Source organism: Cannabis sativa, chromosome X (assembly GCF_029168945.1).
Source record: "Cannabis sativa cultivar Pink pepper isolate KNU-18-1 chromosome X, ASM2916894v1, whole genome shotgun sequence".
Lineage (NCBI taxonomy): Eukaryota > Viridiplantae > Streptophyta > Magnoliopsida > Rosales > Cannabaceae > Cannabis > Cannabis sativa.
The window spans coordinates 59,629,879-59,701,967 of record NC_083610.1 but is presented as its reverse complement, the minus strand read 5'-3'; the positions used below and the strand labels follow the sequence as shown (position 1 = coordinate 59,701,967).

At 35.4% G+C, this 72,089-nt stretch overlaps 1 protein-coding gene and 1 non-coding gene across 2 annotated transcripts; both read right to left on the bottom strand.

The window, feature by feature from the left end:
* Window positions 1-29,988: 29,988 nt before the first annotated feature.
* Window positions 29,989-30,095, bottom strand: LOC115703446 (small nucleolar RNA R71). The gene has a single exon (XR_004009209.1). It is a non-coding gene; the product is annotated as a small nucleolar RNA R71 (small nucleolar RNA).
* A 21,235-nt stretch (window positions 30,096-51,330) lies between these two features.
* On the bottom strand, window positions 51,331-56,859 carry LOC115711980 (casein kinase 1-like protein HD16). Its single transcript, XM_030640186.2, has 16 exons — window positions 56,078-56,859; window positions 55,440-55,571; window positions 55,278-55,351; window positions 55,105-55,174; window positions 54,964-55,019; window positions 54,820-54,891; window positions 54,271-54,365; window positions 54,094-54,160; window positions 53,874-54,003; window positions 53,571-53,789; window positions 53,336-53,478; window positions 53,062-53,236; window positions 52,727-52,817; window positions 52,486-52,643; window positions 52,170-52,358; window positions 51,331-52,083 (listed from the first exon to the last, which is right to left on the bottom strand). Exons 1-16 carry the CDS (start codon window positions 56,165-56,167, stop codon window positions 52,024-52,026), a joined length of 1,821 nt encoding a protein of 606 aa, XP_030496046.1. The 5' UTR covers window positions 56,168-56,859; the 3' UTR covers window positions 51,331-52,023.
* Between the last annotated feature and the right edge of the window lie 15,230 nt (window positions 56,860-72,089).

Here is a 72,089-nt window from a genome sequence, read left to right as displayed (position 1 = left end):
AAATTAGATGAACCTTATGATAGATTTAATTAAACAATTAGTTTAGGAAAATGAAGATTTATTATCTATCTTTATTAAATTTGTGATAACACTATTAAATTAAATCCCCATAACTCCCTGTGGGGTAAATTAAGAGAATTTAATTTAACATATTATCCTAATTAATTATACAAATATAATAAAATCCTTGTGGGGTAAAATTATTATACATGTATAATTAATTACAAGTTATGTCCATTAAGGTGAATTTTAATTAATATATATAATTTTATACAAATAAGGATGTTGTGGCTACTCCCTAATTATATTAAATTATATTTTCACTTTGATATTAGGTATTGGGCTTGTTGACCGAGATTTTCGGCAACTATTAAAATATGATTGTAATGAAGAGCTGTAAGAAAGTGAGATAAAGGTTTTTTACGTGGTTGGGGCGTTAATGAGCCTTAGTTCACGAGTCTCTGTTATTAATGGATGTATTTAATACAGATTCTACACTTGAGAGAATGTCTTTCTCTTAAATACAGAGAATGTTCTTGGTGAGTATTTTCTCTTCTTTCTCTTTTGCAAACCAAGATTCTCGACCCCATTAAATGAGCTTTGAGGGGGTATTTATAGTGTTTTGGTGGGGTAATCCCTAGAATTGTTCTTACACATGTATCTGTAAGTATCCATAAAGTTGGGCATTTCCAATGAATATACCATGGGTGATGCATGGTCAAATCCCTAGGTGCTGTAGGGCTTTTATGAAGAATGTCCTTTCTGCCTTGTGATTGACGTGACTCTTCGCAGAGTAGCCGTCGCTAGACTTAAATGATCATTACTGTAGCGCTGCTGTTCGGGGTTGTGCCGTCAGACTTTATTGCGTGTTACAGTCTCAACACGCTTCCTCCCATGCAGCATTAAATGCGACTTGATTGCTCGGGAGAGACCTGACATATCCCGGAGAGCCTTCACGCTATACTAGCTTCCTGGAGTACCTTGTACTCCGGGTGCCTCCTCCGGGACCCATGCTAACAGCGCTTCCTTGTGGCGCACAAAGACTTAATAAATGTTTACAAGTTATCTGATCCACGTGTCCCCTCTCGACTGGTCCACGTATTTTGGGCAAATTCTGGAGCAACATTTACCCCCCAAGCCTTGTTTACTTAGTAAGAATAAACCAAGGCTTGTTCAAGTGTCTCCGGTCGACTCCTCGTTTTCCTAGCTCAAGCCTCGAGCGCGTGGGGGCAAATTAAATGATGTCATTTAATGCAGCGATTTGCTTTTTGTAGGAATGTCTCCAGCCGCCTCCTCGGTCTTCTGATACGAACTCGGGGCGCGTGGAGGTGCGTCTGATAATGGCATTAAATGCAGCGATTCGCTTTTGCAGAGGTCGATTCGTTTCACGCCCCATGACTGATGCGACGCATTAATGGTGTCAGACGGATACTCAAACGTTTCCACCGCCTTAATGGTAGATTGATCTGATCCGTTGATTTTCGGGAATTCGAATCGTGCGTCTCCCCCACCGTGCGATTGGTAGGTGATGACGCCTGTTCCTCATGCGTTTTTGCCTATAAAAGCCACCACCTTTCCTTCATTTCGGTTACTTTCCATTCCTTGCCATTTCTGCTCGAATTTCCCAGAGAGAAAAATTCCTCGAAGTAGCACGAACTGTCTTAATACTTAGACACTTCATTCAGTTTTCCAGTGTTTGACTTCGCCAGTTCTCCTCAACTTTCACCCAACCACATTCGCACCCGCTCAACGATCTACTGTAAGTTTCTTGCATCCTTAGATAATAACATGCTTATATTTACTTCGTTCGTTTTCTGGGTTCGTACTTAGAGGCTTCAGGGTGTGTGAGTGTTTAAGTTCTTCGAGTTCTGCTTTATGTTTACTGCGTTAGTTGTAGAATCGCCATTATCATGCCCCTGTTGTAGTCATACAACTTTGTTTGAAGAGGGCCATGTGTTCTTCGTTTAACAGTTGCTTAGGGCATAGGAAGGCTTTTCTCTTTTCTTTTTCTTTTTGCAAAACCACTTTCTGCGATTTCACTGCACCCGACACTTGTTCAGGGATTCTCTCCAGAGTTTCTCATGTGACACGTGTCCGGAGGGGGCCTCTTTCCAGCGGTTAGGGGACCCCCACTCCCTTTTTCTTGATTTAGGGTTTGGTATGGGACCTAACTGCTGGACTTTTCTTTTTCCCTTTTTGTCTTTCTCAGAACACAAAATGTCTGCTTCTGGCTCAAAATCTTCGAAGAAGAAAGGGAAAGGTATGGCCACGCTGGAAGAGGTTTCTCTGGGACCCGTTGCCCAGGAGGGGTATAAATCCCGCGCAACCGGTTGGGAAGCGGCCGAGCTTCGATCAACCCTGACTTGTCCTCACCAGCTGCAGAACATTATTAATGTGGCTGGGATCAAACCCTCCACCTCAGGGACCTTTCACCGGCCTCCTCGTGACTCGGAGACGCCTAATCATAACTATGACGGCTTCGGGGCTTGGAGTCAGACCCATTTGATGACCGGTGCCATGCTCCCGCTCCAAGATTACTTTGTTAATTTTCTTGTATTTGTCGGCCTTGCGCCATACCAACTTATTCCTCAAGCTTACCGCCTGCTCTCAGGCTTATTTATTTTTTACACCGCCCGTGGCTGGGGGTCTCCCAGCCCGGCGGAGATTTTATATTTTTATGAACTTGTATCCGTCCCCAAGAAAGGGGACAAACTTAAGGATGGTTTTTATGGATTTCGGATCCACCCTGCTAACGAGGGGGTGGTTCCGTATAATAGGCAGACTCACGTTAAGGAGTACCGCCACCGCTTTTTCTTTTCTTCTGGGTTCAGGGCCGTGGACCACCCGGAGCTTCTCACGGAGTGGGTGCGGATCCCACCTTACCAGCGGACGCTTCCCACTCAGGCTTTCCTTCGAAGGGCCCAAGCCTTCGCCTCCTATGACCACGCCGATCTTGATGTCGGGGGCCTGGTTACCACGGAGAATTGCAGAAAGGCCAAACTTATCCTTTCTCATCAATCCGTGGATGACTCCAACCTCTCACGGGTCATTTGCCCCAATGTGAGGGCGTCGGTTGCGGAGAAGGCCTTCCGGGACGAACTCATTGCCACGGCAGAGAAGAAGTACCAAGATTATATCTACCGGAAGGCCCAGGAGAAAGCGTACTCTAAGGCCCAGCCGCCTCGGGGAGAGGACTTCGCGTGGGGAGTCCGGTGGAGCGAAGGAGCCAAGCCATTGCTGGGAAGTCCGAAGCTAAATTTTTTGACAAGATACTTCAAGAAGAGATTGGGGATCGTTCTGCCAGGTGGCCCCTTCGTATTGAAGATTCTTCCGAGAAGAAAACTTCCCGGCCACAGCCTTCGGCCCCCGAACCAAACTCGGGTGCTCCTTGCAAGCACCTCCGTGCGGCGGTAAGTCTCCCTTGATAATTCGCTATGTTCCTTCCGTTGATGAATACACCAGTCATAGGCCCGTAGGGTTCGACGAGCGTCTTCGTAGATTTAAGATGCCGTTGACCCGGTGGGGGGATCATTTGAAGGAGTTTTACTTTTCGAACTTAGGAGATTACCTAGGTCGGTCCCGGATGGGCTCCGGCCCTCCGGAACCTATTCCCTTAGGTCCATCAGCTTACATAACGTCCAGCTGGTTTCGGCCCTCGGACAGTTATCTCGGAGATGACGCCGCCAGCATTAAAGTACAAGACTTTGCTAGGGCCGAATTAGGAAGTTCGGGTAGGAGTAGCTTATTTGCTGTATCTTGTATAAGCGGTTCCTTGCGGACTTCTAACACTTGCTTATTTTTTTCTTGAAACAGATATCTCCATGGATGCCATCCTGGAACAGCTTGCCGGGGTTCATACTCCTGTGGCTCCTCCGGCCTTCACCTCTTCTCCCCCAGCCCCTTCCTTGAAGGTTTCTTCCAGCGCTCCCCCCGACACTATTGACTTAGTGGATGACGAGGAGGTGCTTCCGGGAGAAGGCCAAGGGAAAGGGTGGGACTTCTCGGAGGAAGCCGTTGAGGGTGCAGGAGAGCCTCAAGCCCTTCCGGAGGTAGCAGAGGAGGACGAGGAGGAGCCTGAAGTGGCTCTGATTCGCAAGCGTAAGGGCAAGATGGTTGCCCAGGATGAGCCGAAGAGGCCTCGGAGAGCCGACACTCCTGCCCATGGCCTAGACGGCGGGGTTTCCCCGATGGAGGAAAATCCTGCTCCCCCCCACATCGAGCTTACCCCGATTCCGGGGGACGAGGTGAGGCAGGAGCTTCGCATAGCCAAACACAACTATGCTATGGATGAGTACTCCCGGGGGCATGCCGAAGTGGAGGCCCTTAGGAGGATTCTACGAGCTGAGGTTGAGGCGAGCCTCAACCACCCGGAATACCAGGATCCGTGGGACCCTAATCTGGACCTCTTAACGGACTGGTTCCGTCGCTTCCTAGGGCCTACCTTGGCTCCCTTTGCCGCGGAGATGACCGGCGAGTTCGCTTCTCAGCTCACACGTTGCGCGCCCAAGCGGTTTGCCACTTGTGCTTCCCTGAACTCCATCTTCCAGGTCCAGGACCTCAGCCATTCTCTCACGGTGGTAAGTACTTTGCAATTTTTGCGTTTCCTTTTGTTGTTTGTATTTTGTTTTCCTCTTTTGAGAAATTTTTCCTTATACTTTGTTATGGCTCAGCTTGCTGCTGAGGCTGGCCGCCTCTCCAAGAACATCATAAACCATGGCTTCACTCTGTCCGACTTTGGAGACATGAATGACGTCAGGAAGGTCCTCCAGGACATCACAGCGGAGAGGCAGATCTACCAGGAGGCTGCCGAGCGCCAGGAGGCAGCGGCCAAGGCCAAGGAAGAGGAGGCCAAGCGGAGGGAGGCTCAGGCGGAGGCCATGATCCGGGACGAGGCTCAGCGGAGAGACAGGATGGAGGCCCAGCACCAGGAGGAACTAAGGGCTCAAACCGAGGCTGCTGAGAAGGCCAGGCGAGATCTCCGGGAGGCCAGGGAGGCTTTGGATGAAATGGTCGCCAAGGTGAGATCTCTAGAGGAGACTCACCAGTCGGACATTGAATCCAAGGCCGCTCTAGCTGCGGAGTTGAAGGAGCTTAGGGATTTCAGAGAACAGTCCACCAGGAAGGCCAAGAGGGCCGAGCTCCTTTCTCCTGTTTCCTGGGCCCGGTGCCCGAAGCGCTTTGATGATGGTGTCTACATGGCTTGGGCCACCAATGATCAGAGTATCAAGCTTACTTTTTATCCCAAACCCGAGGAGATGATTGCCAGATTTCGGGAAAAGAAGAAGAAGCTTGATGCTGCGCTTGAGGCACGGATTGGACCTCGTCTTCCTCCGCGGGCTGACTGAGCTGCCGTATTATTGACCCAGATTCTACCCATTTCTTTTATAACTCTTTTGATTTTTGTACATATTTGCTGCTACCTTAGAACAATTTACATATAGGCGGCAACTTTTATTTGAAGGGGAGACAATTATATTTTAAGGCCTGTCCCCGGGCCATTTATATGTATATGACCTGCCCTTTGGGCCAGGATATTTTTTATGCGATGTTTATTCGTCACACTTATATATTTTAACCTGTCCTTTGGCTCAGGGTTTTTATACTTATGCTTTTTATTTTTGTGCATACTTTTTGACCTGCCCTTTGGGTCAGGATATTTTACTTAGTTTGTTTTTTGTTTGTCCATGCGGTATACCCTAGTACCCCCCTGAGTGGCATAGAAACTTTGTTTTTAAGGCACTCAGTTTTATTTAATATAGAGGAGGTATACATTTGGACGGTACAAACCCTTTGAACAAAATCTAAGTTTAATTCGCTACTGGTAATATTTTCTGAGGTGATCGGCGTTCCAGGCTCTTGGGACGGTGGTTCCATCCATTCTTTTTAGTTTGTAAGTGCCGGAACCGATTTTGTCCTCGATCTCATATGGTCCTTCCCAATTTGGTCCAAGTACCCCCACTCCGGGTTCTTGGGTGGCTGGAAAAACCCTTCTTAGGACCATATCCCCAATAGCGAATTTTCTGTTTTTAACCTTGGAGTTAAAATACTTGGTCACCTTCTTTTGATAAGCAGCCATCCGTATTTGAGACTCATCCCGGAGTTCTTCGACTTGATCCAAAGCCTCTTGGAGCAAAGGCTCGATTGGTGGCCGGATCATAAGTCGTCCTCCTGTGGGATGGGAATAATGTTTCCACCGGGACCATTGCTTCACAACCGTACGCCATTGAGAACGGCGAGTGACCGGTTGTGGTTCTGGGGGTCGTCCGGTAGGCCCACAATACGCTTGGCAATTCTTCGAGCCGCTTATTTTTACAGCCGGTAGCTTCTTTTTCAAAGTGACCTTTAGGATTTTATTGATCGCTTCCGCCCGGCCGTTTGTTCGAGGCCGGCTACCGCGAGAAGCTTTTTACCACTCCGTGTCGGTTGCAAAAGTCAAGCAAATTCCTCGCAATCAAATTGCTTTCCATTGTCCGAGACTATTTTGTGAGGCAAGCCGTATCGACACACTATGTTTTTGATAACAAAGTCCAATGCCTTCTTAGCAGCTTATTGTCTTCATAGGCTCGGCCTCCGTCCACTTGGTGAAGTAGTCCATCCGCTACTATTGCATACTTTACCCCTCCTTTTCCCGTAGGTAGAGACCCGATGAGATCTATTCCCCGTACCGCGAAGGGCTGTGGGCTGGTCATCAGGGTGATCTCGTTTGGAGGGGCTCTCGGTATGTTCGCGTACCTTTGGCACGAGTCACACTTTTGGACATAGTCTATACAATCTTTTTTCATTGTTGGCCAGAAGTACCCTTGCCTCAATATTTTCTTTGAGAGGCTGGGTCCTCCCGTATGATCTCCACAGAACCCTTCATGGACCTCCAGCATGATTTGTCTAGCTTCATGGTCCGATACACACCTTAAATAAGGCATGCTGAGTCCTCTCCGGTAGAGAATGTGGTCCATCATTACATAACGATGAGCTTGATACTGAATCTTTCGAGACAGTGCCCTCTCTTGGGGCAACTCACCTGTGGTTATGTACTTTATGATGGGGACCATCCAGCTGGGTTCTTGCCCAACCGTTTGTGTGGTCTCTTTTATTTTGATGCTTGGCTCAGCCAAACGTTCCACAGGTACTACCCCCAGTTCTTCGATTTAACTGTCCGAGGCTAACTTAGCCAGACAGTCCGCATGAGCATTCTTCTCTCGGGGGATTCTTTCTACTTTGTAGTCCGTGAACTCGTGGAGCAGTTCTCGGACTATTGCTACGTACGCGGCCATCCGTTCGCCGCGAGTTTGGTATTCTCCGGAAACTTGGTTTACGACCAGCTGAGAATCACTGTAGACTTCCACTCTCTTGGCTCCTACAGCTTTAGCCAATTTTAGCCCTACTATCAGGGCCTCATATTCGGCTTCATTATTCGAAGCTGTGAAGTTGAATCCGAGTGTCGCCTGGAGCCGCAATCCAGTAGGTGATATCATAGCCACTCCGGCTCCTGAACCGTTCTCATTAGAAGCTCCGTCCACAAATACTCTCCAAGTGGGGATTGGTGGTTCCGGTGTATTGGTTGTTGCCTCGGCTTCATTGCATTCGGTGATGAAGTCTGCCAAGGCTTGGCCTTTTATGGAAATCCGGGGCACGTAATGTAAGTCGAATCGACTCGGCCTCCATCGCCCACTTGAGGAGTCTTCCGGATGCTTCAGGCTTCTGGAGAACTTGCCGGAGCGGATGATTGGTGAAGATTTTGATCGGATGGGCTTGGAAGTATGGTCTCAACTTCCTTGATGCCATCAGGAGGCAGAATACTAATTTTTCAATGACCGGGTACCTTGTCTCGGCCCCTACCATGCGCTTACTAACATAGTACACGGGGTGCTGAATTTTTCTTCCTCCCGACCGGCAGGCCGACCGCATGCTCCTGAGACGGCCAAGTAAAGGAACAAGTCTTCTCCAAGGACGGGTTTTGATAGGATAGGAGGTTTGGCCATGTGGTCTTTTAACCTTTTGAATGCCTCCTCGCATTCATCCGACCATTCGAACTTTTGGCATTTCTTCAGTATGTTGAAGAAGGGTATGCACTTGTCCGTGGATCGTGAGATAAAGCGGCTCGGTGCGGCTACCTTCCGGCCAAGCTCGCACGTCCTTATGTTTCTTGGGGGATGGCATGTCCAGGAGAGCTTGGATTTTCTCCGGTTTGCTTCGATCCCCCTTTGGCCGACTATGAAGCCCGTGAATTTTCCCGACTTGACCCCGAAGGTGCATTTTTTCGGATTGAGCTTCATGCCGTATCTCGGACGACTTCGAAACATTCTTCTAAGTCGCTCGCATGGTCCGTTGCATGCTTTGGATTTGACGAGCATGTCGTCTACATATACCTCCATGTTTCGTCCCAGGAGGCTTTTAAACATCCGGTTAACCATTCTTTGATAGGTTGCTCCGGCGTTTTTCAGTCCGAAAGGCATGACTAGGTAACGATACCCCTTATCTGGCCCCGAAGCTAGTGCACTGGGTCCGCCGTATGCATTTTTATTTGGTTGTACCCAAAGCATAGGCATCCATGAAAGACAAGAGCTTAAATCCGGACGTGGCGTCTACCATCCGGTCGATCTGGGCGGCGGAAAGCAGTCCTTTGGGCAGGCTTTGTTTAGATCTGTGAAATCTATACAAACCCGCCAAGTCCCGTTCGGCTTGGGCACCAAGACCGGATTGGCCAGCCATTCCGGATAATACACGTCGCGGATCATGCCATTCGACAAGAGTTTGTCCACCTCTTTCTCTAAGGCCTCGGCTTTCACCGAGTCGAGCGGGCGTCTCTTTGTCGTATAGGGGGCATGTCCGGGTTGACATTGAGTACATGGGTGATGACATGAGGGCCGATGCGGCCATGTCTTCTTGGCGCCATGCAAAGATGTCGATGGCGCCCTTCAGTGTTTTTATTATTTTATCTTTTTCCTCCGGATCCAGGCTTTTCCCTATCCGGAGTACTTTGGTGGAGTCGTCGTCGCACACTGGTATTTCTTCGACGTCCTCCATTGGTTCCACGACCCTTTCGGACCCTATGCGAGGATCCAACTCATCCTCTTCAGCCTTCTCTATCTCAGGGGGCCCCCGGACCATGAGTACTGGTAAGTGGGTGGCAACATTGTAACATTGCCTGGCCTCTCCCTGATTTCCCCTCACCGTTCCGACTCCGGCTTCCTGGGTAGGGAATTTTAGGCATAGATGTCGGATTGAAGTAATTGCACCAAAGTCGACGAGGGCCGGTCGGCCTAGGATTGCGTTGTAGGTCGTTGGACGCCTACCACCACGAAGGTGCAATACTTAAATGTGCTCTGCGGGGTATCCGGGCATAGGGTAACTGGGAGCCTGACTTTTCCCATCGGGATTAGCGTCGTCCCGTTAAACCCTGTGAGCTGCGATCCACTAGGCGAGAGGTCCCGGTCGGTCAACCCTATCGCAGTGAAGGCTTCTTTGAAGAGCAAGTTCACGGAACTCCCATTGTCAATCAGAACCCTAGCCACCACCTTATTTGCGATGGGGGTCTCTATAACCAGCGGGTCGTGGTGAGGAAAACGCACCGTCTTGGCGTCTTCTTCCGTGAACGTTATGGGCTGGTCCATTAGCCGAGGCCTTTGAGCCGGGAGTTAAGTAACCTCCCACACCTCACTGTGTCTTGCGGCCTCGGCATATCTTATCCGCTCCTTGCGAGTGTTTCCTCCGATATGGGGACCTCCAGAGATCATGGCTACCCGTCCATTAGGCCGGGGCGGTAGTCCGGGGATATGCTGGGTGTCACCTGCGGGAGCAGCTGGAGGCAATACTCCTGCTGTACCCCCTGGCGTTCCCGGAGGCATACCCCCGGCCACCTGCCCTGGATTAAGGTGGGGCAACCTATTTTTGATCCACTCATAGAGGTGGCCCAAACGGATCAAATTTTCAATCTCGTCTTTGAGATTTTTACACTTATTGGAGCTATCTTTGTACAACGGCTGGGGCCTCCGGTAGTGCGTATTTTGCCTAGTGGCAAAATATACACGTTCCTGAGAGTCCGTGAGCTCTGTGTACTGAGTATATTGGGGTGTGTACCCCTTCTTTTGGCGCTTCTCTCCCGTTCGGGTGCTGCGCTTGGAGGACCTTTTGCTCCTCGACCCCTGGGTAGGGCCTGTTAAGCTAGCAGTTGGGGCAGCCTGTGAAGGAGTTCGTCCATTCACCCCGGACGGGTTGTCGTAATGGGAAGATGCCGGTGCCAAAGCTTGACCCTGGCTGTATCCGGGAGTAGCGGAGAACTGTATGCCACTTACTGGTGGAGTTGCGGTCGGGACAGTACCCGAGGGCAACACTCCTGGCATGTATCCTGCTATCCCGGTGGGATAGTAGCCTCCGTAAGACACGATCTGGGCTTCTTCGAGGTTAATATATTTTTGGACTCGTTTCTGGAAGTCCTGAAGGCTAGCAGCGCCTTCTTGCTGCAACTCGTTCCAGAAGGGAGTCCCAGTGCGGATTCCTGCTTGGAGAAGCGCAAGCTGTTGTCCGTCGTCGACCTTCTTGGTCTTCGAGGATTCCTCTCGGAACCTCTTGATGTAATTCTTCAAGGTCTCGGTGGGCAGTTGCTTGATGTTGGTCAAGGCACTAACCTCCAAGTTGACCTTCCTGGCAGCGACAAATTGTCTCCAGAAGTTGGTTTGGAGTTTGTTCTAGCAACCCACCGATCCTGGTTCCAATTTTTTGAACCATTCCTCTGCTGATCCGCTCAGAGTGAGGGGGAAGCACAAGCATTTGGCGTCATTGCTGACCCGCATGACTGTCATGACACGGTTGAACCGTGACAAGTGATCACTGGGGTCGAAGTTCCCAGTATATGCCGCCATTTCGGGCATCTTGAAGTTTTTAGGGAGCTCCGCCTCCAGGATATGTTTGGCACAAGGCTCCCGATCCTCACTGTCCGAGTCGGAGTCGTCTCCCTTCTGCCTCCGGGAGACTCGAGCAATATCTTTTCGAAGTATGGCAAGTTCCGCCATAATCCCTTCGTTTACAGTACCCGATGAGACCACGGGCCTGTATCTTTTTTGGTCAAGGTGATCCCGGAGGTCACCTTGATTCCCATTGATTTGATTTCTCAGATCAATGGGAGGACATCTCTGTCCTCTTCTTCCTCTACCCCTGGTTCCTGGTGCACGGAAACGCTTTTCCGGTCCCCTCGATCCTGAGGGCCAAGACTCCCTCTTTGGGGCTTGCCCCTTCCGCGACCTTTCCCTTTAGGGAAATCCGAGCGGACCCTTCGCGGATCCCGCACCTTTTTCTTTCGCCTGTGGGTAGAAGTAGGGTTTTTTGTTTGGTTTTCCTCAGCAGGGTGCCTTATAGGGCTAGGTTCCCTAGGTCTTTGCTGCTGGGAGTTAGGCGAAGACGTCGCTGGCTCCCCGTCGAGCCCAGCTGCCATTGCCTTGGGATGCACGTGAATACCAGCTGCCTCCATGGCTTTCTGCATGGCTAGCATCACTTCCTGTATTTTTTGATTTTGCACTTTCTGAGCTTCGATCTCAGTTTCATGATCGATAGCTTTTTGTCTAAGGAGCACCAACTCCGAGTAGCTTCCTCCGTCATAGGCATACTCGTCGAGGTGTTCCTCGTAGTTCTCGTCGGGAACTATCTCTCGTCGAGGAGATTTTCGGCAACTATTAAAATATGATTGTAATGAAGAGCTGTAAGAAAGTGAGATAAAGGTTTTTTACGTGGTTGGGGCGTTAATGAGCCTTAGTCCACGAGTCTCTGTTATTAATGGATGTATTTAATACAGATTCTACACTTGAGAGAATGTCTTTCTCTTAAATACAGAGAATGTTCTTGGTGAGTATTTTCTCTTCTTGCTCTTTTGCAAACCAAGATTCTCGACCCCATTAAATGAGCTTTGAGGGGGTATTTATAGTGTTTTGGTGGGGTAATCCCTAGAATTGTTCTTACACATGTATCTGTAAGTATCCATAAAGTTAGGCATTTCCAATAAATATACCATGGGTGATGCATGGTCAAATCCCTAGGTGCTGTAGGGCTTTTATGAAGAATGTCCTTTCTGCCTTGTGATTGACGTGACTCTTCGCAGAGTAGCCGTCGCTAGACTTAAATGATCATTACTGTAGCGCTGCTGTTCGGGGGTTGTGCCGTCAGACTTTATTGCGTGTTACAGTCTCAACACGCTTCCTCCCATGCAGCATTAAATGCGACTTGATTGCTCGGGAGAGACCTGACATATCCCGGAGAGCCTTCACGCTATACTAGCTTCCTGGAGTACCTTGTACTCCGGGTGCCTCCTCCGGGACCCATGCTAACAGCGCTTCCTTGTGGCGCACAAAGACTTAATAAATGTTTACAAGTTATCTGATCCACGTGTCCCCTCTCGACTGGTCCACGTATTTTGGGCAAATTCTGGAGCAACAGGGCTCTACCTAAAAGTAATTTCGTTATTAATATAATAGACAATCACTGAGATTAGTGCTCCTAGTGTGGTCGTCCGAAGATCATTAAAAACCGTTCTAGATATGAGCATTTGTCCCAAGTTCATGTTTTCTTATGTCAAACCACAAAATTACTTACATTCTATTCATATTTTATTCATTTTAGGAAGTTTTATGAATAATTTTATGATGTTTTATGAAACTTAATGTGCTATATAAAATATTCAACCTATCTTAATGTTTGAATATTTCTAAATATATCTAGCACTATAAAAGGAATTTATGTATAGCATTTAAATCATACAAATCAAAATTAATTGTATTAAAAATAAGTTTGCCAAATAAATACAAATTAATACAATTATTGTATGATAATAAATTAAATGCTTAATTCCATAATATATAATTAATTATGCATTTATGATCATATAATATCTTAAATATTTATACTAATAATTAATTTGTATAAATAAGGTAAATATACAAATTAGTACAATTAATTATATGGAATGAATTAAATGCAAAATTAAAGACTATACTTAATGACAGATTTTTCAAATTTTATTAATTTAAGCAATAAATTACATAAATTTGGTAATAAATAATTAGATGCACAATTATACAAATTGCACAATTATTACATGCCTAAATAAATCATGTAATTAATTACCAAATTAAAACAAATTTCTATTTTCAATTTATACTAGATATATGTATTAAACAAAAATAAAAAATTGACAAAATGCAATTTATGGACTAAATTAACACAAAATAGGAATTTTTCCCTTTTTTTTTTTTTTGAAAAATGCACTACCTATAAACGACATGTCGTTTTTTGCAAAACGCAAAACGACACGTTGTTTTATCAATTCCGAAGGGGCTGAATTATGTATGCAAAAACGACACGTCGTTTTTCCACAAGGGGAAAAACGACACGTCGTTTTTCTCCTAAATGGCTGCCTCACAAGACTAAAAACGACATGTCGTTTGCAACAAACGACAGATGCAATATATGAAAAACGACACGTCGTTTGGGGTTGTCTTCTTCAGCCAACCGGGTCATTTTGACCCGTTTTTCTGCACGTGGGTCCGATGGACCCGACCCAAACCCGATCGGAAAAGATAATTCTGACGACCAAAAAGGCCCAAATAAATTTCAAATGAATCTAAATGCAAAAATTAAGACATTCATATAGATTTTATGCATCGAAAATACATAAATCAAAGACTTTAAAAATCACCAAAATTTTCTGAAAAATAATTTTGAGATTTCTTTGTTTTTTTTAAAGTGGATTTTCATGCTTAGAACAATCTATATTAATATATGAATGTATTAATACATATACAATGCATATATATAAATATATATACATATATATACTGAAAAATATATATTATACCGTATATAATATATAAATATAATTGAAATGTTTATGTATATATATATGTATTTAGCATTTATGTAAACTATAATATAAAATGATGAATATGAATCTAAACAGATGTATGAAAATGTATATATATATAAACAATATATATAAAACTATATATAACCGAAAACCCAATTGTATGCGTATATATAAACGCATGAATAAATGTACATATGTATATAATATATATATATATATGAACGTGAATGAACTGAATGTATATAAGTATATACGTATGAAAATGTATATATATAATATGAATGTATACGAACTTGAAAACGAATATAATATATATATATATGAACACCGTATATACGTATATATATATATTAAACTCAAACTAAATCAAGGCAGAGATATATAATCCGCTCTGATACCAACTGTCAAACATTTATTTGTATAGATTAAAACATACATGATTATGAATAAAGTGCGGAATTAATAAATCATATATGTACTATAAATTTAAGGATCGAAATACATCTAGCCATTGAATCTTTGAGCTTTAGTTCCACATAAGCATGATCTGCAAAAAAAAACCGATTGATGTGGGTAATCGGGCTTCCTCGCTCTCTCAACTCTCTTTAGATGGAATTTTACTGTTATGAACAGAATGAGTGAGGAGCTCGGGGACCGAGACCCTATATTTATAGGTGAGATACTCTATTAGTATCTGCGCCACATTAATTGTAAGAATATTTTGACAATTAATTCAGGAAATCAAATCAGGTAATGAATATAGAAATCTGACCATATATAGAATATTACATAATTGATATTGTCCAGATTCAATGAATATAAAATATTCATTTATCAGAAAATCAATTATTTATTTATTTCTTTAAATAAAAATTTATTTCTTTAAATAGAAATATATTTCCTTAAATAAAAAATATTCTTATATTATCTAGTAAAATATCCCCTTGTTAAGAAAGAAGATTTCTCTCATTTTGCATTGTCACTTTTCATTTTATCATTTTAAGAGTGTCTACATATTTACATATTTATATATGGGCTATTTACAAAAATACGAGAAAATGAAGATATGTTTTGATATATATGGCATAAAAACTTAATTACCCTAAATATGACATTTTTTTAAAAAAACTTACAAATATGGGAAAAAGTGATGATGAATGCCATAAAAAAATTTAAATTTGTGTTTCTTTTTATTTCTTTTTTCTTTTCTTAAAAAAAAAATACTAAAATAAATAAAAAATGATCTCAACTGTAGATGTTATTTTTTACAGAAATTAAACTTGTTTTTTTAATTTAAACTACTGTTTTTTTTTTTGTTAAAAACTAATTATTTCATTAAAAGCAACAGAAAAAAAAATATAATCTAAAAATAATACAAACTTTAAAAATCAGTTTCATCAACATTGAAAGAAACTAATAATTTCATTTATAAAAAAATAGTTTCATTATGTTATTACAATTTTTTTTATTTAAAGTTACTTTTTTATTATTTTGTTTATAGGTTCGAAACTTACACTTATATTTTGTTTTTAATATTGGTATGCATGATGTGTTGTTTTGATTATATTTGTGATTAGTATTTTTTTTTATTTTTGTGTGTGTGTATTTTTTTTTTATTTGATTGTCTGATGAAACTGGTTCAGTTAACTTTATAATTAACATTTACATTTTGTTATGATTTTTTATAGCGTCAAAACTAGTTTCATAGGTCGAAACTGGTTTCACATGTTTTAATTATTCTGTAATGGGGTTGCTCCATTTATTATTGTATTTTAAATAATCAGTTTTATTATTGTATAAAACCAGTTTTATTATTGTATGATATTTGAACAACAATTATTATTTTATTTTAAATAATCAGTTTCTGATACACATATTATTTTATTATTTTCATAACTGGTTTTTTTTAAGTAAATAGTTTTCATAACTGTTTTTTTTTTTTATTATTATTGTTCATAATTGAGTTTTAAGTTTCAATTTTTATTTGATTATTTCAAGAAACTGGTTTTTATTTATTTGTTTTACTAACTAGTTTCTCACATTCCACTGTTTTTTTTTTGTTATTCTTTAATGGTTTTTATTGCATTTTTGTCTCTTTAATTTTTTTTTTCCTTTTTTTTTTCTCTTAGATTTTAATTTATGTTTCTCTTTGTTACATTTGCTACATAATATATGTTCAAATCAATTCTATTTTTTAAGCAAGCAAATAAAAATTAAATTCCAAAATAAAGAATGAAGTTAGAAGTTTGGTTATTAGGTATTGATATAAAATTTATATGTTCAAAACTGGTTTTTAAATTTAGTATCGTTTGTAAAAGTTTTGTTATTAGGCATTGTGTATTTTTCATTATGTTATTGTTGAAACTTTTTTTTTTGCCTCTTTTAATGAAATAATTAGTTTCTTTAAATATTGATGAAATTGGTTTTTAAAGTTAGTATCGTTTTAGATTGTAAGTTTTTTTCATTGAAACTATTTTTTTTTTATTCTTCTAATGAAATTATTAGTTTCTTTCAACATTGATGAAACTAGTTTTTAAAGTTTGTATTCTTTTTAGATTATGATTTTTATATTGTTTTTTTTTTCATGATGATGTTGATGAAACTGGTTTTTTTTTTCAGCTGTTTTTAATAAAATAATTAGTTTTTAAGAAAAACAAATAGTAGTTTAAATAAAAAAAAAAACAAGTTTAATTCTGTAAAAAATGAGATACAAAAATGTACACTTATATATATTTATATATATATATATATACAAAGAAAAAAAAAGAGCTCAAAGAGAAATTAGAAAAAAAAAATAAACAAAAAAAAAAATTAGAGAGAGAGAAGAGAAGGAAAGAAGAAAAAAGTCAGCAACTAACTTAAAAAATGAAAAGAGAAAAGAGAGCCAAAATTGACTAAAAATTATATAAAAAAGACAAAAAAAACAAAAGCTTTTTAAAGCTTTAATAAGTAAAAAAACAGTAAAAAAGAAAAAAAAATTCAGAAAAGTATAAATGTAAAAATTTCTTTATCAAATTATAAATGTAATGTTTGAAAAAAAAAAGTAAGTATTTGGTGTAAATTTTTCAAATAGAAAGAAACCCTGAAATGTAAATGTAAAATAAATTAAAAAAATAAAACTAATTAAGTTAGAAACAAATAACATGAAATATGGGTTTGGATAATAGGTTTACAAAAATATGGCATATCAAATACCATAAAAAATCTTAAATGTGAAAAAATGTCATAGAAGAGTGGCAAACCTATAAATGCCATATTTTTATAACTTCTTTTTTTTTTTTTTTTTATAAAATCTCATATTTCATGTAATTTTCACTTTATATATTTGGTATTTTGTGTTTTATCTTAATACAAATTTAGTATCATCTATTTCTTATATTTCAAAATTATATATATTTAGTATCACGAACTCAAGTTTGATTGATAATATTTTACGAATATAATCAAACTCTCTTCAATTTTATGAATTTTAAATTCAAATTTAATTATTTATTTACATATACTTAAGAACTGTTTTGTCAAATTGATAAAATTATATTGATTAAAGGGATATTGATAGCAATACTACTTGAACTATACAAATTGTAACAAGTAACCCTACAAATAGATTTTTTTTACAGTAAAAGCCTCTAAACTTACATTTTGTTTTGGTTTTACTATTATGTTAAGTGGCAATATGGATTGCTGATAGATGTACTTGTGTACACATGACATACTTACATATAACTAAGAACTGTTTGGTCAGATTGATAAAATTGTATTGATTAAAGGGATATTGGAGCAATACTACTTGAGTTATACAAACTGTAACACGTAACCCTACAAATGGATATTTTTGTAGTAAAACCCTCTAAACTTACATTCTGTTTTAATTTTTACTATTATGTTAAGTGCCAACATGAATTGCTGATAGATGTATTTGTGTACACATGACATATTTTTATTAATCCACATCATTTTCATTATTTAAATACTATAAAAATAATTTAAAATTAAAAATTAAAATACAAAAATAAATTAAGAAATTACAAAATAAAACTTAAAACTCTTTTTCATTCTCATTGAAAATAAACATTAAAATTATAAATGAATATAATTTTCTTTTTCTTTTTCTCTTATTCTTTTTTCTTTTCTCAGCTCTTCTCTTATATTCTTCTCCAACCATTCAGCCTTGACCTTCCAGTCCCGTCGTTCATCCCCGATCATCTAGCCCGAGTCATCCCCCCTTTTTTCTGTGAGCACAAATGAGCTTTGATTTGTATCCCTCATTGTAATATCCCAATAAGTATAATAGTAAATAATTAAGATTTATATTTATATTATTGGATAATCAGGTTAAAAGTAAGATTATGATCCTACTAGTATATTTTAGCATAAATTTTAAATCTGCTATAAGTGAGTAAATAAGCGTAATTTATAAATTTTGGAGATTTATATAACATGTGTGAATGTAATATGAACTATATGTGGAATAAAAATATTTTCAGGTTCAACGACGTGAGAGACTTGATCGGGAGCCAGAAATGACATAATAGGTTTAATTGATAGAATTAATAGAAATATTGTGATAAGTTGAAGGTATTGAGGTAATTAGGAGTATATGAAATTTAGCTTAGCACCCTAAAAGCAAAAACAATTTAGTGGCTAAAAAACAATAAAATAACCATTAATAAAAAGTTTTTATTAATATTATTATATTATTATTATAACTGTTATTATTATTATTATTATTATATTAATATTATTATTATTATATTACTATTATAATATTATTTTTTAATTAAAAAATAAAACTTATAAGTTATACGATAAGTTAATACATATATTATAAATTTATAATAAGTAAACTAAACAGAATGAAACCCTTCGCCTCTTTCGATGAAACTTTCTCCCTATTTATTCATTTTCTTCGATTTTCAATCCAAAACCTAGCGATCTAAGCTCCGGTATTAGCGGAACAACAATCCTTGGAGAGAGGAAAGCTTAAGGTAAGATTTAATTTCGTTTAAAGTTAGAAACTAATGGTTTTGTATAGGGTTTTGTGAATTAAAATAGTTATGAAGGTTCTGACCTCGTAGGATTGTTCTCGTGTAGCCATGGGACTAGTTCCGATATTTTCTTGCTGAAATTGAGGTAATTTTGGGCTAGCAATTGAGTTTGAAACTTTTTATAGCTTAAGTCCGAACATTAGTGACGTTTTCCAATTAAGGGCTCGATTTTAGTTTGTATTGCATAAGTATGGTAATTTTGTGCCCTATGAAGTTTGGAGTGATTTAGACAGGTTTCGGTAGTGTTTCGGTGAGTGCGTAAAATTGAGAATCGAGGATTTTCCCCCTGCCCAACCGGTCAACCGGTTCTTGTGGAGGCGGTTAACCGGTTTGCCATTTTTGGGCAGTCTAGAATTCAAGAATCGTATTTTCACTGTAACTTTTTACTTGGGTGTCCGTTTTGGACTTTCTATTTACTGTTTCGAAGCTTGCAATGAGATCTACGATATGGTGTATTTTTTATAAGTTTTATTTTAGTGTATTTTCACTACGGGGTTTTGTAGAAAACCCTAGGTTGTCCTTTGCAACTATTAAGTAGTGTTTTGGAATAAACACTCATTGGTTTATCATTGTTATGACATAGGGCTCGGGATCATCAATCGTTCTCCAAGCAAGTCGGCCAACATACCTGAACCGGAACTTGAGGTAAGAAAAGTATAATGTACCACATGGCATGACAGGTTCTGAAATTATCGATTGTCTAATTAGGCAATGATAATGTGATGAGACTATGGACATAATATACGGGCTCACCTGATTAGGTGATGCAATATACCTAGCGACGTATCGGTTGTAGGTACGGGGGTCAATGACATATGAGTACCGGGCGTAGGTACAAGCTCCCCTTATTAGGTGATGCAATATAACTGGCAACATACCTTATTAAATATGGGCGACAGTAATATGAACATGCTTGGTTATGGCATAGATAAAAATCGTTGTTAGGTTTCTAATTGGCGGCATACCTTATTAGATACGGGTGGCAGTAATATGAAAATGCCTGGTTATGACATAGATCAAAACTGTTGTTAGGTTTTTAACTGGCGGCGTACCTTATTAGATACGAACAACAATAATATATGAGTACCAAGCTATGGTACAGGCTTGTCTAATAGGACGATGCGATATATTGGTGCCAGGTTATGGCACGGGCTCACCTGATAAGGTGGTGCAGTGATATTATATATGATGTTGTATTATGACACAGGCTTGCCTGATTAGGTAATGCAAATATATGAGCATATCTATTTCTATGCATATGGCTGGTTATATTACCTACTATTGAATGTTATGGTTTAACTATTTTATAATAATGAAATGTATAATTAGTTATTTAATGTATCATTCTTTATTACTTTTCTTGCTGAGTCTGTGTGACTCACGGGTGCTCTGTGATGCTAGTAAAGGCAAGGAAAAGGTAGAGCAACTATGAGATGACAGTCTTCTCCAGCAATGTACATATTAACCTCACCGGCCTACGTGCCGGGTTGCCATGAGTTGTTATGGGATGTATCTATTGTGTTATAGTTTTATGTTTTGAGGTGTCATTGTATATAGTTCTTTTATAAAACTTTTTATAACAGGGATCCTCGGAACACGTTTTTTTATGTCGTCACGATGCCCATATGGGTAGGGTATTACAACTTGATATCAGAGCAGCCATCGTTTTAAAGGTCCTAAAGACTGGTCGAATATGTACATTTGCTACGAAGACAAGTCGACTCATGGTATAGTAAGTATTTATGTTATTTGATATTTCCTTACATGCTTAGATAATTATAGTGTATGATGGGAAAAAGCAATGTGTGAATAGTTTATGCATATTGATATTGATATCGTTTGAATTCAAAATGGTTGAAATTTTTTGGGTTACAAGACATTAGATCATGCAGTGGCGGTCTGGCTGTCTAAACTGCGAGTTAGGACTACCATGCAAGAGCATCCTCCACCCCCTCAGAATTAGGAACAAATGTTTGCTACCATGCAAGAGACAATTAGGTAGCAAGGGGAGTAGATTCGAGACCTGAGAGAACAACAAGATCGTTTTGCACCTATATTGGCCCCTTAGGTAGTGCCGCAGAATATGGGGATCGTATGGAACCAATTTATGAGCGGTTCAAGAAACAAAACCCGCTTGTGTTTGAAGGTGGCCTAGATCCACTGAATGTAGAATAGTGGATGAGTATGATTACTTCTATCTTTAACTTTATGTGGGTCGAAGATAATGACCGGGTATGATGTGCTATTTATATGTTACGGGATGATGCCGAGATATGGTGGGAGATTGTTTCCCAAGGTCATAATCTGAATACTATGACTTGGGATGCATTCAGGGTAATATTTTATGAGAAATACTATAATGAATCCATTCGTGTCGCTCAGGCTAAAGAGTTTGCACGATTAGTTCAGGGTAGCATGACTGTGACTGAATATGCTACCAAGTTTAACAGGTTGGCCAAGTTTTCTTCTGATGAAGTAGCCAATGAAGCTGCAAGAAAGGCTAAGTTTATCAGAGGCCTTGAAGAATATATTGCTGTTGGAAATATTTTACCAGGATTTAGATTTACTACCAAGTATGTTTCATTAACATCCTAATGTGAATTCTAAAACAATGAAATAAACACATATAAAGTTTAAAAAAACTTACATTGGGTGCAGCGGAATATAATCACTCCTTCCGTTCAGATCTCTAGCCCTTGATTCTTTTCTGTAGCAGAACATAATCAAGATCTGAATCTGGATCTCTTTCTCTCCTTCCTTGATGCTGATTCTCCATCTTGTTGTTTGGATTCTTCACAATCTTCCACACTATGATTGAGATACCACTTGATGTGTGTGGGCACTACTCTATCACTTAGGGATTTCGAAATTGAATAGAAGAAAAGAGAAGAGAGGGGCGGCTAGGAATCGGGTTTTCTTTGAGAGAAAATAAGATGTAAGTCATAGTTTCCTGAAGCCATCACTTTCTATTTATAGAATGTCATCTAGGTTTAGGTTAGAATTGTATGGCATTAAAATAATGAAAAAATATAAATGGTAATTACTATACAAAGTGGCCGCCCATAAGGATAATGGGCCTCACTTTGCAATTTTACCATTTTGTCATTTTTCAATCCTATTTTCTCAAAAATACCAATTTTTCAATTCAACCATTTAAATGCCAATTCTAATTATTTAATAACTAAAAATTAATTATTAAATAATATTGTCATTTAATATATTTATTAATTTAGACATATAAAGTCTCTTAATTAATAAATAAACCTAGAATCTCTTTTCTTTACAATTTCGCCCTTGCTTAGTGAAAACTCATAAAGTAGACATAGTCTAACTTTATAATTATAATTGATTAATCAAAATCAATTAACTGAGTCTTACAAGCAGTATGGTCTCAACTATTACGTGGACCATGGGCCTATATAATCGAGCTTCCAATAAGTCGAACCGAATTTACCAAGTAAATTTTCTAACTTATTAATTCCTTATTGAATCGACACTTAGAACTTGAAATTGCACTCTTAGTCATATAGAACGCTCTATATGTTCCACGATATAGATACGCTATTAATTATCCATTGTTATAATCCTAATTTGATCAATGACCCTCTAATAGATGATCTACATTGAATAGGAACTAGATTACTGTTACACCTTCAATGTATTTTATCCTTAAAACACTTAGCTCCGTATAAATGATATTTCACCGAAGTGAAATGAGATCTCAACTATTTATCTCTATTTAGACAAGCTCGAAGGATATCATCGTTTCACTTCTAAATTCCTATAGAAGTTATAGACTCCATATTTATGTTAGCGCTCCCACTCAATTATACTATCATGTTCCCAAAATGTACGTATCACCCTGACCCAAAAGTAGGCTTAACTAACAAATCAAAGAACATGTATAATACTCTTGAGATCGAACCTAATCATATCAGGATTAAGATCATTTGATCTAGGATCAACAGGTGATATTGAATTGAATAGATATTACGGTAAATTTTAACAAATCTAATCAAAGTTCAATATCGGTCCCTTCTGATGTATACTCCATACATCCGATACTGGTAATCTTTATCAATGCCCTGGAAAGGACATAACAATTATCCAAGGTGTAAGAATACCTATCGCTGATTATCATGTCAGTCTAAATCCAGTGAACTGACATATCAGGGAAAAAACTTTCGAACATATAATTAAGATTATATTCCACTGTGCTAACAACACTATAATCATTAACAAATTCATATGTTCTGGACTTAAATAGAATTCATACATTATGTATATAATCATGAAATAAATCATGTGAACCATGCAACATAAAATATTATTTCTGATCTTTATTAATAAGTAAATCTGATTATATTTAAATGGGTTTTATTTAGGGCACAAAACCCAACAAACTCCCACTTGCACAAATATAAAACAAAATGTGCATTTCAAATAATCTCAACACCTTGATATACAAATCAAGTGTAGTAGTAGTATACTCCTCGTAATAGGATCTTACAGGCTGTATTAACCACAACCTTTTCTCCACCATTACTCTTCCTTAATCACAAAATCCTTAATATTGTGAAATTCCTCTCTATATGTCTACTCTCTTGGGATACTGGATTCTATACTTTTGGCAACTACTTTTTGGTTATTCAGGAAGTAACACTAGTAGTTAAGACAAGTTGGAACGGTGCCACAAATGTATAGAACTTTCCTAAGACTGAATAAGTATCTTTCCTGCATCTTTAACATTCAGTCTCTCTCTGGTAGACCTAGAGACTTCAGATAGGTTTTTACACTTCTCCAAAATCACTACTCCACCCCCAGAGTAATCACCATCTATTTCTAGCACAAAGGCAAGTCTCGAAATCTGATGTGGTGTAGTCTAAGAGTTTTAAACACACCCTTATCGACTAACATATAGTTCCTCTTCTTAATGTTAAGATTTACTTGATTGTCTTCCAATGTTCCTCTCCTGGATTAATCTGATACCTCAACAGCAGGTGTCTGGTCTAAGGACTACTAAAGCATATCTGAGACCTCTCAGTGTTGATTTAAGGAATTCTTTCATGACTTTATCTTTTCTGGAATAGTTGAGACTTTTCCTTAGATAAATAAAATCTATGTCTAAGAAGTCGAGTAGCTTCTATAGATTTCCATTAGAAAAGAAAACGCGTCAACATCTTACTAAAGTAAGTTGCTTGTATTAGAGTAAGTAATTACCAGGTATACCACAAGCCATAGGTTTAGATAAACTCAAACCTATAATACTAGGAACAGGAAGTTTTGTTAAGTCCATTGAATAGACTTATTAAAGAAAATTTCCTTTCATGTCCTTGTAATAGAAAACTTTAGGTTACTCCATGTGAATGGATTAAATCATAATTCTCTTGGCTTTTCTTCTTAGTTTCTTATTTTGACAATCCATTACTTGTTTAAACTCACAATGGATTTTATTCACTAGTGTCTTCCAAGTCATAAGAAGAGTGAGTTCCTTGAAACCCTCCCACTACGATAAGGTACCATGAATTATGTCTAAGATAAATACATGGTATTAACCTCTTCGGTTGTGTCAAAAAAACAGAGGCAGTGGAATCATCATGTAAAGATGATAGAACACTTTTGGAATCAAGAAAAAATTATCTCCTTTGTTTGCTACTTTATTTTCAGACTTAGTCATTCTCTTAGAAAAGTAGTATTTGTTTAAACGAACACTTTCTTATCTAATGACTATGGGATGGTCCATCCCTAACCACTTAGAACAGCTAACAAACATGCAAACCATGGTTAACAGTTCTAGCTTTTCTTAAGATTTCGATTAGGTCATCCATGAATCTAGTAATGGTTTACACTAAGTACCCAACCATTGCATCATTCTAAAATTGTATTACCATAGAAGGACTTAGGCAACGACTAGTAACTAATTATCAATATGCAACTCAAATTTCTGGGGAGGTAAGTTTTGATATAATTCAAAAATCAACTTAATGATCTTTGAACTACATATCTACTAACTATTTCTCCACCCCTATCAGTTCGCAAGATCTTTAACCACTTACCTTATTGGTCTTTCACCATTGCTAGAAATTCATGAAATTTTTCAAACATTTCAAATTTCTTTTGCATAAGGTAAAATCTAGAGTGATCGTTTTAAGAATATAATAAAAAACTCGTATCCACCCCTGAATGTACATCCATCTGCGAATGAGATGAACTTACTTTCAGTGGATATAGGCATATTAACTCTTTGCAGAGAATGATCTTGTCAAAAACCACTATGAACAAGATACAAATGCCATAGATTTATAAAATATGTGATTGTGTCTTTTGATGACTTAGGTTAGTTACATTAAAGAGTTCTTAGAATAGTGCAAGTGGATTCTGGTCACAGAATTCTAAACTCATATACCTTACTAACATACAGTTTGAATCCATTGATAGAAAATGGTTATTAAACACTTGTCAAAGTGTAACTGTATAATGAGTAATTCTTTCTTGGACCACCACTACTATTTAACTCTAAGTCTGATTTGCCCATACAAGTAGGAGATTTTTAAGATTGAGGATTTATATCATTTTGGGATAGAATTTCGGGAATATAATCATATGCGTCATTTAATTTCTTAAGAGAAAATATAGAATGACATTAAATGATTTATAGACCATTCATCCAATGATATGTTATTGAGCTAATTCGAAATGAATAAGCTAAGAGGAATTAGGATAATTTCATTTTTAAATAAGAATCCAACGATGCTTCGATTAGCGAGAGTCAAAGTAATCTTATTTATACAATTTTCTTGTTTCATATTGTAAATACTAGTCTAAGGTGTCATCAATTGATGAACAACTAGATGCTGCATTTACAATATTTATCTTTCGAGATCTAGCTAACACTATTATGTTTGTCTAATGTTGACAATCCATTAGGGATTTATTCCATTAGAACAACAAACCAAGTTAGACCAACAATGAAGATTCGAAATTAAACTACAATTTAATAACAGAAAATAACATGGTTCAATATAAATTCATACACAATTCAGAAATTATTAAACACATAGCAAGTAGGAATGACAAGTGAAAATACTAAAACATACAATCCTAAATAATTTCCAAGGTCTTCAACAAACTGATATCAGTGTCCCGTTTCGGCGAGAGTCAGTGATACCATCCATTGAATAGAGTTATCAGCTCATCTAAAATGATAAACATTCTAGCAACCTTTTATTCGATCAAGATTGGAATCCAGCATTGTCTCGTTTAGGCGAGAGTCAAGGCTATTCTATCTTATGAGCTTCTACCATTGTTTCATACTTTTGTAAGTCAAATACAGTCGCCACCATTAGGGTGATCAATACTATATAAAACACTTACAATTAATATTATCTTTCGAGATTCTACGGCGTTAAATTGCTAATGAACGTTCTTTCATTAGGGAGGATTACTCACTAAAACAAGAACTATGTAGAACCAACAATGGAGATCAAATGTCCTAATAATAAAGCTCATTATTTAAAGTGTATTTTCTTCTAATATTTATTTTAATCAATTTATTTTAAATATATATTTATTTAATTAAAATTTCCAATTTAGAATGAAAAATTCTAAATATAAATTTTAATTTAATATTTATAAATTATACTTAGATGGATATGAAAAGAACATGAATTATTTCCATTTTAGTAATAATTTCAAATAAATATTTAGAAAAATATTCAATTTAAGTTGTTTCAAAATTAATTTAAATTAACTTACAACTCAAATTTAATTTTCTATAAATATATATTGCATTTCAAAAATTGAAGTATATAAGAATACTACTTTCAAAAAATTCTTTAAACTAAAATAAAAATCAATCCTTAAAAAATTATTCTAATTTTATGTTAGCCCAAAATTAATAAAAATTAATTTACAACAAAAATATAATTTTCCTATTTAATTAAATATTTAAGAAATTTTTTAAATATTTAAGTATCATGATGAATATTAGCTTAAATATTAATTTTCTATTTAATTAAATATCACTAGAAAAATACTTCAAGCAAAAATAATATCTATCTAGACTTTCATTAACTAATTAATTCATTTTCTAATTATAATATATTTTAATTACTCATTAAATGAAAAAATCATTGATTTAAGTTGGTTCAAAATTAATTAAAATAAATAATTAATTTACAACTTTAATCTATTTTTCAAGATAAATTCAAAAATATCTTGCATATTAAAATGCAATTTCGAAAAATTGATTAATAAAATAAAAAATATATATATATTTGAAAATTATTCAAAATTTAAGTTATTCTGAAATAAGATTCCAAACTTAAAATAATTTTTAATTTTTTTTAATTAAATAACATGAAAATAATAATATTTAAGTATCATGATGAAAATCAACTTAAATATTTAAATTTAAATTTATTTAAATGTATTAAATTCAAGAAATAAATAATTAAGTATAGAGAAGGCTTAATTATTAATTTCTAGTTTAATACTAGGAAAAATATTCTTAACTTGAATTGTACCAAAATTAATTATTAAACAATTAATTTCACAATCAATGATATTTTCTTATTTTAATATTAGAAATAATAACTAGTATAGAAATAACTATCTAGAAAATATCTCAATTTAACTAAGTATCTTTTAAAAAATTTCGAAAATATCTAATTTAAGTTGTTATAGAAAGAATCTAAAATTTCCAACTTAAAATTTCTAAATTAAATTTAATTAAATATCAAAATTAAGTTGTAACTATCTAATTTAAGAATATTCTATTTTAAGTTTAACAACTTAAAAAATATCTCTAGAATCTTCAATTACCAACTCCTAGAATCTCTCAACTTAATTTTTAATTCAAAAGATATTCAAATTTAAGTTGATAAGAAAAATTAGTTAGTAATAACTAATTTATAACTTAAATAGGAATATTTAATGAAATATTTAAAATAAGCTTCAGAAAGAATTGATAACTCTTGAGTATTTTTTTTATGTAATTGTGTGTCATTTAAATTATGTTTGTCTCTTAATTTGTGAAAGTTTCAGTGATTTATGTTTTTGTGTGTATTTTGAAGTTGTTAGTTAAAATCAATAACTCTTGTGCATAAATTGGCAAAGAAAATAGCAAGTTAGTCATGTTCTTAATTTTGCTGAAATTCTGTGAAGTTTTTGCTGCAAAGAAATATTTGTGGCTGATGTGTTTTATTTTCTTAGAAAAAGGGTGAGTTGGCATTTCATTAAAAGAGGTGGCATTTGTGGAGATGACGTGGCAATATAAGAGTGGTGGCTGGAGCTATTACATGGAGAGGCTATCTACATGACATGTGTAGGGTTTATTTGGGGCAAAAAGGTACAAAACCTAAGGGGAGAGAAGAAAGAAGAGAGCCTCCATTTAGGGAAAAGAGGGCTGAACGAAAATAGGAGCTGGGGGGCTGCCATTTTTACAAAGAAAAAAAGAAGATTGAAAGAAGAAGAAGAAGAAGGAGGAAAGAGGAGAAGCACAACAAGATTCAACATCCATCCTTTTGGAAAAATCCTCTATTATTGTTTGCTATTTCTTTCTTCTCTCTTTTAATTTCTTTAACTTAACATTTAAACTCCATGTCTAAGCTTTATCTTGTAATGGTGGTTCTTAAGTTAGCTATGAGCTAAACTTTTTAATGGTTTGAATTGTTGAAGAACCCTATGTTTAGTTGAGTAATTTTCTTATGCAAATATTTAGTAAAAAGTCTCATGTTCATTCAAGTGGGTGTATTGATAATTTCTTGATATTGTTTGGCCACCAATAGCTTGATTATTGAGTTATATTTAATTCTGGAAAGGTTAAATGTAATGGACTTAGCTTGAATGACACAAGTTCTTAATCTTTTTTAGGTTAGATTTGAAATAACATAGGAATATGTTATATCCTTGTGTAACAATTGAGAACTATGCTTGAAATGGTATTCTTGAGCTTGCTTGGCATAGAAATATGTTTGAACAGGTCCAAGGATTGATTGCATAAAATTTGGAAGAGTTTTGTGCACTTTAATGGAGTTCTTGTTAACCTGGGATTTTTGCTAAAGATTTGCTAACTTTTGCCGGCAAAGAAAAACGCACAGTTTTTGCTAAACATAGGGGGATTCAATAGTTCAAGCCTTTCACATTTCAAAAGCTTACAACTAAATTTTATTTTCATCTTGCATCTACTTTAGAGTTAATTTACTTATTTTCTTACTCCTTTAGTTGATTCATTAATCATTTAATTTTAGTTTTTAGGCTTGTTGCTTGGTAATTAATTTTTGCAATAGAAATTTTATTTTCACAGTCCTTGTGGAGACGATACTCATTACTTATCACTATATTACTTGTTTGTGACTACGTGCACTTGCGTATCTAATTATAACACAACAAGTTTTTGGCGCCGTTGCCGGGGACTGTAAATATATTTTATTGTAATTGTCAATTAGCTTGCAATTTAGTCTATTATTTTGTACTCATTTTTGGTGACTCTTGTGCATTGGCAGGTGAAAATTTTATATGAACGAGTACCAAGAGTTTGTTAATATTGATCTATATCCTATTGATCCTGAAATTGAGCGCACATTCAGAGAGAGAAGAAGAGCTCAACATAGGGCTCAAGGGGAAATAGAAATGATGGATGACCAAGGAAATGGACGACGAGCTCAAGGGGAAATGGCCCCTAATAATGGTCAAAATGCAGTGATTATGGCGGATGATAGAGATCAAATCATCCGACAATACGCAGCACCTCTTTTCAATGAGCTCAATCCGGGCATTGTGAGGCCAGAAATTCAAGCTCCACAGTTTGAGTTGAAGCCAATTATGTTCCAGATGCTTCAAACTGTGGGACAGTTTAGTGGCATACCCACCGAAGATCCTCACCTTCACCTTCGTCTATTTATGGAGGTGAGTGATTCTTTCAAATTGCCCGGAGTTACGGAGGATGCCTTGAGGTTAAAGTTGTTCCCCTATTCTTTGAGAGATCAAGCCCGAGCTTGGTTGAACTCCTTGCCTTCTGCGTCGGTTACAACTTGGCAAGAATTAGCGGAGCGGTTTTTGATGAAGTATTTTCCTCCCACTAAGAATGCCAAGCTCCGGAAGGAAATAACTTCCTTTCAACAATTTGAAGATGAGTCTTTGTATGAGGCATGGGAAAGGTTCAAGGAGTTGTTGCGGAAATGTCCTCACCATGGTATCCCTCATTGCATCCAAATGGAAACATTTTACAACGGTCTCAATGCTCATACTCGAATGGTGGTTGATGCTTCGGCAAATGGTGCTTTACTTGCCAAGTCCTATAATGAGGCCTATGACATTATTGAGAGAATTTCCAACAACAATTATCAGTGGCCCACTACTAGAGTACCTTTGGGGAAGAAGGTTGCCGGTGTTCTTGAAGTTGATGCCATTACTGCTTTATCTGCCCAAGTTGCTTCTATGTCAAATATGATCAAAAATATGAGCATGGGTCAACAAATGGGTCAACAGAATGTTTCCTCACCTGTGGGACAACTTGAGGAGGTTTCTTGTGTTTTTTGTAGTGAGGCTCATACCTTTGACAATTGCCCATTCAATCCTGCATCTGTGTTTTACATGGGAAGTCAGAATGCCTACAACCAAACATACAAGCAACACCCAAACTTGGCATACAGAAATCAAGGGGCTGGTACTAGTAATTCATCCATGCTTCCTAGATCCAACTTTCCACCTGGTTTTTCTCAACAAGCCTTTCAACAAAGACAACAACAAGGTACCCAAACAAGTTCTCTTGAGAGTATGATGCGTGATTTCATGGCCAAGACAGAAAATTTCATGACAAGAACTGAGAGTTATATGGCGAAGAATGACACTGCTATCCAAAGTCAAGCAACCTCCATGAGAACTCTAGAAAATCAAGTTGGGCAACTAGCTAATGAGCTTCGAAATAGGCCACAAGGTACTTTGCCTAGTGATACTGAAAATCCAAGAAGAGATGGAAAAGAGCATTGCAAGGCGGTAATCTTGAGGAGTGGTAAAGTTCTGGAGTCAAACGAGGAAGAAGCTAAGGATAAAAATGAGCCCACTTCAATCCAAAGTCGAGTAGAGAAAAATGTTGAACCTTCTAATATGGCAAAGGAGCAACCTGAAGAAAATGCTGCAGCAATTCCTCATCAAAATGCAGCAGAAAAGTTACTTAGCAAGCCACCCCCACCATTTCCTCAAAGATTTAAAAAGCAGCAAGAAGATGGTCAATTCCGAAGATTTCTTGATGTTCTAAAGCAGCTCCACATCAACATACCATTAGTGGAAGCTTTGGAGCAAATGCCCAACTATGTAAAGTTTTTGAAGGACATTTTGACAAAGAAAAGGAGGCTAGGTGAGTTTGAAACAGTGGCTTTGACGGAAGGGTGTAGCGCCATGTTGAAGAGCAAAATTCCTCCTAAGTTGAAAGATCCCGGAAGTTTTACAATCCCATGTACCATTGGCGGAAGAGATGTGGGTAGAGCCTTATGTGACTTGGGCGCTAGTATTAATTTAATGCCCATGTCTATTTTCAAGAAGTCGGGAATTGGAGAAGCAAGGCCAACCACCGTCACTTTGCAATTGGCTGATCGTTCCATGGCCCATCCGGAAGGAAAAATTGAAGATGTCTTGGTGCAAGTTGATAAGTTTATTTTTCCGGCCGATTTCATCATTCTTGATTATGAGGCGGATAGAGAAGTTCCTATTATTTTGGGAAGGCCATTCCTTGCTACCGGGAGGACCTTGATTGATGTGCAAAAAGGGGAACTTACTATGCGGGTGAATGATCAACAAGTGACTTTTAATGTGTTCAATGCCATGAGGTTTCCGGATGAGATTGAGGAATGCTCTCGCATAAGTGTGATTGATTCTATTGTTGCTGAAAAATTTCACAAGGAAGCTTCGAAAGAGGAAAAGATGATAAGTTCTCTTGAAGAGCTTGAAGCTTTAAGTGAAGATGAAGAAACCAAAGTTACTTGGGTAGAGTCAAAGCAGCCTTTCACTAAGTTTAGGAGGCCATTTGAATCTTTGGAGTTGTCAGAGAACAATTTCAAGCCTCCTAAGCCTTCCATTCAAGAACCACCCGAGTTGGAGTTGAAGTCGTTGCCTAGTCACTTGAAGTATGTTTATTTGGGAGAGGGAGAGACCTTGCCGGTAATTATTTCTGCTATGTTGGGTGCCCAAAGAGAATGCTTGTTAGTTGATGTCTTGAAGAAATACAAAAGAGCCATTGGTTGGACCATGGCGGACATCAAGGGTATAAGTCCTTCGATTTGCATGCATAAGATCCTGTTGGAAGATTTGTGCAACCATTTTGTAGAGCAACAACGACAGCTAAACCCCATCATGAAGGAAGTGGTTAGAAAGGAGGTAATCAAGTGGTTAGACTTTGGCATCGTTTACCCCATTTCAGACAGTTCTTGGGTAAGCCCAGTTCAATGTGTTCCAAAAAAGGGTGGAGTCACGGTGGTAGCTAATGAAAACAATGAGTTGATCCCTACAAGAACGGTGACGGGATGGCGTGTTTGTATGGACTATCGGAAGTTGAACAAGGCCACGCGGAAAGATCATTTCCCGCTGCCATTCATTGATCAAATGCTTGATCGTTTGGCGGGAAAAGAATTCTATTGTTTCCTCGATGGGTATTCTGGCTATAATCAAATTGCCATAGCTCTGGAAGACCAAGAGAAAACAACATTCACTTGTCCATATGGTACCTTTGCCTTTCGGAGAATGCCATTTGGGTTATGCAATGCTCCCGCCACTTTTCAAAGGTGTATGATGGCGATTTTTTCAGATATGGTGGAAAACATTCTTGAGATCTTCATGGATGACTTCTCGGTATTTGGGGAGTCTTTTGACACTTGTTTAGTTAACTTGGAGAAGGTTTTAGCAAGATGTGAAGACACGAACTTAGTTCTCAATTGGGAGAAATGCCATTTCATGGTTCAAGAAGGAATTGTTTTGGGTCATAAAGTTTCTAACAAGGGCATTGAAGTGGATAGAGCGAAAGTTGAAGTTATTGAGAAGCTGCCACCTCCTACTACTGTCAAAGGAATTCGAAGTTTTTTGGGGCATGCAGGTTTTTATAGGAGGTTTATTAAAGATTTCTCAAAAATCTCCAAGCCTCTTTGCTCTTTACTTGAGCAGAATAGATCTTTTGAGTTCACCAAAGACTGTCATGAAGCTTTTGTGACTTTGAAAAAAGCTCTTGTGTCCGCTCCCATTATTGTAGCTCCCGATTGGTCACTTCCTTTTGAGCTAATGTGTGATGCTAGTGATTTTGCAGTTGGTGCTGTTCTTGGTCAAAGAAGAGAGAAGGTGTTCCACTCAATTTATTATGCAAGCAGAACACTAGCTGACGCCCAATTGAACTACACTACTACAGAGAAGGAGTTATTGGCTGTGGTTTTTGCCTTTGACAAGTTTCGAGCTTACCTTGTTGGAACCAAAGTGGTGGTGTACACGGATCATTCCGCAATCAAGTATCTAATTGCCAAGAAGGACGCCAAACCGAGACTGATTCGTTGGGTGTTGCTTCTTCAAGAATTTGATTTGGAGATTCGGGATAAAAAAGGAGCTGAGAATCAAGTGGCTGATCACCTTTCTAGACTAGAAGGTGATGATGAGATAAAGAAAGTTGGGCAGCCAATTAAAGAGGTGTTCCCCGATGAAGCTTTATTGATGGTGAGCTTAGTAAACCAAGACTCCACTCCTTGGTATGCTGATTTTGCCAACTACTTAGTGAGTGGGAGGACTCCATCTGATTTAAAAGGGCAACCGCTCAAGAAGTTCTTCCATGATGTGAGGTCTTATTATTGGGATGAACCTTTTCTTTATAAGCAGTGTGCTGATCGTGTGATAAGGCGTTGTGTGCCGCAAGAAGAGGTTCAAAACATTCTTGAGCATTGTCACTCCTCACCTTATGGGGGGCATTTCGGAGGCCAAAGAACAGCTGCAAAAGTACTTCAATCGGGGTACTATTGGCCTTCCATGTTCAAGGATGCTTATGAATTTGCTAGACGGTGTGATAGATGCCAACGGGTTGGTAATATTTCTGCCCGAAATGAGATGCCTTTGCAAGTTATCCTCGAGGTAGAGTTGTTTGATGTTTGGGGCATCGATTTCATGGGACCCTTTCCCCCATCCTTTGGAAATTTATTTATTTTGGTGGCTGTAGATTATGTGTCAAAATGGGTGGAAGCAATTGCAAGTCCCACTAATGACTCTAAGGTGGTGATGAAATTTCTACTCAAGAATGTCTTCACTCGTTTTGGGACTCCAAGAGCTCTCATTAGTGATGAGGGAACTCATTTTGTTAACAAAGTGTTGGCGGCTCTTTTGGCTAAGTATAGTGTCAAGCACAAGATAGCTACAGCTTACCATCCTCAAACAAATGGCCAAGCGGAGATTTCCAATCGAGAAATCAAAGGAATTTTGGAGAAAGTGGTGAATCCTACTCGAAAAGATTGGTCTCAACGGTTGGATGATGCTCTTTGGGCCTATAGAACCGCTTTCAAGACTCCTTTGGGCATGTCTCCTTACCGTTTAGTTTATGGTAAGGCTTGTCATTTGCCCGTTGAATTGGAACACAAAGCTTATTGGGCCACGAAGAAGTTGAATATGGATCTCCAAGCGGCGGGGGAAGCTCGAAAGTTACAATTGAATGAGCTTGAGGAAATGAGGTTGTTTTCGTATGAGAATGCCAAACTTTATAAAGAAAATACCAAGAAGTGGCATGACAAAAGAATTCAACCTCGAGTGTTTGAGAAAGGGCAGCGAGTTTTGCTTTTTAACTCGCGGTTGAAGTTATTTCCGGGCAAATTGAAGTCTCGTTGGTCGGGCCCATTCACCATAACCAAAGTTTATCCTCATGGAGCTATGGATGTTTGTAATGAGCAATCCGGAAAGGAATTTAAAGTGAATGGGCAGCGTCTAAAGCATTATCTTGGTGGTGAGGTCGATCGAGCAAAAACCTCAATCACTTTGGAGGATGCATGAAGAGGAAGGTGGTTGGGTTGCCTTGTGTTCGAATTGTCAATTCTATTTTTAGGCAACCCAATGTTGGAAAAAGAACAAGTATTGTAATTATTTTTGAAAAAAAAAAAAAGAAAAGAAAAAAAAGAAAAAAATGAATGACAAAAAAAAATGAAAAGAAAGAAAAAAAAAAAGTATATATTTTTTTTTCATTTTCCTTTATTTTTATTTTATTTTATTTTATTTATTTATTTTTTTTTTTTTTTGTTCATTTTCCTTTTAGGTGTTTGGGTGGATTTTACACTTGGTTTGATGTTTCATGTGGTTTTGGAACACAATTTGGAGCCTTGGAGGTGATTTGGAAGTTTAGAGATTTTGCTAAAATTTTGATGGACTTTTGCTGCAGCATTTCTGTGAAGCACAAAAGGAATTTTCGTTCATGTGGAGAACTTCCGCCCGTCGCAAAGATTTTTCTAGCAAAATTTTAGCAAAAGTAATACATGTTCAAAGAGCACTCAGCAAGATTTTTGCTGAACTTTTGTGGAAATTTTGCTACAGCAGGCGTAATATCACTCACATTACGAGATGAAAGGTCCATCTATTACATATTACTCCTATTTTACTTATATATATTTATATTATTAACAAAAAAAAAAAAAACGAAACTATTATTATTATTATTATTTTTATTTTATTTTTTTTATTTTTTTACCCTAATAATATTACATAAAAAAAAAAAAAAATTACTTTCAGCCCTAACCCGACTTTCCCCAGCCCCGTCCACCATTTTGCTCGACTTCACCCCTCCACCTTCATCTTCAGCATTCGAACCCCAGAAACCCACAGCCGCCACTGTTCGAACTCCCACGCCCATCCGCCTCTGTCCCCGTCAGAACCCGACCACCGCACCCCACAGCCGAACCCCATTCGACCTCTTTCACAGAACACCGAACCACTCCCCGTCCGACCCCGTCCAAACCCAGAAACCACCTTCGACCTCCATTGTTCCAGCCCACCTTTCGACTCCGCCACCACCATTCGACCCCCAGCAAACCCGAACCTAACCTCCACCATTCGACCACCACCCCAGGCGGACCCGACCCCCACCATCACCTCCCCCATCTCAGCAATACACAACAGCCGCCCCGTGCCTTGCTCCGATTTGCCCAGACCCGAAGCCCATAACCAATTTCCCCATCTCAGCAACCCAATCTCGCCATTGCTCGTTGAAATCTCTGTAAGTTTTGAGAATTTTTTTTGCAATATAATGAGCTTGATGAGATGCATGCTAAATCGGAAAATTATTCTGTAATATGCTATGCTATCTTGATTCTTGTTCATAATCGGAGCTGTCATTGGCCATGTTTACTGAGATTTCAATTACAGATTTGGTTTGTGGTGTTGTTGCGGTAAATTTTTTTTCTCAAATGTTGTGAAGATACTCTTGTCATTGCTGCCCATTTTTGTTCATGATGATAATTTTAGTGTTGGGTGATTGCATTTTGAGAATCTATAATGTTTAGAGGATTGCATATTCTAGGGCTCATTGTGCTAATTCTTATTTTGCGTCTATAGGTGGATATTCAAGCTGAAAGATTGTTATTGTCACTAAAATGTGTTGATAGCATGCTGAACTTGATGTGATTAATTTTGGTTACTAATATTCTGTTGAGTGGTGACTTGTTTAGCAGATATTTTCAAGCTTACTATTGTGAGATTGAGCCATGGCAACCACCAAATCAAAATCTCGTAAGCGTAAAGCTCCGGCCAACACCTTGCCCAAACCTCCACCACAACAACCAACCCACCCAAACCCACCAACCCTTGCCTTGCCTTCCTCCACCACACACTCACCACCCCGTACTCGTCCCCGTAAGGCCTCCTCACCTAAACCCAAAGCTCCACCCGCCAAAGCCGCTCCCTCAACCTCCAAGGGCCAACCCAAGCCTAAGCGCACCACTTCCACATCTCCACCACCTAAACAGAACCCCACTACTCGTCCTAGAGCCAAAGCCGACCCCGTCCGTCATCAAGAGCGGTTTGAGATATTACGAACCTGCAGCCAGTTGGCCGAGCGCGGCTTTCTCCCTGCCCCGGAAGCTTTACCTGCATATATTACCAATTTGGTTGCGGAGCACAAGTGGGAGAAATTTTGTGCAATTCCTAAGCCTGATGTGGCCTCGGTTGCCCCTGCATTTTATGCTGCTCTTGATCCAAAGTATCCTGATGTCGTTAGAGTGAGGGGTCAGAGTGTCCCCTTTTCTCCTGATGTGATTAACGACTTATATGGATTGAGAGCTCCGCTTGAGGATGAGTTTGCTCTTTGGAGGATTAACCCAGCTTCTATTCCATATGACGCCGTGCTTCGTGCTGTTGCTCACCCGGGTTCTGAATGGTCTATCTCGTCTTCCGGCCACCGCACCTTGTTACACTCATCTCTACGCTCGAAGCGAGTGTTTGGCTTGCTTTTATTAAGTGCTCTTTGATGCCCACAACACATGACACCACAAGGAGCCAAACACGCCTCGTTTATTGTATTGCATCTCGAGGCAAGAAAATAAATGTGGGCAAGATCATTTATGAGGAAATTTGGAAGTGTTTTCAGAAAAAAGGCGGCAAGTTATTTTTCCCAGCTCTCATCACTCAGATTTGCCTAGCGGGTAATGCCGCTATTGGGGACGATGAAGAACTTCTAAGAGAGCGGATCAGCATTGATTTGGTCTCGATTCAGCGTGTTGCCACTCATTGCACACCCTCGACTGCTCCTCCCAAACGTCACCAGCCATCTAGCAGTCAGACGACTTCCACCAATCTTCCTCGCACTCAGCACGAACAAATCATGGATCGCCTAGCACACCTTGAGGAGAACCAACTTACCTACTTTCGCTATTTTCAGGCGCGTGACACTGCATTAGCAAAATCTCTAAAGCGAATGGCGCCAAGGCCGATAGTTGACTTCCCAGTGTTCCCACAAGAAGTGTTTGCTCGATGGGCTGATCCAGAAGCTCCGGAAGACTCTAGCGCTTCAGAGGATGACCCCGAGGGATAGACAGAGGGAGTACTTTTTTCTTTCAGCTTCAATATTTATTTTTCACTTGTCTTTTCTATTTGTGTTCTTGTTTTTTCTGTTATAGTTGTTGTTGTTTGTATTGTTCTCTTATGTTCGGGTGGTATCTTGTCTTTGTTAGTGTTGCCTAGGGGGGCTCGATGACGATGTCGTGTTTCCACTTAGTTCTTGAAACTGAATGTTTTTCTTTTTGAGTTTTAAGCTGCCTTTTTTAAGTTAACATGTTGGTTGCCCTTCGTTGTTGAAAGTTTGCCTCTCTTGATTGTGCTCATAGCTTGACTAAATGGTTTGTGTCACTAATTAGTTTGAACTAAACCTTTGTGAGAGTTTAAGTCTCTAGAATTACTTAGCAATTTTTCCTTGAGGCGAAATCTTAGACATCCCTACCCCGAGGAAGTGATATAGGCCATGTTTGGAACGTTTGAACCTTGAAGCCTACCCTTGAATATTTTATCCCTAGTTTTTCCCCTTTGAGCTTGATATTCACATTTTCTTTTCTTCGCCACTACATAGCCTAGCTAGACATAACTTATCTTTTTCACCTCACCCCAAGACGCACTGGTCTTTATAAGATACTAATTTTTATTGCATATTTGGGAGTTGTGGGGAGCGTAGTGAGTGAGTGTCAATTGGGTAAGTATTTGCAAATTTTCTTTTTCTCTTTTTCTAAACATTGAGGACAATGTTGTTCTTTAAGTTTGGGGGGGGGGGGGGGAGTGGTTCTCACCTTTATTGTTATCTTGCCATCTAGCTAGTTTATGTCATCTCTATTTAGTTTATATAAGTTTATTATTCAAAAAAATGAAAAAAAAAAGAAAAAAAAAAGTTTGTACTTAGAATTGTCCCCCCTTTCTTGAAAAAAAAAAAAAAAGAGAGAGATCAAAGTCAAAAATAAGTTTGGGGGTGCCAAAAAAAAAAAAAAATGCATGTAGATATATATATATATTAGTAAAGAATTAAAGCTAGTGGCAAGAGTTATATGTGGTTTGTGGGGTTTCTTAAGGGAAAAATTTATTGTGCATTGCTTAGGTCCTATAAAGATCAATGTGTTTAGGGTGGTTCGAACCGAAACTAATTTTCCTTATCTTACCTTCACCCTAGCCTATCATTACAAGCTTGACAAAGTCCTATTGATCCTTGGAGTGGTGTGTGTCTACATTAGTGGAGAGGAAGTTGGTAGGTAACCTATGGAGGCATCATTTGAACTTGAGGACCAATGTTTAGCTTACATGTTAGTTGATCGAAATTGTTTAGGAAAAGCTATGTTTAAAAAAAAAAAGAGAGAGGGGCACTTGACACCTATTTTGGGCAGCGACATTTAAACTTAAAGAATTTGGTTTAACGCTTGAGCAAGATCTTCATTCAGTTGCCTTTTGCAAAACATTATTCCTGAGAGCTATTTCCCCTAGGTGTGTGCATTGACAAGACAAGTTGCATCCTGTTTATGTTTTTGGTTGAATATCTTTGTTCAGTTCAGTGACGTTTGATTTGAAATTCTGTGAGCTGTTTGTTGTTCTAGTTTGTGTGGTTTTGTTCTCATCACTCGAGGACGAGCAATGTCATAAGTTTGGGGGTATTTGATAACTCTTGAGTAAAGAGTTATTTGATATCACTCTTGAGTATTTTTTTTATGTAATTGTGTGTCATTTAAATTATGTTTGTCTCTTAATTTGTGAAAGTTTCAGTGATTTATGTTTTTGTGTGTATTTTGAAGTTGTTAGTTAAAATCAATAACTCTTGTGCATAAATTGGCAAAGAAAATAGCAAGTTAGTCATGTTCTTAATTTTGCTGAAATTCTGTGAAGTTTTTGCTGCAGCAAACAGATTTGTGGCTGATGTGTTTTATTTTCTTAGAAAAAGGGTGAGTTGGCATTTCATTAAAAGAGGTGGCATTTGTGGAGATGACGTGGCAATATAAGAGTGGTGGCTGGAGCTATTACATGGAGAGGCTATCTACATGACATGTGTAGGGTTTATTTGGGGCAAAAAGGTACAAAACCTAAGGGGAGAGAAGAAAGAAGAGAGCCTCCATTTAGGGAAAAGAGGGCTGAACGAAAATAGGAGCTGGGGGGCTGCCATTTTTACAAAGAAAAAAAGAAGATTGAAAGAAGAAGAAGAAGAAGGAGGAAAGAGGAGAAGCACAACAAGATTCAACATCCATCCTTTTGGAAAAATCCTCTATTATTGTTTGCTATTTCTTTCTTCTCTCTTTTAATTTCTTTAACTTAACATTCAAACTCCATGTCTAAGCTTTATCTTGTAATGGTGGTTCTTAAGTTAGCTATGAGCTAAACTTTTTAATGGTTTGAATTGTTGAAGAACCCTATGTTTAGTTGAGTAATTTTCTTATGCAAATATTTAGTAAAAAGTCTCATGTTCATTCAAGTGGGTGTATTGATAATTTCTTGATATTGTTTGGCCACCAATAGCTTGATTATTGAGTTATATTTAATTCTGGAAAGGTTAAATGTAATGGACTTAGCTTGAATGACACAAGTTCTTAATCTTTTTTAGGTTAGATTTGAAATAACATAGGAATATGTTATATCCTTGTGTAACAATTGAGAACTATGCTTGAAATGGTATTCTTGAGCTTGCTTGGCATAGGAATATGTTTGAACAGGTCCAAGGATTGATTGCATAAAATTTGGAAGAGTTTTGTGCACTTTAATGGAGTTCTTGTTAACCTGGGATTTTTGCTAAAGATTTGCTAACTTTTTGCTGCAGCAAAAACGCACAGTTTTTGCTAAACATAGGGGGATTCAATAGTTCAAGCCTTTCACATTTCAAAAGCTTACAACTAAATTTTATTTTCATCTTGCATCTACTTTAGAGTTAATTTACTTATTTTCTTACTCCTTTAGTTGATTCATTAATCATTTAATTTTAGTTTTTAGGCTTGTTGCTTGGTAATTAATTTTTGCAATAGAAATTTTATTTTCACAGTCCTTGTGGAGACGATACTCATTACTTATCACTATATTACTTGTTTGTGACTACGTGCACTTGCGTATCTAATTATAACACAACAAGAATCTAGTTAGTTAAAATTCTTTATTTAATTAAATACAAGAAAAATACAATAGTTTATCTAGAAATTAATTCATTAAACTAAGTGTATTTTTCTTAAATTAATTTCAAAAAAAACTTTGAAATTAATTATGTGGCTAATCAATTTTATTAGGTTAAACTAATTTAATTAACCTAGTACAATTATCCAAATCAGGCAAATGGGCTTTCACAGTTGGGGTAGTTCATGTGAGGGGGAGTTGGGTTCAGTATGTCGTACCCACTTCTATTGGCCCCCAACTCTCACACAAGGTCCAAAAGAGAGGAATTTAACCTTAAAATAAATAACTGTTATTAATTGAATAGGTCCAAAAACTAAATGGACCTAAATAAAATCTATCATGGCGTGACATTTTATTTAGCAACAACCTATATGCATCTATAACATAAAGTAAACATATAGGCTCACACAGGCACACAGATTTGGATGGATCCTATCATGTTACTAGGTCATACACAGATGAAAGAAGAATGTAAAAATTACATGTTACAAATTATTTACTTGACCTATTGACAATTGAACCATGGGTTAAAATCAGATCATTGGATCTGTCAACAAGTTAACCATGGCAATTTAGATCAAGCCATAATAGGTTTTAGAAAAACTTACAAACAATCTAAAACACATACTCCTGCAACAAGTTAGATTGGATAGTTGGATATAGGATTTATATAATTTTAAATTAATTAATAAAAAAAATTCGAAAATAATATTTAAATAAAAAAAAATTCAGTTTAAAAAAAAAATTAAAAATAAACCTACAATTTTTGAAAAATTAGGTTTCAACTAACCTAAATATCATTTCAAAAAAAAATTTGCTAACCACCTTTTAAATTTCATGTTATTTTATAAATTAAATATTCAATAAAATAAAATGATAAATACATACCCTTTTCTGATTTTATAATTTAATTTAAGTAAAAATAAAAAAATTTAAAAGTTAGCAAAAAAATCTTATTTCTTTTTAAAATACCATGATTATAGTAATCTTATTTTAAATCTAAATAAGGTCAAATTACTTAAAATATAGTATTTTATAAAAGTAATTTAATATCTGACCTTAGATTTAAAAATAAGATAAAATAATCAAATTTTAAAAAAATAAGAAAATAAGTAAGCAAAAATTAATTTTTACCTATTTTCAAATTCAAATTACACTAATATCTAAAATTAATTTTAAAAAATCAAATTAATTTATTTCTGATAATTAGATTTGAAATATGAAAATTAAAAATCAAAATACAAAACTACACAAAAAAATCGGAAGTTAATTCCATGAAATAGCATGAAAAATCGAAGAAAAACGAAAAAATTTTGAGCTGTACGGACGGTATGCAAAGCACACCATCCAGGTGCACATCCTTGGGCGCAAGGGGCTGCTTGGGCGCATAAAGGGTGCTGCCAGCAGCCAGCCACGCGCACAAGGGTGTGTCACCACCTCCGATTTTTTCAAAACTTCAAAAAATCATAACTAATTCAAATAAAATCGAAATTGAGTTCTGTAAAAAAGTGAATTGTTTAATTTTTTCCAAACTATCCAATAAAAATAATTCCAGAAACAAAAATTCAATTATGTTTCATAAAATTTCACAAGCATCAATCAATCATCATATAACACAGATCAACATGAAACCATCCAAATCATTACAAAACATCGTTTTAATTCATATTTCATGAAAGTAAATCATTACCATGCTTCTGATACTAGTTTTTAGAAATATTTTACCAGGATCTAGATTTACTACCAAGTATGTTTCATTAACATCCTAATATGAATTCTAAAACAATGAAATAAACACATATAAAGTTTAGAAAACCTTACATTGGGTGCAGCGCAATATAATGACTCCTTCCGTTCAGATCTCTAGCCCTTGATTCCTTTCTGTAGCAGAACATAATCAAGATCTGAACCTGGATCTCTTTCTCTCCTTTCTTGATGCTGATTCTCCTTCTTATTGTTTGGATTCTTCACAATCTTCTACACTATGATTGAGATACCACTTGATGCCTGTGAGCACTACTCTATCACTTAGGGATTTCGAAATTGAAGAGAAGAAAAGAGAAGAGAGGGGCGGCTAGGAATCGAGTTTTCTTTGAGAGAAAATAAGATGTAAGTCATAGTTTCCTGAAGCCGTCACTTTCTATTTATAGAATACCATCTAGGTTTAGTTTAGAATTGTATGGCATTAAAATAATGAAAAAATATAAATGGTAATTACTATACAAAGTGGCCGCCCATAACAAGGATAATGGGCCTCACTTTGCAATTTTACTATTTTGTCATTTTTCAATCCCATTTTCTCAAAAATACCAATTTTCCAATTCAACCATTTAAATGCCAATTCTAATTATTTAATAACTAAAAATTAATTATTAAATAATATTGTCATTTAATATATTTATTAATTTAGACATATAAAGTCTCTTAATTAATAAATAAACCTAGAATCTCTTTTCTTTACAATTTCGCCCTTGCTTAGTGAAAATTCATAAAGTAGACATAGTCTAACTTTAGAATTATAATTGATTAATCAAAATCAATTAACTGAGTCTTACAAGCAGTATGGTCTCAAATAGTATGGGGACCATGGGCCTATATAATCGAGCTTCCAATAAGTCGAACCGAATTTACCAAGTAAATTCCTAACTTATTAATTCCTTATTGAATCCACACTTAGAACTTGGAATTGCACTCTCAGTCATATAGAACGCTCTATATGTTCCACGATATAGATACGCTATTAATTATCTATTGTTATAATCCTAATTTGATCAATGACCCTCTAATAGATGATCTACATTGAATAGGAACTAAATTACCGTTACACCTTCAATGTATTTTATCCTTAAAACACTGAGCTCTGTATAAATGATATTTCAGCGAAGTGAAATGAGATCTCAACCATTTATCTCTGTTTAGCCAAGCTCGAAGGATATCATCGTTTCACTTCTAAATTCCTATAGAAGTTATAGACTCCATATTTATGTTAGCGCTCCCACTCAATTATACTATCATGTTCCCAAAATGTACGTATCACCCTGACCCAAAAGTAGGCTTAACTAACAAATCAAAGAACATGTATAATACTCTTGAGATCGAACCTAATCATATCAGAATTAAGATCATTTGATCTAAGATCAACATGTGATATTCAATTGAATAGATATTATGGTAAATTTTAACAAATCTAATCAAAGTTCAATATCGGTCTCTTCGATGTATACTCCATACATTCGATACTGGTAATCTTTGCCAATGCCCTGGAAAGGACATAACACTTATCCAAGGTTTAAGAATACCTATCGCTGATTATCATGTCAGTCTAAATCTAGTGAACTGACAAATTAGGGAATAAACTTTCGAACATATAATTAAAATTATATTCCACTGTGCTGACAACACTATAATCATTAACAAATTCATATGTTCTGGACTTAAATAGAATTCATACATTATGTATATAATCATGAAATAAATAATGTAAACCATGCAACATAATATGTTATTTCTGATCTTTATTAATAAGTAAATTTGATTATATTGAAATGGGTTTTATTTAGGGCACAAAACCCAACAATTGCTAGAGATGTGGTTATGGCAGCCAAGAAATCAGGGGTCGTGAAGACCTATCCTCAATTGGACTTAGCTCTCACTGTTGAGGGAGCTGAAAGTTTAATTTGTAAAAAGAGTACTCAGAGGAAGGACATGTGAAAGACTTCATTTGGTACTGAGTGAGTAAAAGCTTTAGCCCCAATGACCGAAAAAGGAAACCAGATGGACTACCGGTTGTGGGTCCAAATAGAAAGTTTTAAGGTAACCAGGGTTTCCGTTGAGGTAGAAATGAGGTTTGGCAACCTGAATGCCCAAAATGCAAGAGACACCACTTGGGTGAATGCCGATCTAGAGTTTGCTACCAATGTGGAGTAGCAGGCCATTGTCGAAGCAACTGCCTGCAACTACAGAAGCCCGAGACTAAGAAGGAGAGTCATATGGTTCCTGCTAGGCTGTTTGCTTTGACCCAGATAGATGCTGAGGCTGGCCCTTCGACTGTTATAGGCGAGATATCTATTGGTGGTATTATGGTTACTATTTTGATTGATTCTGGTGCCACACATTCATATATTTCTAGTAGAATCATTGAAAAATTGAGTAGACCATGTGATATCATGTATGGTGGGTTTACCTACTGGAGAAGTGGTAATCCCCAGGAGGTGGGTAAGGTCCCTCCCAGTGTTAGTAGAAGGGAGAGAACTTTTAGTGGATCTAATTGAATTAGACTTAGAATATTTTGATGCAATACTGGGAATGGATTGGTTAACAAAGTACAATGCTATCATAGATTGTAAAAGGAAAATGGTAACTTTTGAACCAGAGGGTGAGACCCCATTTGTTTTTATGGGAAAGGTTCAGGGAACTTGAATTCCAATGATATCAGCACTTAGGACTAGGGAATTATTGTGAGAAGGATGTATAAGATACCTGGCTAGTGTATTAGATACCACGAAAGATATACCCGATGGACCGGAGAAGGTTCGAGTAGTATGTGAATTTCTAGATGTGTTTCTGAAAGAGTTATTGGGGTTACCACCAAAGAGAGAGATTGACTTCGAGATTGAATTAATACCAGGGGCTGAGCCAGTTTCTAAGGCCCCGTATAGAATGGCACCAACATAATTTAAGTAATTGAAAGTCCAGTTTTATTTGCGATTCACGAGGTTGAGTACCTCTCCTTAGGGTGCACCAGTTTTATTTGTCAAGAAGAAGGACGAGTCGTTATGTATGTGCATTGAGATTACCAAGAATTGAACAAGTTGACAATAAAGAACAAATATCCTTTGCCAAGGATAGATGATTTATTTGGAAAGACCATCTTCTCTAAGATTGACCTTCGATCTAGTTATCACCAGTTGAGGATCTTGGAAGAAGATATTCCCAAAACTGCTTTTTGTACTCAATATGGGCACTACGAGTTTCTAGTGATGTCCTTCGGCTTGACTAATGCACCAAAACCATTTATGGACTGATAAATGTGAAAATATCTTTTAGGAATTAAAGAAGAGATTGATTGCCGCACAAGTCCTAAGCCTGCCAGTCAGTGATGAAAAGTTTGTGATATAATGTGATGCCTCAAGACAAGTTTTGGGTTGTGTGTTAATGCAATCAGGGAAGGTCATTGCCTATGCCTCTAGGTAGTTGAAAGACTTTGAACAACGCTACCCTACTCATGATCTAGAACTGGCAGAGGTGGTTTTTGCTCTAAAGGTTTGGCATCACTAATTATATGGTGAGAAATGTGAGATTTATACTGACCATAAAAGTTTGAAATAATTTTTCACTCAAAAGGATCTGAACATGAGGCAACAATGATGGTTAGAGTTAGTCAAAGATTACAACTATGAAATCCTCTACCATCTCGACAAGGCAAACGTGGTGGGAGATGCACTTAGCTGGAAAGGTCCAGGGCAAGTCTACGAGTTGAAGGAAATCTCTCCAAGATTGGCCAAGGATATGGCCAAGGCCGAGATTGAGTTTGTAGTCGGGAAGTTGGAAAATATTACGTGCAGTCTGATTTACTAGAAAGGATAAAGATTTGCTAATAAAATGATTTCGAATTGATCGAACTTAGAAAGAAAGTTGAGATTGATGCTACAAAGGATTTCACTGTGACTCCAAGTGGACTACTGAGATATAAGGATAGAATTTGTGTTTCGATAGATGTATCATGACATAAAAGTAATATATTAGTGGCTAGGAATGAAGAGTGATATTGTTGAATACGTTTCAAAGTGTTTAACCTGTCAACAAGTGAAAGCTAAACATCAAAGGTCAGCAGGTTTACTTCAGTCTTTGAGGATACCTGAATGAAAGTGGGAAGACATAACCATGGACTTCGTAGTAGGTTTACCTTGGACTATTGGGTTACATGATTCTATCTGAGTTATATCGATATACTTGATATAAGATAATGGATCCTCTTTTCTCATGTACATCTTTCAAGTGGGCATCTTGAACTTGGTCAAAAGATCAAGAGAGTTGATCTTTCATAAAATGGTGAACCTCTTGTTTGATCAAGCTCTAGATCGGTGAGTTTTGGGCCAATCAGGACTTGAATGAGGCTCTTAAGCTGATCCAATTGGGCTTGCACCCCTAGATCAACTTGACCTGCTTATTGATTGACTTATGTCACTTCTTGACTCTCTGGAGCATCAAAATGTACACATTCATCCCTGTTTTGTGGAATATAGTTCTCCACATTAATTGTTTGACTGTCAGGCAAAGGCACAAAGTATCCTTCCTGGTTTCCTCTCCTATGATTTAAATTGTCTCAAAGATCGATCTTGGGCCCCATGTTTGGAAGATAGCGTTGCATGGAGCTCTTCTATTTGGTTGGCTCGTAGACCGAGTGGTCTAGGAGGATTAGCATCGTTTTGGAGGATCTTCCTAATTTTTTTCTTAGGTACGAAGATTATCATGACAATAGTTATTACATTGTCCACTATGAGCTCCACCATCATTCTTGCTCATGTATGACTGTCCACTGTGAGACCTTGTTCGACCACGATGAGTTCGCTGGCTGGCATACAGACACTTTCCATAGGCTTGGACCCGTCTATCTTGATTGTAAACTGCCACATGTCCTCGAGACCTTCCAGCTAGTCGAGGAGGTGCATCATCCTTCCTCCCTTTAGGCTAGGGTAAAAAATTGTGTTGATCTTCTCTTCCAAGGTAGTGACCGGTAGAACTTGGTCATCTACCGAGTTGCCAATAGTTTGATTTTGGGGACTGGAATCGGAAGGTCTGTCATGATTGCACATAATTAGTTGGGCGCTCCTCCCAGCCTTACTCCAGTCCTCCAGGGGGATGTAAGGTGCCTTTTCCTGATTAGAATCTCTTCTGAGCGGTAGGTTCTCCAATGCCTATCCCCCAGTCTGTTGATGGAATCCTCTGATCAGGTCAGTAGCCTCTCTTAATCATCGGTTAATCCCCGCTTGTTCTGCACGCATGGATTCAGCTTGTTTATCCATCCACTCTTGGAATTCACACCTCTGCTGTTCAAACACATGGTTCATTACAGCACGTGTTTCTTCTTGATTATGGTGGAGGGCATTGGTGTGACATGGAATTGTCCCAATGCATCCCTCAGAATCTCTATATCAGTGTTTTCCCCCAAATCAACTTGGGGTTCTCCCACAAATGGATGTCCGGTGCCCGACTCAGTTTCTCCAGCATACGCATGGCTGGTATTTCCATTTTCTAGGACACCGCGCGTCACCCCAGTGAGGGAGGTTGTAATCGTAGTAGTTCTGAAGTTAACATTAGCATGAGTAGTGGGAAGGTTTCCCCAAGGTGGCAGTCGTGGGTTAGGGTTGTCTACTCCTAAGTCAATGGGAGCTTGGACGTTAGGATCTGTCACCATTGTATCACGTTGCTCAGTTGATGAGGACCTCCTTCTAAGAACCATCATCAAAGAATCAAAATTTTGAAAGGATAAGACTGTGTTCCTTTGCTTTCAATCAAAGCATCAAAATATGGACATCGCTTTTAGCGAACGACACTGAGTCTTTAAACTGATGAAATTGAATGATCAATTAATAATAAAACAATAATAAAGTGAGGCAATAAGAACACCAGAGATTTATAGAGGTTTTGGCCAAGTGATAATGGTAATAGTCTACTCCCCTTTTAGTTGTATTACTTAGAGAATTATTAAGATCACAAGATTCGGCTAGGTGAGTTTCTTAATAATCTCGAGAAATCTTACAAGTATTTTTTTTTTCAGAATAATTACTCTTCAAAGTGTAAAAAAGTAGTCCTTTTCTTAATGAAAAGCTTTACTATTTATAGAGGAAAGGTAATACATTTAAGTCTTAAAAAATAGGAGCAGTAAATTAAATTCTCTATTTTGGTGGGATTGGTTGAAGATCAGCTCCAAACTGCCCATCCCACGAATCTCATTCTAGTGAGTTAATCCCAAATAAATAGGAATTCCAGTTGTTATTTTTGTGAAAATAACTTAAAAGAGAATCTGGAGAAGATCTGCTTCTCTTGTATTTGTATGTACGGACAATTCACCATGCGCGACGTATTGTGAGATACTAGTTCCGTTCAAAGAATAGTTGCAGGATAGCTTTACTTAAATGAATCTAACCTTGAGAGGGATATGGCCGACCTATTTGGGTAATATTCTCTAACCAGCTCTTAACATACCTGCCACTTTACCTTGTGCGAAATTTGGGATTACAAATTAAATTCTATGGACCACTAAAAATTAACAAATGTGTATACTATGACATGCTTATTTGGCATTTAACATAAATTTTTGGATGGAGTGGTGAATACCAAAACATAATGTAAATTTAGAGAGTTTTAACTTAAAAAAATTCAAGATTAAGTGTTACAATTTGTATAGTTCAAGTTTTACTTTAAAGTACTAAATGTAAAATTTCATACTACAAGGTACCAAATAAACATTATTAAAAACATAAGGTATTAATTATATTTTTCGAAAAAAAAAAACACAATACTAATCGAATTTAAAAGATTCGTGACAATGGTGAAATAATTCATGTTAGCGCTGAAACTGAAAGTCATTTGGATTGAGACTTCACTGTTTATATTAAGAAGAAATGCCTCATTGTCATTGGATGCCCCCCAAAATGTAAAAATCTTTTAGAGTTAAATACCATGATTGAAGCTATTAACCTAGTTATCAATTATCATAGGTAAGGAAAGAAATTACAAGCACAATTCAGGGAAGTGACTGAGACTGCCACGGCCCACGCTTGCCTTTTCTTTCTGCTCAAGTGCGTGTCTTGTCAAACAGAATAAGATATGCTATTGTGCCCAGCACTCCATATACTAATCCAAAGTAGAAAGGCATATTAGGTAAATTTCAACTCTCCCAGTTCCCACACATCAAGCCGAGAGGGCCCCCCTTATTGCAATCAGACGACAAAGGTATAAAATTTATTAGAGGTGCCCATTTTCTCTTTTCATATTATTCTGAATACTCAGTACTTGTTGTCTTGTGGCAGTACAAGATAAAAGGATCATACAAAAGATAAATACGATTCCAAGACTTTCATAAAGCTCTACTTTTTATTTGAATATAAACACTATCACGAATTTATAGATATCCCACATTTATTCTTGGAGAAATGTACAAACAATGCAACTATGATATCTTTCTAAGTCCATTTTATGTTGGCTGTTGCCAGCTCAGAAACATTAAACACTTGTCTTCGACCATCCATAAATACATAAACAGCACCAGGGTTATGCACCTTGATAAAAACGTTAAATTGGAAGTGCTCAAGCCACATATGCTACGATTTCAAAATCAGACAGCAACCCCATGATCGGTTCATAAGACCATATTCAAAAACATGATCACACCTAACCGTCCGTAGTTTGAGAAACAAGTATGTATACGTAAATACATAGTATCTTTGTGTTTCTTTGTTGATAACTTGATATTGATGGCAATTACAAATGCCTACTAAAATTAACCAGAAATTACTCAAAGCCCCTTGTAGGTGAAATCAGTACGGGATATGCAAATATGACAATTGGGAACTGGATACTGGTACTTTTTCATTTTAAAGGAGGAAGTATTGTCGTACCATTGAGTTTTCATAATTTCCACTTTCTTCAATTGAATCCCCATGGTTGACCAAAAAAAAAAACAGTCAACTAATACCTAAACAGCACAGCAGAAGATGTATTAAATGGACAATAAAAAGAAATAGGAATGCTAATTCAAAACTGGGACCCATGAAATGAAGACGCTGCTGTACAAATTTGCCAAACCAAGTCCTAATTTTGCAGTTGATTCATATATTTATACAAAATTATAAGTACAAAAAGCTACACATAAATTTTAATTGACCATAACTTACCAAGAGGTAAGATTGGCATGTCCTAGCAATGAAATCGACCTCATGATTGGTGCGAAGGAAGCTCCCACACCTGCTTCCAATACCTTAGCAAAAATACAATGCAGCCTGTGATAATAACTCGCTGAAAAATCTAGCATATGCACATACAGAACCTTTGCTATTCTCTTTCATTTTTCTTTTCTAGCACATACATAACATGCAACTTTGTTACAAATTTTCAAGTAATGGTGAACAAGTATAGATCTTGTTCAAATGATATGATTTTCTTTAAAGCCACATGCATCCATGCCAGAAACAAGACAAACCATTCATGTAAGGCCACTTTTGAAAGGAATAAATAATTTTAGTTTTAATCTAACACCACAGATAGACATGCCTATGAAAATCTTGATATTAAAACACATAAAAGAATCAATTTTTGTCAATATTAATCCTACCTAAATTAATTATTTTTATATAAACCATCCACCATTAAAAGAGTAGACTGTATTAGAACATAAATTCATAACTAACAATACCGCTTTTAAAATAAACATAATTGATAAACCATTACAGACAGCTGCTTTGAAGTACACAAATGCTTTCTGTCTTTGAGGACAAATCTAGACAGCCAAGAATCATCTTCAAAGGTAATAATGGAAGGCATGAAATGGGAGAGGAAGAGGACAAAGAGCCAAGTACATGCTGAATGGCTAGAATGTCCATAGTTCACTGCAAATCAGAGTCGTGCCGCCTTCCAAAATACCACCATTAACGAAAATGACCCGTGCATATGCCTTCAATCAAAACTACTGTTAAAAGATATACAAACTTTTCAACATAAGGTAAAATGGCACATCCAGTGGGCATGACAAATTAAAACAGCACCGATTTTCACCAAAATTGAAAGCATGTGCACAGATGTTCATATGAGATGCGCTGTGTGATGGTTGTAATAAAGTAGTAATTTAACATACATCAACTCCTATATATGCCACAATAAACTAACTTGCCACAACAAGAGGATGTTTGCTTCTTGAAGAGTGGTAGATGAGTAAAAACAGGCTGTTGTGCCACAAAAAGCAAGAGGTTAAACGTATGTCAGAAATTTGCAAAAAACTGTGGCAGCTCATGAGACAGTTCGACCATAGCAAATAGATGCAATGTAAAGGTTCTTCCCCCATTTGTCCTGCAAAACCACACAGCATTGAAATAAAACCACCGAAAAATAGAACAGCAGAATGAGAGTAAAGAAGAACAAATCAGATAATTTACCTTGACATGTGTACTAGGGAAAGCAGAAGTGCGGAGTGTCTCTTGAGTCTCATCTATTGGTTTTCTCCTTGGCACACTCAGAACAAAAGCAGCCTGATCCCAAGTTGCTGCAGTTGCAGTGATACGGTAGCCACTATCCCATCTTCTGTGAATACCTTCACTAGGATACAGAAAATCTAGCTCTACAACCTAACAATGTTGATTAAAAGAAAAACGTTGTCAGAATTCTGTCTACAAAAACATACATGTATATGCTTGGGTCACCTACTGCAATTCCAACTAGGATGATTAATAATTTCCTAACATTAACAAACACCTGGTCCGAGAAGCCTGCACCTCGAGACATAACAATTGCCCACCTATTTCCCGCAGCAGCCATAGCAGTAACATGAAATCCCTCCCTCCATTTCTTGTTGATCCATTTGAATGGAAATGTATCACTCACTTTATATGACTGCTGTAAGTACTGAGTCCCTACATGAAGCAACAAAAGTTGAATCAGACAGCTACAAAGTACAAACTTCTCCATATATTTGTGTTTTTGACTCCAGACTAACCTTTCGACATTATGACTAGTGAACTACCATTGTTAGCTCCTGCTATTGCACTAATATAGAAATTCTTCTCCCATTGCTCCATGATCCATTCCTTCATTTACAAAAACAGTCCAATGAATTCAGAGTTTTAAGTCCAATAAGCAGTTGTCATGCAGAGTTTTTACCCACTGTAATAGTCATAAACAAATTTTTCTGTGTATAAATTTTTTAGAGAAAGTATATGCAGCAAAATGAAGGGCAGGTATTCAACGCACACCAAACAATGCAAGAAAATGATAAGCAATAATTATATATATTTCATAAATCCATCCTGGATTTGAAAGGAGAAAAGAAACCTTATGAAGAAAGTAAGGAGAGAGTGCATAAACTTGATCTGTGAAGCCAGTTCCAGCATCCATAATGAGAGCCCAAAGGTTTGAACAAGATGAGACACTGCTGATATACAACCCATCATCATTTCCTTTGTCAATGTGTTGGGATAGCCTCATATCTGCAACATTATAGTGATATCTACAAGAGAAATTGAAAAACGAAAGTGAAAATGAAAATCAACTTCCGAAGCTTTGAGTAAATTTCAATATCAGGAGTTTATAAGCAAGATGAACATACCTTTGTTTCATAGGACGACGGGCATTATAAACACTGATCCACTGTGTCGCAGGCATTCCCATACGAATCTTCTTCTTCGGTTGTTCCTCATCTTCGCCTTCCATGGACAATCTTCCTCTTTTACGTCCAACCAGACATATGAGCTTTGCAATCCATAATACATGAGTTAGGTGTATTTCAAGCAAAAAAACAACCAAATTTCTAGTTTAATGTAAACGAATGAAATGAGAAGTACCTTCTGAGCACCTTCAGTATTTATTGGCCTAATATCAGGATTAGGGCCAATAATTCCATCAAAAAGAGAGATATATTTTGCATAGTTGGGTTCTTCGTCGAACTTCAAATTCACCACATACTCCACAAAATGTCGAAAAGGTTGAGGGCAAAAACAACATAGAGCTTCTGGAGAAGTAGCCATCTTCTTCTTACAAACAAGAAATCCCTTATTATCCCCCTAATACAAAGAGATGTATTAGTATTGCATACAAATTTAGGTTAGGTATACACATAACTCAACAAAAACTTGAAAATTCTGAACCTGATATCCTTGCCAAGGCAAGCGTCCTCGAAGAAGAAATACAAGTGTGTAAGCAAGAGATTCCAAATCATCTCTCCTACTACCAGTTCTACCTAGATGAGCATGCACACTAGCATATCGAACTGTTCCCCTGCAAATTAGAAGTTATCATATAATATCAAGCAATTGTCAAGACGGAAAAAGAAATTCATCTCCTACTAAGTATAAGATGTCTAAGTACCTGAATACATCTGGGCGTTGATCATAGTCAACATGCAGGCCTGTTCCACTATCTCGCCACCGAGTTGCTGAAATGTCAAAACAAGTTTCAAAATTATTTTTCACATCAATTATAATATATTAACTAATTTTGGCAAAGTAACAACAGCTGAGAGAAACAATGGTACTGCACAGTTACCTAATCCCAAGTCAACAAGAAACAGCCTTTTCTCATCAGAGGTTCCAGGGGGGCCAAGCAAAAAATTCTCAGGTTTCACATCACCATGTACATATCTGCAAGAACAACAGCAGAAAATTTATAGAACCATAATTATCAAAATAAACAAGGATCTTGTAGTGATGCACATCATTCTAGATAAGTTCATCTATCTGGCCAGTTCAACTAGAAGTGATTGCTGTGTTTTTATACACAATCACCATCAGATAAGGAATCAAACCTTCTTTAACCAAAAAGAAAATAAAAAATAGCATCAAGATAGAACGAAAAACACATATCACGATATGAAGAGGCTTCAACAAAGTATAAGGTAACGCCTATTATGTTGTTTAATTGTAGATGTAAATAATTCATGTGAAATAATACACCCTATATGTGGACCTACAAGATGAAAAATTAGAATTGTAATCATACAATGAAACAGTTTAAAAAAATTTGACATGAGATAGTAACCATGTTTGACAACAGAATAAAAGAAAAGTGGTATTATTAGAAGTATAAAAGCATCACCCTCTAGCATGCATCTTTTCCAATATGGATATCGCCTCAATAGCAATACATGCCACCATTTCAATTGACATTCTGCGTTGAAAAATGTATGTCAAATGACAATAAAGATAATCAATTCTTCAATGAACAACACAGTATACTTACGTATGTGAACTATTATTCCAAACATCCCACAAACTAGGTCCAAGCATATCCATAACCTGTACAAGGTCAGATAGGATTACTTAAGGCAATCACAGAGTTGCAATTGGAAGGAAAGTTGATGTCATAAACAAGGAACCATACCATGACAAAATAGTCACCCTGTCGACCCTTATAATGAACTCTAGGCACCCCATGACTACCTCCAAGTGCACTGTAAAAGCAACAAAGTTACTGACCGTACTAAGATTTTGGTGGTGGGAATGCAGCATGGACCAGACGAAAAACAAATGTAAGAAGGTAGATAGGAGCCTCACTTGTAAACTTGCCATTCGTATGGTGGTCCATAGTTACATCCTTTACTGGTTCTGTGCTCGAATTTCAACGCAACCTGAGATAATGAAGATCACAAAAGTCATCATAAACTATAAACACAATTCAGAAAGAGCAAAGAAACACCAAACAATAAATTGTCAAACCTCTAATGCTCCGGGGCCAGTTCTTTCATTTATATTTATAGGGGTAGCACGCCTACCGACATAAACTTGTCCAAAGCCTCCTTTCCCTAATTTTCTTTCTACTTTGTATAATGGAGAACCACCAACCTGGATCTGTTGTTGGAAATCAAACATTAAAAAACTTAATAAAAAATTATAATTTTTGCAGACTAACATAAATTAGCGGGAAGATATAGTATAACAGTGACTTAACGACACCACTAAACTAAAACTTTGTAAAGTATCACAACAAATATGAAAAAAGAAAAGAAAAAGAAAGTAAACTGCAGTGCCTCCTCAGTTCTCATAAAAGTGTTTTTTTTTTTTTGGTCAGGACAGTTCTCCTAAATCATTAAACACTCGTCCATTAACAATGGATATCAACACTATAAAATTTTCTACAGGACTTTATCAACCAAAAAAAAAAACAGAGCAAACTTTTACAAGCTTCTGAAAATAATCAAAGTGTGGGGAGCTAAAATATTCGAGAAAATCTAAAAATGAAACACGAAAATCCCCACATTTCGCTGTATCTTCATTTCATTTCTACAGATAGCCATCATGAAAATATATATATGTGTGTGTGTATTTCTAAAACGAAAACACTGAGAGATATGGACCTTCTCAGGAATCGGAGCATTGCTTCCGTCATCCTCAGCCGCCACAACTCCCTTATCGCCACTGCGACCACCACTTTCGAACTCGTCCATACCTCTCTCACCAACTCTTTTCTCTTCTTCGACCTTAAACGACCTCCTTTCAACACCGATCGCGTCTTTTCCCTCCTTACTCTTCTTACTTCCTTTCGTTCACCGCAGGCCTTCTCCCCTGATGACCCTTTACAGTTAGCTGAGTCTGTAGCTGTTCTTGTTGATGATGATACTCAAGGTGTGTAGTCGGGTTGGGTAGTGGTTCAGGACTAATATTAGGTATCCAATTTCTGCGAGCTCTGCTACACAGCTCAAGCATGATAAAGCCGTTGTTGGTTGGAGAGAAAAGAGAATACCATGCAAGGAATATTCATGAAGGTTCCAGAACCATCATCAGCCTAGAATCGATCACTGTAAAGGGGGACAGAGGCATATAAAAGTTTGTATATTTATTTTTCTTAGGGTTCGGTAAGAAAAGAATGGAATTTGGAAATATGTGGAGGGAAATGAAAACAATCAAAGGGATTCTCTTCTCAGTCTCTAGATTTCCACTTCGACAGAATAAAAGAAGACATGTCTTTGATATATCACATCTATATAAATATCTATTTCGAATAACCAAGTTTCATCCTTTCAAAATGTATAAATAAATTAAATAAAATTCATCAAAACCTAGTCGGTCTGTGCTGAAAAAGAGAAAACCTTAAAGCTTTTACAATCAAAATAAACGATTTTTACTGTACACATATAAATATGCAATTTATTTTACCTTATGACATGCATTTTAAACTATCCAAATCCATTAAGTTGGAATCACATTATTTTTATGTATAGTTCTCTTTTCTTTTTTTAACGGAAATTTTTATGTGTAGGAGTAGTTTAACACACTACTATTATTTTGTGTGTAAAATAAATGTGAAGGAGCTGCTAACTAAGACGGCTGATTACTGTTGCATTTATCCGTAGATACACTTTGATTTTTAGTACATAGAATGATAGAAGTGTTATAAGTTAAACTTGTACATTAATTATATAAGGTATTTCACTAGTTTTAAAATCTATGGTATTTAAATCAGAGTTTATGTTGTTTGTTTTACATGGCTATTAAAAATTATAAGTGTGTAATTAAAATTTGTTGATTTACATACACTTCTTTTCTTTTAGAAAATAGTCTCACAAGATACCACCAAAGAACAACGAGCTCAAAAGGGTCGAGAGCTAGAAAAATTTATTAATGCATGGCATCAACCAAAATAAAGTTTTAGATACAAAAAGGATAATCAGGCTATGCGACTGTATCTGTTAAAGCAAACTTAGCTAAGAATCAGCTATAAAATAGTAATTAAAACTCACAATATTGAGATACGAACATAAAATTCTAATATCGTCAGGAATTAAACCTAAAAAAGAATCTAAAACTAACAGATTATTATGTTTATGAACTAAACTTTGCAATCGGTGTCGAGTTGAATACTGTTGAGGTTGATTGTAATGCATTGAGACAAGACATTTGAAATTGCAAGTGCCTCTGCAATTTTTGGGACACTAATGCCAGACACTCTCCAAGCGGCAGACGCAAGAACAATACCATTAGAATTTCGAATCACTATGCCTAGGCCCCCACTGCTCCTACCAAATTGATAGTTGTGTCCGAATTAACTTTGAATAGTCCACAGGGAGGGTACACACACTTTACTCCCAATAGTTTTTTACTCTATGCCTTAAAATATATCATCAAAACTCAATTTTCATTATTATAGAACACACTTTTACATTATACCATCTTCATATTTTCTTTTACCTCATTTAAAGATTATATTTTTAAATACTATTTTAACTAAAATAACATAGAAAAGAATGAATGAAAAAAATAATAGAATAAAAAGGTAATAAAGTTGGAGAGAGTAACATGAAGAAAGTAATAAAAAATATTTAAAGGATTCCTAAATATTTTATAAATTTGGAAAATGAATAGTATAATTGAAAGGATCTCTAAAATAATTATAGAGTTTAAAGAAGTTGTTGGAGGGATTAAAATGCTTGGCTTCTTTAAAATTTGAAAGAAAATGAGAGTTTAAAGGAGCTATTTGAGAGTTCTCTAATGTTCTCCGCATTCTAACATGTATATCTTGTAAGGAAAAGAAAATGTTCCACTCTAACATTTGAGTAAAATGTTATGCATCACAAAAAATTTCATAAGATTATATCGTAAACTATCGTATCGTTATGTATTATTTCGCGTTAAAAATAAATTTTCATGGCAACAATGTTAAAATATTGCAAAAGCATTGTTAATATCACAAAAACATCAGTTTCTTAAAATCTCTCAAGATTTTCAGAATTTTAGATCAGGAAAAAAAAAAGGACTAAAACCAATAAATATTTTAGATCTATTCTAAACGTCTACTTATGATTATAAAAGTTTGAGATATGCATCTGGGTATTAAAATGATTGAATGAGTTTATGGATTGGATTGAATTTTCAATTAAACACATTAAATATATATATTTTTTAATAATGTTTCATGGTGTCAACGTTGCCATTGGTTTTTGTATTGATGATTTTGGCAAGTAGAGGGGAAGGGAACTGAGAGAAAGGAGACAGAGAAAATGAGAAATGAGAGACTGATAAAGGAGAGGAGAGAGAGACGATTTGTCTAATCTTTCTAAAGCCCTTTATTAGCAACTAGGTAACTAAGCCGCGCTTCGCGCGGTGTTGTTTAACTTTTATAATCTTTATTTGTATATATATATATTTATTATACTTATATTAAGTGATATATCTAAAATATAATATTTTATTAATGTGTGTATTTAATTATTATTTATAAAAGTTTTTACATTTTATTTTATGGTGCCGTTAAAATACCTTCTCTACAAAAATAAATGTAGGATGACAACTATAAAAGGGATTGTCGTAACATTATCTTTTTTTAAAAGTTTAAAATTGCGAGATTTATATAAAACTATTAGTGATAGAATATTTCTATACAAAATGTTTAGATAAGAGAATTAATTTTAATAAATTATATGAATGTAAAATTTATACCTTAAATTGTAATGATGAAAAGAAAACTCATAATTCATATGACTAATTATTTCCATAATAAAATATTTATTTATCTTACTATTTTGCGATAATTAAAATAATAAGTACCGTATGAAGTTGGTTATACAATTGCGCGATTGTTATAATCATATCGTGCTTCGCATAATCATTATGATCATTGAAAAATAAATTTTAATTTATGATTATTCTTAATATTTTTTATTTCAAAAAATCATATTTTAAGTAGTTGTTAACATTTTTACTAAATAAGTAAAATATTATAAATTATAATCGTTTACCATTTTTCAATAAAGCTAGAATAATATTTTAATTCATATTTCATCACCTTAATTTTTCTTATTTCTTTATGTAACTATTATTAGATATCATTATTAATTACTAAAAAAAATTGATTACCTATTATTCATTAATTGAAGTATATTTAGATTTTATTATATCATTATTTATAATATATTGTTGTGTATAATTTTTTTTATAAGTATATTAAATACCACTTAAAATAGAAATGAATAAAATTAGAAAAAATAGAATCCTAAAATAATTGGATGTTGCCTCAAAATATATATTAGATAAATATATAGATTTGATTTGATGACTCAAAATAATAATAATAAAATTATAATTAATTGGAGAAGATTAAGTTATCAATCACTCATATATTTTTAGACAAATCAAAGCGAAACGAATAAAAATTATTTTATTTATATCTCACAAGCATCACCAAAAATAGCTCTTAAACCATGTAAGGCTATTTAAAAAATAAAATTGTGAAACTATATTAGCAAAATTATTTAGAAAACTTTAAAATAATTATAAAAATAAATAAATACCAATTGAATGATTTTTTTCTCTTCTTCAAAATTTGTAAATTGTCCACTCATGGTTATAAATAAATATATATATATATATATATATATATTTATATATTCAAAGTGGTTTCTTATACTTTGCTAATTTTGAAGTGATGAATTGACTTCTCATACTTTTTATAATTGTATTTTCAATTTAGTTATTTTCTGGGAACTTCAAATTTTATGTAAAAAAGAAAAATTATTATATCATAATTTGTTAATTTTATAAAAATCTCAAATATTTTTTGAAAGATTTTATTTTTAAATGTTTATGTTTTAACTAATTTGGAAACATTAAAAAAATATAATTTAAAAAACTCAAAATTTTTAAAAAATTAATAAAATATTTTTATTTTTATTTGATAAAATTTTAAAAAATATATATTATCTTTAAAATTTTAAATCTTTACCAAGATTGAAAGTAAAATAATATATATTTTATTAAAATATGACTAAGTAGGCTAGATTAATACTATTAATCACCCATTATATAATTTTTACAAAGATTACTAAACACCCTTATATAACCTATAATACAACCTCCTTAATGGTATCTAAACCATGTGAGATTTTTTTCTTCTCCTAAAGAACTCTCTAATACTGAGTCAAAAATTAACAAAGTAAATTAAAAAATATAAAAAAAAAATAACAAAAAAGAAAACATAGGGTAATAGATTGTTAGAATGTCACATTACATTATCTTGTTTATTCCTTTATATCTTACATATAAAATGTGCCTATTTAACGATTTTTTTTATTTAACATAATATTTTATAAATATAAGAATATTCTGTTAAATTTAACGATGTTAGTAAGGTTACTTTCATAAATATATATAAATATTAATATTATTTATTTTAGATTAATTTAAATATATATAAATATTAATATATTATTTAATATTAATAATAATAATATTAATATTAAATATACAATATATAGATATATAGATTTGCTAACATTGTCTTGTGCATTCCTTTATATATAGATATATAGATTTAATATTGGGAGTATGTTAAATATACAATATTAGAAAATATTGTTTAATATACAATATTAATATAAATATATTTTAGTAAATTAATAAGTGATTTTCTTTAATTTATAAAATTTTAAAAATACACATAACAAAAATAAAAACTATAATTAAGTATACGTGCAATGAACGTAACAATAACCTAATATATATACATATAGATATATAGATTTGCTAACATTAAAAAAATATAATTTATAAAAAACTTTAATTTTGAAAATAAATTAATAATTTTTTCATTTGTTAGATTTTTAAATAATTAATAAAATAATATATATTTTATTTAAAAAAAATAACTATGTGGGCTAGATTAATACTATTAATCACCCATTATACAACATTCACAAAAATTACTACACATTCATATAGCATATAATACAACATTCTTAATGTTTTCTAAACGATGTGGGATTTTTGCTTTTCCTAAAGAACTTTCTATTATATTTATACAATATTAATATAAATATATTTTAGTAAATTAATAAGTGGTTTTCTTTAATTTATAAAATTTTAAAAATACACATAACAAAAATACACTTGTCAATGCTCGCCACAACAAGTTCTTAACTTTTGGCGGTATCTTGAGCTGCCATAAATTTTTCCAAAAACCAAAGTTATTCACCACGGGTCGTGGTTCCTAATCATTCTGCAACAACAAATACGCATTGCTAACAGTGAAGCTACCGTTTGCTTCACCGGTCTAGGACCAGCAGTCGCCTTCGTCGCTGATGCTCAATGGGAGGCCGAGAATGAAGCTAGCATCTCGAGTATTGAACATATCAAGGACCAGGTCGTGATCCCAACTGCCTGAATCAGTGGAAAAAAAGGGAGGAAACATGCTGGTTGTAAAGACTAGGATTGTGAGTTGTAACATATGGTTGATTCTTATCAGGGAGCCAAGGATGGTGCAATATGCTGGTTGATGTACCTGACCGAATTTTGCGATGGGCCCCAAGTTTATAACTTTTGAGCACTCCAAATGCTACGCCAAACGAAGTTGGGGTTGCAGCCATGTTCTGTGTTGAGAAAGTCAGAGTGGGAAAGTATCGTGCTTTGTAACCCGACTAGCAAGCGTGCTTGGATTACATAACGGTTGCCAACCTTGCTTAGCAAGCATGGCGAGATTGAAATCACTTAAATGTCGAAATCCCACACCTCCCAAATGTTTATGAGTGGCCATTCGATCCTAGGACATCCAAATGATACCATTGCCTTTGCTTGCACTTGTTTTACACCAAAACTGAGCCATTAGCTTTTCAATCTCTTGACAAGTACCAGTAGGAATTAAAAAGACGCTCATGGCATAAGTAGGGAGTGCTTGAATCACTGTCTTTAGAAGTATTTCCTTGTCTGATCTAGAGAGAAACTTGACATGCCAACTGTTAAGGAGGTTTATGACTTTATTCTTGATAAATCCAAGAATAGCATTTTTATTACGGCCAATGATGTTGGGCAAGCCTAAATAGAGGCTGCCTTCAGAAGCTTCCATCATACCAAGAACATTGTAAAGATTGTTAAGGAGAGGGGGCCGTATTAGGACTGAAGAAGATCTTGGACTTGGTAGCATTCACTTTCTGACCCGAGGTGCTCTCAAAGGAATGAAGCAGATTAAGGAGGTTATCAACCGCCCCTTGAGTAACTTGACAAAGAAAATAGCTGTCGTCGGCGAAGAGCATATGAGTAATAGAGGGAGCACGATTGGCAACTCGGATTCCTTATAAAATGCCATTAGATTCAAACCGTTGTATTAAAGAAGAGAACCGAAGGCACATATGATAAAGAGATAAGTAGAGAGAGGGTCACCTTGGAAAATACCACGGGTAGGAATGATTGGCCCCATGACACGACCACCATGGACAATAGAATATTTAACTAATGAGACACACTACAATACAAGGTTTATCCATCTATCTGCAAACACCATTCTTTTCATAACAGCTCTAAGGTAGTCCCATTCAACCCGGTCATAGGCTTTGCTCATGTCTAGCTTGATATCCATATAACCTTTTTCCCTTTCATCTTCCATTTCAAATAGTGCATAACTTCAAAAGCCACCATGAAATTGTCAGAGATTAAGCACCCAGGAATGAAAGCACTTTGCATATCAGAGATAACCTTGTCAATAATACTTCTCATCCTATTAGCAAGAACTTTTGCGGCCACTTTATAGAGAACATTACATAGTGTAATAGGGCGGAGATCGCCCATAGAAGAGAAATTTTTTTTCTTCGGGATCAAGACAATGTTAGTGTTATAGTGAGAATTTCTCACCTAGAAACTCGAAATCAGACTCTTATAAAAATGACACGGGGACTCACTCTCCTCGAGGAGAGCTGAGATGTCAGTGAGAGACCTCTTGAGTGCAAGCCTCGCCTGAACCAGACTTAGCGGGATGATGTGACCTTGACAGTGTCTAGTCGCATTCGAGTAGCTCACATGGAGTAGGACCAAAGATCAAGTTAAGACTCGCACATACCAATATATGCGAGAACTATAAAGGTCTTCCTGTGAAGAGGAAAAGATCATTTCTATATTCAGCGAGCCGGCCCGGATGACCCAACAATCTCGATAACTCGATAAGGACTCGCATGTCCTAAGTTATCGACTTATTATAGGATGTATGTATAAGCGACTCGAACAGGACGCAGACATCCCAAACTCGATTGGTCTTTTATGCATGTTAAGCTTGCGAGCTTATGCAAGAGCATGAACAGACAACTCGTACTATAGAAGTCGCATACGTTGCTGTATTTAGTGAATTGGGCCGATACTGTTCTTTATTTATTGAATTTAAGTTTTTATTGATTTAATTGTTATATTCAATGTACAAATGGATTGATAATGAATTCAATCTCTGTGTAATCAAAGGACACTTGCTTTGTATATAAAGGAGTGATCCAACGTGAAATAGAGGAAGGTAGAAAACCCTTGCAATAGTGGACTAAGCAGACCGTGATCTGATTGAACCAATATATTCCCTTGTGTTCTTTATATTTCCAATACGTCTGTGTGTTCATAACTTGAATACTCACAATTCTAGGTTGAGTACTTGCACATTTTCTGCGTATATCTTTATTATATTATTTAATTTGGTGTTGTCTAAATTCGTCCAACAACATTTGGCGCCGTCCGTGGGAAAAGATATTCTGTTGATTTCGGAGGAAAATCGTCATGGATAGAAACTAGAAAAATGGAGATAACAACACTGGATCAATCAATGTTGGAACAATGAACGTTCCACTCCAAGGTAATGGAACGATAGCTGTTGTGTTGGATTATGTTTTACCAGGATCTAGACTTACTACCATGTATGTTATTTAACATCCTAAATATGAATTTCTAAAACAATGTAATTAAAACACATATAAAGTTTGAGAAACCTTACATTGGGTGCAGCAGAATTAAATGTCTCATTCTGCTCAAATCTCTAACCCTTGTATCCTTTCTGTAGTAGAGTATCACCAAGATTTGAGCCCGATTCTCCTTCTCTTGAATTGGATTCTTCACAGCCTTACACACTATGATTGAGTTCAACTTGATGTGTGTGGGCACTTACTCTATCACTATAGGGTTCGAAATAATGAAGAGAGAAAGAGAGAGGAAGGGTTCGAATAAGATATAGAAGATTGCTCAAAAATTTGACTGAAGGCAAGTGTGTTCATCATCTTTTAATTTGAGGGCATCACTATCAATTTATAGGAATCTAACAGGTTTAGGTTTGAATTATTTGGCATTAAAAAAATAATAAAATAACTGGTAAAATAAGCCATAAGTGGCCGGCCATGGATGTGGACCCTCACTTTGTAATTTTGCTATTTTTCAACTATTTATTTTATTTTCTCAAAAAGGCCATTTTTAAAATTCAACCACTTAAATGCCAAAACCATTTATTTAAAAATTAAAATTAATTATCAAATAAAATTGTCATTTAACATATTTATTAATTAGACGTAATAAAGTCTCTTAATTAACAAATAAATCCTAGAATCTCTTTTCTTCATAATCAAGCCCTAGCTTAGTGAAAATTCATAAACTAGACTTAGTCTAATTTAGAATTATAATTGATTAATTAAAATCAATCAACTAAGTCTTACAAGCAGTATTGTCTTAACTAGTATGGGGACCATGGGCCTATACAACCGAGTTTCCAATAAGCAGAACTAGAATTTACCAAGTAATTTCCTTAACTTATTAATTCCTCATTGCATCCACCATAGAACTTGGAATTGCATTCTCAATTATATAGAACGCTCTATATGTTCCACAATATAGATACGCTATAAACATTTAACCATCGTTCTAATCTCAATAATCAAAGATCCTCTATAGATGATTTACACCGAGTAGGGATAAATTTACCGTTTCACCCCTCAATGTATTTTATCCTTAAAACACTTAGCTTCCTATAAATGATATTTCAGTAAACTAATATAATCACTGAAATAAGAGCTCTTCCATTTATCTCTATTAAGTCAAGCTCAAAGGAAATCATCGTTTTACTTCTATGTCCAGATAGAAGCTATAGATTCCATATCTATGTTTAGCACTCCCACTCAATTGTACTATCATGTTTCCAAAATGTACGTATCACCCATACCAAAAGGTAGACTTAACGAACAAATCAAAGAACACAAATAACACTCTTGAGATCGAACCTAAGCATGTCAAGATTAGGATCTTTTGATGTAAGATCAACCAGTGATATTGACTTAGAAAGATACAACAGTAAGATTATAATATCTTTACCAAGATCAATATCGGTCCCAGTCCAATGTATACTCCATACATCCGAAACTAGCATATTTTGCCAATGTCCTAGAAAGAACATAACACTTATCCAAGGTGTAAGTATACTTTATCGCTAATTATCACATCAGTGTAAATCCAGTACACTGATGAATCAAGGGACATTATGTTTTGAAGCATATAATTACAATTACATTCCAATGTGTTGACATCACTGTAATTGTGAATAACTATATGTTCTGGACTTAAGAGATTTTGTAAACATTAAACCATAAACATGAAAACTATATGTAAAGATAAATGACTTCTAATCTTTTATTGATAACAAATCAGATTGTATTGTGATGGGTTTTATTTAGGGCATAAAATCCCAACAAACTCTCACTTGCACTAACATAAAACAAGTAGTGCATTTCAATCAATCAATTTGTCTTGATATCCAGGTTAAGTGTAGTGTATTTGACTAAACCCAAATTACTGAAACTGTAAGTCTGTGGTAAGCAACTGCTTTCTCCACCATTACTTCCTTTGTGCTCATAAAAAATTATGCAACTTCATTTACTATATGCATTACTCATCTAGGGATACTGAATTCTTTACTGCTTATTAAGTGCATCTGAATATACAGAAGACTTGTCTCTAATTCTATCCAATATTGGAATAGAGATAACACAGTTAAGAACTTTATTCAATTGAATAACTTTCCAGTGCTTTTCGAAAGCAACAAAGTTATGTATCTTCACTGATGGAGCTTAAATTATTATAGATGGGTTTTTACATCCTTCTAGAATAATTCCTCCATCCCCAGAGTAACCACCATCTCAAATAGGTTATGAGTTGGTGTAGATATAAGGATTCTAATATACACCCTATCATCTAACATATATGTCAATTTCAGAGATCTTCCTTGACTGTCTCCTAATGTTCCTTGTTTGATTACATCTTAGATGGCCCTCACTCAATAGTAGGAGTCTGGTTAAATTCATACATAGAAGTACATTTAACCTCTTACTATTGTTTCTCAGGGACATCTTGTTGTGACATATTATCAGTCTGAAACTGTAAGTTCCTTCTAGATTAAGTCATCAAAATAGCAATCTAGTATTAACACGAAAGTTAAATACTTGCTTAAAATTAAGGAATCATTAAAGATACCATAAAAAATTTTATTAAGGATTAGGTATTTTGCCTAAGTCATTCGAATAGACTTTGCAAAGTTCTCCTATCTTATCCTCAAAAAATTGATAAGTTGTTTCTATCCATATGAATGGTCAGATTTACTTTCTCAGTTAAAATCTAAAGTTCCTATCATGATCATAACATAGTAAGCTATCACAAGTGTCATTCAAATTAAGATGGGCTTAGAATTTTAAAATTCTCCCACTCAAATAAGGTACTGTGATACTATGTCCAAGAACTTTATTGGTATCAATTTCTATTACAGCAGTAACATATTAATTGGAACAAAATACAAGATCAAGAATAAGTTCTAGTAATTTGCTAATTTGTTCATTATACTATATGCATGTTTATTCAAAATATGTGTTACAGAGGTACTGTGGTGTATTGAGTATAATCTAAAGTTCAAAATGAACTACATATGTCAATAGTTTTATCCACCCCTAAGTGTTATAGAGATCATGTGGAGTTATGAATATAGTGTAGAGTTCAATAGATGTAAAAGATCGTTGAACTGCATATATTACATTTAAACTTCTTCCACCCCTATCAGATCAAAAGATCTTTTTATTAAACAAAATCTTAATAATTGCTTAAGAAATTAACAATTATTACTAAACATTGAATTTTAAATTCTAAGTGTTTATGTGGTATGATCTCTTTGTAGAGATGAATATACCATAGATTTTGTATCAATAATAAAACACAAACACATACAAAAAGGATAAACATTTAAATATAATTGGTATTGGCATACACAAGATAAAGAAAAACATGAAGCTCAATTCATAACTAAAAGAGAAAACTTTATTAATATTCTCAAAAAAAAAATGAATTGTATGCATAAATATGAATCAGGGAATAAAATCCCAAACCAATAATTTAAATTAAATTGTTCATAAATTAAAACAATTAATTCAAAAATTAAAAAAAAGATTCCGAGCTTCATCTTCAATCTTGGACAATCTCCACCCTTCTGTCCAACCATCCGACTCAACTCGCTAGGATAGCAATCCAAGTTTAAGCAACTGGAGCTGAAATAAGAAGAAAACAAACATGGTTAGTAGATCCAGAAATAATTCTCTAAAACACATGAGTTTATAGCATAGACAGAATTACCTTGTTTCTTTGCTAGAAACTTAGGGCATTGGGGTTTACAGTGGCCCTTTTCATTGCAATAGAAGTATTTTCCTTTTGGCTTTGCCTCGGGATTAGCAGCCTTTTTCATTTTAACTGTTTTCACAGCTTTAACAGGCTTCTTGCTATTCTTCCAGTTCTTCTTTTTGTTGGGTTTCGAAGCAGAGGAAATGTTTGCCTCAGCCTTGGCCGTACCATTAGCAGTGCCAGAACTAGGAGCTTTAGTTCCTCCTTTCTGAGGTCCTCCAATCGAATTTTCAAATGTCTGAAGGTTGTTGATCAACTCGTGAAAGTCAAGTTCCAACTTGCTCATGACATAATTTGATGTAAAAGGCAGAAAAGCTGGAGTCAAACTATTCAAGATCAAACTCACTTGAGTTGTCTGATCTATAATAGGTCCATGATTCTCAGCCTCTTGGAAGTAACTAGTCACATGGAGTAGCTGATCACGCACGTTCTAATGAGGCTTCATCCGTGCATTGATGAAATTCTTGGTCGCCTCAAAGCGAGCTTGAATTGACGCCATCCCAAACAGTTCAGTTAACTAGTTCATGATTTCTGTAGCTGTGAGTGTATTGGCAAACCTTGTTTTCAAGGTGTCGACCATGCTAGACAGCATAAAGTATCGAGCTTTGTCGTTAGCATTCTGCCAACTCTCGAACTTTTCTTTGACTGCCTTGGTCGCATTCTCACCTGGCTGCTCAAGAGCCTCTTCAGTCAACAGAAACAAGGAATTTTCACCAATGAGAGCAATATCAATGTTCTCTCTCCATTTGATAAAGTTAGCTCTAGAGAGCTTGTTGTCAGTCAATAGTGACACCATGGGATTGTTCATAGTCATGTTGGATACTACAAATGACAATAAATAAAAATCAAGTAAGGTTTAACACAAAATCATATTCAGAAATTATTAGCACTTATCAAGTAGGAATGACAAGTGAAAATACTAAAACATACAATCCTAAATAACTTCCAAGGTTTCCAACAAACTGATACCAGTGTCCCATTTAGGCGAGAGTCAAAGATACCATCCATTGAATAGAGTAGTCAGCTCATCTAAAATGACAAACATTCTAGCAACGTTTTATTCGATCAAGATGAGAATCCAGCGTTGTCCCGCTTAGGCGAGAGTCAAGGCCATTCTATCTTATGAGCTTTCACCATTGTTTCATACTTTTATAAGTCTTACACTTAGCAACCACCATTAGGGTGATTAGTATTAGGAATAAAATACTTACAAATAATACTTATCTTTCGAGATTCTACGACGTTAAATTGTTAATGAACGTTCATCCATTAGGGATGATTACTCACTAAAACAAGAACTATGTAGAACCAACAATGGAGATCGAATATCCTTATAATAAAGCTCATTATTTAAAGTGTATTTTCATCTAATATTTATTTTAATCTATTTATTTTAAATATATATAATTTATTTGATTAAAATTACCAATTTAGAAAACTCTAATAATATAAATTTTAATTTAGTATTTATAAAATTATACTTAGATAGATCTGAAAATAAATAAAATTATTTGCCATCTTAGTAATAATTTTAAATAAATATTACAAAAATTATTCAATTTAAGTTGATCTAAAATTAATTAAAAATTAATCTCCAACTCAAATTTAATTTTCTATAAATATATATAGCAAAATTTGAAAATTCAATGTATTTAAAATAAATACATTCTCAAAATTGCCTAAAATAAAATAAAATAAATGCTAAAAAATTATTATAATTTATGTTGGTCCAAAATTAATTACTAAATTAATTTTTAACACAAATATAATTTTCCTATTTAATTAAATTTCTAAGAAAATTATCAAATATTTAAATATCTTGAATAAAATCAACTTAAATATTAATTTTCTATTTAATCAAATATAACTAGAAAAATACTTCAAGCAAATAGAAAATAACTATCTAGATTTTCACTAACTAATTTCTTTATTTTCTAATATAATATATTTTAGTCCATTTATTTTAATTAATCATTGATAAAAAATTTATTTGATTTAAGTTGATCTAAAATTAATTAAAAATTAATTTTCAACCTTAATCTATTTTTCTTAAAAAAATATTAAATTATCTGCATTTAAATAATGCAATTTCGAAATTGGTGAAAAATAATTAATAAAATTAAAGAAAATATATTTTGAAAATTATTCTAATTTAAGCTGTTCTGAAATTAAAATTTCCAACGTAAATATAATTTTCTATCTAATTAAATATTCTGAAAATAATTAATATTTAAGTGTCTAAAATAAAATCAACTTAAATATTTAATTTTGAATTTAATTAAATGTATAAAAGAATCAAATAATTAAGTATAAAATCAACTTAATTATTAATTCTAATTTAATACTAGGAAAAATATTCTAATTAAGTTGATCCAAAATTAATTAATAAATAATTAATTTTCAACTTAAATATATATTTTCCTAATTAATTAAATATTTGAAAATATAATAAGTTACTAGAAATAACTATCTAGAATATATCTCATTAACTAAGTATTTTTCTAAAATCAACTTTAAAATATTCAATGAAAAATAAATTTCATATATTTTAAAGCTAATTATGTTGCTAAATTTTAATTAGGTTAGACTAATATAATTAACCTAATATAATTTTTTAAATAAGGCAAATGGGCCTTCACAATTGGGGTGGTTCATGTGAGGGAGGATTGGGTTCAGTATGTCGTACCCACTACTATTTGCCCCCTAACTCTCACACAAGGCCCAAAAGAGAGGAATTTAACCATTAAATAAATAATTGTTATTCATTGAATAAGCCCAATACTAATTGGGCCTAAATAAAATTACCTTATGTGAAATTTATTTTAGCAACCTAGTCCATTTAATTAATAAAACTTAAATGAGCTTCTTATATGCATCTAAGCCCAAAAGCAAACATATAGACTCACACAGGTCAAATGATTTGGATGGGCCCTATCATGTTACTAGGTTTACACAAATGAAAGAAATTGCAAAATTTCCCTTTTACAAATTATTTATAAGATCTATTGACAATTGGACTATGATTAAAATCAGATCATTGGATTTGTCAACAAGTTAATCATAGCAATTTAGATCAAATAAATAGTAGGTTTGTAAAAATTTTTTTGAATAAATAAATAAACAAACATTACAAACAAACATGTAACAAATAACTGGAAAGTAAGTTAAGATATTTTTATTTTTTTTAAAAAAATTAAAATATTTAAAATATATCTTAACTAGAATTTAAAATTTAGGTTGTTAGAGAATATTTGAAAAAATATTTAAAATCTAACAAATTTCCTAAACATCCTAAATTCTAACTTAAATTCAAATATCTAACCAATTTTTAATTATCAATTTATTTAAATAATTTAAATTAATTAAATATCTAATAAGATAATATGATATAATATCTTGAATTTAAAATTTAGATATTCCTAATATTATATTCTCAAGCTTATAATTTAATGAATTAAATATAACAAAAATAAACAATTTGAAATATAAGATATTTAATGGTTAGGATATTATCAATTTTATTTAATAATTAAATAAAACGAAATATCCTAACTTTGAAAATTTCATGGTTAGAAATCCTAAAATTTCTATTCAAACCTAAATTAACAAACTTTTTAAAATTTCATGTTATTTTGCCAAAAATTAATTTTAATTAAAATAAATATCTAATAAGATAAAATTTCAAAACTAACATTTTTCTTATCTTATATTTAATTTAATAAAATATATTTCAAAAATAACAAATTTTGAAAATCTGATATGGTTAGCAAATTTGAAATTTTAACTAGATTATTTCTAACTTTTATTAATATTTTAATATCAAAATAAGATCATTTAAAATTTTAATAATAAAATAAGTAATATCTCATCTTATAATTAAAATAAATAAAATAATCAAAAATTTCAAAATTAACCATAAGACTATTTTTCTTGAAA

Excerpts from the sequence above, each read along its gene's own strand:
- LOC115711980 (XM_030640186.2), bottom strand. The coding sequence starts at position 56,167 with ATGGACGAGTTCGAAAGTGGTGGTCGCAGTGGCGATAAGGGAGTTGTG. Across the intron at positions 55,020-55,104 it reads AGGGTGACTATTTTGTCATG|GTTATGGATATGCTTGGACC; the intron begins GTATGGTTCCTT and ends GACCTTGTACAG. Across the intron at positions 53,790-53,873 it reads TGCCTTGGCAAGGATATCAG|GGGGATAATAAGGGATTTCT; the intron begins GTTCAGAATTTT and ends TCTTTGTATTAG.